The 72,089-nt window shown below is 34.9% G+C and overlaps 3 protein-coding genes across 6 annotated transcripts; all 3 read right to left on the bottom strand.

Moving 5' to 3' along the window:
* Nucleotides 1-7,828: 7,828 nt before the first annotated feature.
* On the bottom strand, nucleotides 7,829-9,817 carry LOC131655516 (small ribosomal subunit protein uS2). Of its 2 annotated transcripts, none has more exons than XM_058925373.1 (5): nucleotides 9,571-9,817; nucleotides 8,957-9,219; nucleotides 8,638-8,835; nucleotides 8,302-8,506; nucleotides 7,829-8,133 (listed from the first exon to the last, which is right to left on the bottom strand). In XM_058925373.1, the coding sequence occupies exons 1-5, from the start codon at nucleotides 9,710-9,712 to the stop codon at nucleotides 8,051-8,053; spliced, it is 891 nt and encodes a 296-aa protein (XP_058781356.1). In that variant the 5' UTR covers nucleotides 9,713-9,817; the 3' UTR covers nucleotides 7,829-8,050. The 2 variants fall into 2 exon arrangements, with proteins under 2 accessions (XP_058781356.1, XP_058781355.1); XM_058925372.1 differs by having other exon boundaries at nucleotides 7,829-8,139.
* A 10,800-nt stretch (nucleotides 9,818-20,617) lies between these two features.
* On the bottom strand, nucleotides 20,618-37,060 carry LOC131661132 (uncharacterized). Of its 3 annotated transcripts, none has more exons than XR_009301119.1 (7): nucleotides 36,890-37,060; nucleotides 35,892-35,980; nucleotides 34,253-35,194; nucleotides 33,868-34,080; nucleotides 33,658-33,785; nucleotides 33,426-33,566; nucleotides 20,618-21,167 (listed from the first exon to the last, which is right to left on the bottom strand). XR_009301119.1 is itself a non-coding variant. In XM_058930565.1 (6 exons), exons 1-6 carry the CDS (start codon nucleotides 36,959-36,961, stop codon nucleotides 33,511-33,513), a joined length of 1,500 nt encoding a protein of 499 aa, XP_058786548.1. In that variant the 5' UTR covers nucleotides 36,962-37,060; the 3' UTR covers nucleotides 32,955-33,510. The 3 variants fall into 3 exon arrangements, 1 of the variants encoding a protein (XP_058786548.1); XR_009301118.1 differs by lacking the exon at nucleotides 20,618-21,167 and adding an exon at nucleotides 32,955-33,216; XM_058930565.1 differs by lacking the exon at nucleotides 20,618-21,167 and having other exon boundaries at nucleotides 32,955-33,566.
* Nucleotides 37,061-46,681: 9,621 nt separating this feature from the next.
* Nucleotides 46,682-52,493, bottom strand: LOC131661133 (uncharacterized). The gene is made up of 8 exons (XM_058930566.1): nucleotides 52,340-52,493; nucleotides 49,016-50,608; nucleotides 48,849-48,939; nucleotides 48,515-48,675; nucleotides 48,360-48,411; nucleotides 48,177-48,259; nucleotides 47,993-48,086; nucleotides 46,682-47,893 (listed from the first exon to the last, which is right to left on the bottom strand). Exons 2-8 carry the CDS (start codon nucleotides 49,895-49,897, stop codon nucleotides 47,346-47,348), a joined length of 1,911 nt encoding a protein of 636 aa, XP_058786549.1. The 5' UTR covers nucleotides 49,898-50,608; nucleotides 52,340-52,493; the 3' UTR covers nucleotides 46,682-47,345.
* Between the last annotated feature and the right edge of the window lie 19,596 nt (nucleotides 52,494-72,089).

A 72,089-nucleotide genomic window follows, 5' to 3' on the forward strand; every position in this document is an offset into this window, starting at 1 on the left:
CCGCTCATTATACCCCATATTTGCGTATATTGTTATGACAATTAAGGAAAGAAAAGATTTAGAGACTATGATAATAGAGCAACTTCAAATATCATTATTAGCTTATGAGAAAAAGCACAAGAAAAAAGAGATCACGGAAAAATATTTAGGCAACTAAAGAAGAATAAAGAAGGAGAAAACTTACACACAATTCTTTAGGTGTGGTTTATACTATTTTCCAATGAATATATGACAAGTGTATAATTTATTCCTCCACATATGCAATTTTCTCCTATTTTCACTCCCTAAATGATATTTAAGTACACTTGTCATATTTTCATTGAAAAATAGTATAAACCACACATAAGGAATTGTAGGTAAGTTTCCTCCAATGAAGAAACTCATAAATGAGAGATACCAACAAAGCCAAGGTAAAGGTCAAGGACGAGGTCGCGGTCGGAAACATTTTGGATGTGGTAGCTATGGACGAGTTTCAAATTTCACTAGCAACAGTTATGGAAGAGGAAAAACCTCGACAAGGAGATGTGGAAAAGGATACATAAACACAAGGAGTTATAAATCTCAAAGTCAATGCTACAATTTCATAAGTTTAGACAATACGCTTCAAAATGTAGATCTTTCAAGGATGAAGTCGAGGAGAAGACCAACTATGTGGAACAAAAAAATGAGAAGTCTGAAACAATGTTGCTAGCTCATGGAAAGAATAAATAAGAAGTTTGAATCTGATCACAAAGGTACAAATATCAAGGAATAGGATGTTCTTGTTGAATATCCAACACGACATGGCAAAATGTCTCAAAGCTTGCTACAACGATGTGTTGTGGCTTTAGCATCTTCGATTTGGGCACTTAGATTTTATAGGCTTAAGTTTGATGTCAAAACAAAATACGGCGAGAGGTATATCACCAATCAATCATCCATATCACTTATGTGAAGGATGCTTACTCTAAAAACAATTCAGAGCAAGGTTTACAAAGGAGTCATGATCAAGAGCCAAAAATCCACTTGAGCTTATACATGTTGATGAGTTTAGGCGAATCAAGCCAAGCTCACTAGGGAAAAAACTATTTCCTTATTTTTATCGATGATTTTTCAAGAAAAAATTGAGTTTATTTCTTGAAGTAGAAATTAGAAGCATTTACCACCTTCAAGAATTTCAAAGCTGTTCTGGAGAAAGAAAGTGGTGAAGAGATAAAAGTTATGCAAACAGACCGAGGAGGTGAGTTCACTTGAAATGAGTTTCAATAACTTTGTAAGAAGGGTGGAATTAGACTTCCACCAACAATTTTAAGATCCCCCAACAAAATGGTGTTGTAGAAAGAAAAAGTTGAATGATTCTTGACATGGCTCGAAGCAAGCTCAAAAGTAAAAAATTGCCAAAAGAACTTTGGACAGAGGCAGTGGTGTGTACAGTATGTCTATCAAGTTAATATCCAACAATAATTGTTTGGGGAAAGATACCACAAGAAGTAGTGGAAGAAATCTTGGTATCTCACACTTAAGGGTCTTTGGCAGTGTATCCGATGTACATATTTCAGATGAGAAAAGAACCAAACATAACGACAAGAGCGAGAAATCCATCTTTATCAATTATGACAAAAGCTCAAAGGGCTACAAGCTTTACAAACTAAACAACAACAATACTATAATCAATCGAGATGTGATCTTTGATAAAGAAGGAGAATGGCACTTTGGCACTTTGTTGTGTTGCTTGTACACCACGCTAGCGCTTAATTTCATATCATAAGGCATAGTTGTTGATTTGTTGAGTTTTAATTCAACATTATTTAAGTTGTTATTTGAAGTAGATCATGAAGGTGAGAAAAACACAAGAAATTTGTTGAATTGTGTTAACTTTTTCTTTTTTTCTGAAACTCTCTTATCATATTCTGAACCAAAGGTCTAGAATCTGATACATAAGGGATACTATGCAGCGGATAAGATAATATCAGAGTTAGAGAGTCAAGGAAAGAGAGACACAATAATATATTTTGGTTCCTCCCACAAATCAAGAGTAGTCCAGTCCCCTTGCACATCCAACAAATTTCATTATAACCAAATTTGATTACAAACACAAGCAATAGACTTCCAATGCTTAAGCATACTAGCAAGAGACTTCCAATTCTCAAACCCTAAAGTAAGATAAAGATAATTCTCAATCACATAGGCAAGAGACTTTAAATGCTCAAGCACACACGTAAAACACTTTAGATGCTCAAGCACTCAAGTAAGGTATTATGTGTTCCATCCCTGATGTCTTTGATCTTGAATCTTCGTGTAATCAGAAGAAGACAAATTGCTCTCTGATAGTGATAGTGACCTATCATAGTTTCTTGATTCTAGCGCTTTGACTGTCTTCTGAGTCTGAGTCTTCAAAATCTGGATCTTCAGAGGTTGACTTTCTTCAGTGTATGAGTCTTCAAAATTTGACTTCTTCTTTAGAGTCTAGATCTTCAGAGGTTGACTTTTTTCTAAGTCTGAGTCTTCAAATTCTTATCTTCAAGCTTCTCTTCAAATATTTAACTTCAGTGTCAGAACTTAACTTGTATCACAAATTTTTAGTTTATGGTCCTGCACACTTGAACATAAGTTAATATATCTAATTGTTCTTTAAATACTTTGTTATCATCAAAACCATGGGGATATGGTACAAACCAATGTTGTTCCGATAATCTCCCCCTTTTTGATGATGATAAACACGAGTATTTAAGAATAATGGTTATTGATTTATTTAACAAGTTGACTCCAGGGTCTGATGTTTGTAAGCTCCCCTTAATTTCTATCCAGCTTAATTAAATTAAATTTTGAAGTACTACATATATATAATTCATTAGAATTTAAGCAAGAAAATTATTTGTCATATTTAGGAGCTTAAATACTTATTATATTACTCCCCCTTTTGTCATCAACAAAAATATAAATAAGGGAGTAAGAAAAGAGACTGATGAGAAATATTTTATTAAACCAAAAAAATATTAAGTCAGATGCAAAAGAGATTGTCAAAATAGTTAAAAATAACAAAAGGTTCAAAGTTCTAAATCCTAGGGTTTCTTCAGAAGCTCCATGATGGCCTTGATATCATAACCCATGTCACTCTGTCTTTCAATCATAATATTCAACGAAGCATACATCTCTTCTTTAGTAGTAACAACAGAGGTCAGTTTAGCCTCTATTTGTTCTTGCTTCTGACTGGAAGAAGCTATAGACTGAGTAGAAAAGCTCTTTAGATTCTACAGAGTTGTATCCAAATAGATTATGAGAATATCCCACTTACTAGCATGTGAAATGGGGTGAAATGTTAGAAATCCCATTTTCTAGAACGAATCCTTACAAAGATATTAGTCCCAAATTATTCCATAAGGTCTTTGATGTTAGGTGGGGTATTGTGGTAATTGGATGTGGGAGGTGGGGATATATCCTCAAATGAATTAAGAACTATTATGTCATATCCTAACATAGATGCTTGTTCTCCTGAAGGGATAGAGTGGTGAAAATGGTTAAATGCATAGGAGTTAGATTCAGGAATGATCTGATGTGGAGGAGAATTTGGTTCTATTTGGGTTTCAGATTATGGTTCATGTTGGAGTTCTGCGACTGTTTGGTCAGGAATAAGTTGAGAGTTTCGTTTTGGTATAGTTGTTCTTTAATAGTTTGTTCAAGAATAGGTTCAGGTTCTTGGTTTTGTGTAGCTTGGTCTTTTTGTGGTTCTAGTTCAGGGGTAAGTTCAGCTTGATCTTGGTTGGTTTCAACTTCTGGCTGTGCATAATTAGAAGTTGTTGAGTTAAATGGTATGGATTTAGGAGGTACAACATTCAAAGATTTAAACTCTGAATCATCAAAGTCAGAACCTCTGGATGATGAAGGTGTAGGACTTGGGATGACATTGTATGATATATAGGTGAGGTAGGTTTAGATGGATCTTTAGGGGAGGGTTCCAAGAAGTTCAGGGAAAAGGGTTCCTCATATATTAGATCAAGGGCTAGTTGGTTTTGTTTAGTAGTGAACTCACCCGCTAGATACCTTGATAATTCATCTAAAGCGGATGGTTTAAAAACATATTCTAGTATTTGAATCATGGTTGGAGATTCATATGTTGTAGCAAACCTGGGAAAATTCATGACAGATTCTGAAGATAGACCCGGGTTATGAATGGGTGAAGCTTCTGTTTAGGTAAAGGAGATAGGGTTGGTGATTTGATGTTAATGGGAGAGGAAAAATCTAGAACTATCAAAGTTAAAATTCATATTGTTACATGTTTCTACAATTTCTACAATATCTTGAGTTGTTTCCTCAGTTATCTTTCCCTTCATCACAACATCTGCAACTTTAGACTTTGTTGTAACCAAAAGCATTTGATGAACCTCAACAACAGAAGTTTTAACCTCAACTTCTTTCTTAGATTCCTTATCATCTTCTAGTACTTGAGTCTCAGTAGAAGCCACTTCTTCCTGCTATTAAATTCTAGCATCTAAAGATTATTCAGCGGACTCCCGTATAGCTTCAGTAGTAGGTTTGACACCCCTTACTTGTTGCCTCGGAAACTCATCTACAGAAGGCTCTTTCACAGTCCTATTTTCCTGAGTAGATACCAAAAGCTTGGCACCCTCTTATACAGCATGACCAATCAGTTTCTAAGTATGTTTCTTTATCTTCCTTCTCATGGGCTAATCATCTCCTCTTCTCCCTCTTCTTCCTTTTCTTCACTTATAAGAACCATCTTCCTTATTCTTTTCTTCTCAGTATTAGTTGTGGCAGAAGATGCAATAACCTTCTGAGGTATTCAACCAGTTTCACCACTTCTTATTTTAGTAGGCATCAAGACAGTAGAAGTTGCAACCTCTTCCACCTCTTTCTGAACTTGTTTACTTGCCACAAATTTCTTCTTGGGTGGTTTCTTGACTTCCTTATACTCTTCATAAGAAACCATCTTCCTCTTTTTAAAATTCTTGTACATGTCTGCAGGTGCATCTGGAATGTCCTTTAAAGACAACGTGACACTAGTCTGCTCTTTGTGCAACTTGATATATTCTAGAATCACCTCTAGATTTTCCAGCTTAGAGATGGGATGAAAATCATAAATATAATCAGTGGTGTCATACCTGATTGATAAACTTGCTTTAGGCTTCTTAACATCCTTTTTATTCATAATCTTCATATTGCCTAAAATGGCACCAGATAATATGTTTCCATACGCTACTTCCAAGTTCTAAGTAGCATTATTAGCCTTTAGAGATTCAATTAATCTGCTATGATGAAAAAGTTTAGATAGAAGTCTTGGATAAGGCGCATTCTTCTTTTTATGCTTCTGGGTTTCCTTAATAGCCTCACATAAATGATGGAAGATGTAAGCAACAAGATTCATCTTCTTCTTGTTCACCTAAAACAAGATGAAATGTTTGTGATCCTAGGAAATCTGATCACTATTTCCTCCTTTATGGATCAAGCTATCAATTAAGATTCTGAACAGAAGCCTATAAGCAACAAACATGTTCTTCAATTTTCCATAGTCATATGCGTTCTTGAAAAGAGTGGACTTGATATTTTCCACTTCTTTGCTTCTATCCTTAGAGTTCAAAACGAACCTCCCTTCATTCATCATACCAATAAATTAAGCAATGTGGTTTTGAGAAATTGACACTTCAACTCCCGTTACTGCAGACATAATCTCAACTTCCTTGTATTCCATCAAACCCTACCTCTTCGGTATCATACTTCTTTTTCAGAACTTCTCAAACATTGCAGTATCGCAGCAACTGTAATAATTATACAGATAATTTGCGAGTCCATACGAAATATAACATTTGTAGAGATAATCATTGTCTTTCAATAAGGTGGTTTATTTTCTCAATGTAACACCCCACTTTTGTCCGGTTATTTTCTTTTTAAAAAAAAAATAACGTTTCTTCAATTTTTATTATTCAAAGTATTGAATCTGGTTGATTCTGAATAAACGGTTTAAGTCGAGTTATATGTGAATACTAATTAAGTGCAAAGTAGATGAATGTTGGAACTTGTTATGATCATGTGGTCGTGATCAGGATTGATTGTTATTACGCATAAACCGAACTAATGCGTTTATTTGATGTTCACATTTTTATTAAGTCACGTGTTCGCGCTTTGGTTATCATAATGCTAAGTTTGGCTTTATTCATTTTTCATCATTAGCACACTATCACCATCATTTTTTTAAACTCACAAACCCCAAAATCGCTTTTTTTTCCAACATTTGAATTGAATTCACTTAAACTTGAACGATTTGTCAGAGAGAGTTGTAGAAGTATCCATTTTATGTGTTAGAAATGAGTATTACAATATTTTTAAAATAAAAAATAATAATTCTTTTAATTTAAAACACAACTTACGAACCAACTCAACCCATAAATAAATAAACGGGTCGGTTCAAGACAATTTTGATAATGAACTAGTAAGATACCCGTGCTTCCGCACGGGTAAATTTATTTGATATTGTATAAATTTTAATTAGATACATATAAATTTAAAATGAATTGTTTAATTATAAATAAAAAATATCATATAAATTCAATTATATTAATTAATTATATATAAAAAATTGTAAGTTGGAGAAAAAAATTGAAATTTTAACATTTAAAAATAAAAATTAACTCTCAATTAATAGTAGTTGTTGATTAAAATAAAATAGATATTGTATTGATAATGACCCGTGAAATTAAAAAAAAATCTTTGATGCAATATAAAATATATTTAAATACAAATATAAAATGAACAATAATCATATAAATTTAATTGCATTAAATAATCATAAAAAAATTTGAGATGGAGAAAATTAAAAAAAAAAAGGATATTATCACTCCAATAAAAAAATGATTGATTAAAATAAAATAGATATTGTGTTGATAGTGACCCGTGATAAAACAAAATTTTTAATTTTATTAAAATTAAAAAATAGATATTTTTAGGAGTAATAAATAAATAGAGAAAAAAATTAAAAAAGAAAGTAAGAAAGTGTGAAAAAAAATGTGAGAGAAATTTTAAATTTTAATTAAGATAGTGAAAATGTGTAATGATCAATTAAAATAAATTAAATATTGTGTTGACTGTGACCCGTAAGATAAATAAATATTTAATTTTATTAAAATTAAAAAATAGATTATAATTTTTGTGATAATAAGTAAATGGAGAAAAATTAAAATGAAAGTAAGAAAGTGTGGGAAAATGAAATGTGAAATAAATTTGAAATTTGAAATAAGAGAGAGAAGATTTGTGTTGGAGAGAAAAAGTTGAATGCTAAATATTGCAATTGACATGTGGCAAAAGTCTTCATTTTCATTGGACAATAGAAAAGTGATAGAGTGATTTTGTTAATTACTATTTTGTCCAATTTGTAGTGTAATATTTTTTAGTAAGAAGGGTAATTTTGTCAGTTTGATCAATTTCTTAGTAATATGTAGATAGTAGATTTGTGGATTTGACAACAAACTCAACCCATCTCTGAATTCTCAAATATTGTGAAAACTTGTTCTAAAATATCTCTTCAATTACCTTATTCGCTGCCATTCATGCTTAATTTTTTAATGGAACATTTAAGCACTGTGACCTTGACTGCTTTCAGTATTGGTCTTTGTTGTCTATTGGTCTTTGTTGTCTTGCTTCTCATGCTGGAAACAGCAATTTCTATTCATGTATTTCTAATCCGGAGAAGAATGTATATCATATTTGTATAAAGACTTCATTAGGGACATCTTTATTAATTCATGAATAGAATATTGCAATTTGCAGGTTTAATTGGAGTCTATTTCAGCAAAAACATTCACAACAAAAACACGAATAAACTAGTATAGCAAAAACAAAGGCAAAAAGAAGTGCAATACATTCAAGAATTAAAACTGCATAAATAAAAGTACAACTTTACTCAAAATCTGAGGACTTAAACAATATTTATGCCACTTGGACCATACTAGTAGAAAAAAGTTTCTAAGCTACAAAAAAAAACTGACCCAAATTTTACTTTGGGATAGAAAAGGGTCAAATAACTTGAGGGGATGGAACTTCATAAGATCAAAAACTAAGTTTATTCCCAGCCTGTAGGTGCAACAGATTCAATTCCGGCAGTAGGAATTTGTTGTGGAGGTGGAACAGCTTCACCCCATTCCCCTGCAACTGAAAGAATATATTCTATCAACAAAACACAAATACACATATGATGCAATGACAGCAGTAAAACAAATTGAAGATCAAGAAAAACCCTCAATCGAAGATGAAGGTGCCTATAACTTCGATTTAGTTTAGGATGGTTTATTAAATGAGCAAATAATTATGTACCAGCTTCTGGGGCTGTCCAGTTGACAGCAGGAACTGCTGGAATAGGCTGTGGAACTGCATCATTCCATGGTTGCTCAATGGCTGTGGGCCACTGTCCATCTGATGGAGCTGCATTGAAGTCAGCAATGGCGTAATCTGGGACAGGAACTTCATCCTCCTCTTGCTCTTTGGCCTCTTCAGGTTCTCTGTAGAAGAACAGATCCACCTGCATTAAAGAAAACACAGTGTGGTTAATCAAACCTTTCCGATTCAACCTCAAGTTCTTGAAGGTGGGACATAGTGTCATGTATGTATACTTCATATTAATTGCAAAACATGAAATAAAAAATAGCTTACCATCACATCCCACTTAAGACCAGGGCGAATGGTACCACGCATCTGCAAAACCATCCTAGCCAAAAGCCAAAAGAGACAACCAATGCTGTGCTTCCCCTTGTTGTTAGCGGGAATTCCAATGTCAACATATCTCATAGGAGAATCAGTGTCACAGAAAGCAATTGTTGGAATGTTTCCAAGGGCAGCTTCCTTGATTGGCTGCACACAGACAAAACATACAAAATTCCACAAATTGATTATACAGCATATAACATTGACTGTTTGACCGATAGAGCAGGGAAAGATAAAACCAAAAGCACATAAATGGAAGAAGTGAAACCTGGTGATCAGTTCTTGGATCGGTGAGGATGAGAAGACGAGGCTCACTGAAGGAAGTTTGGAGCTGATTGGTGAAGGTACCAGGAGTGTGTCTTCCTGCAATAGCATGAGCTCCAGTGTACTGAGCAAACTTAAGAACGGCTCTCTGTCCATAAGGCCTTGCAGATTGGACAATGATATCCTGAGGGTTTTCAATGGCAACAATTACCCTAGCAGCCAGTTGTAGTTTCTCCCATGTCTTTCCAAGATTGATAATATAAATCCCTAAATTAAAACAAAATCAATCAAAAATTAATTTTGTCCAACACATCAAACTCTTAAAAGCAGAAAGTGCACCTAAATAATTGAGCATAATCGAATTTTAATACAAAAAAATATCCTTTCAGTGTTTTCAATTACCAATATACAACTATTGTACTTTAACCTGCCAATCGCTATCTTGTTCAAATTACAATACATAAACAATTTCAAAAGCAAATAACACCAGATCCTATAAATCTCAATTCTCAACCATCTAATCTCAAATACATTATATACAAACTTCAATGAGACACTATACATGAGGCTTAAAATATGCATGATACATAACGAAACTCGATAGGATTTGAATTTTACCGTCGTTCCTGCGTTTGAAAATGTAACGCTCCATTTGGAAGTCACAGTTCTTGGTGCCGAGGTGGACATCGGCCGCCAACATCATCTGAATATCAGCTTCCTTCTGAGACAACTGACGTGGTGCTGCTGCGGAGGTTGCCATGATTGATGGTGTTTATTGCCGGCGACCGGAGAAACCCTGAAAAGCTCTGATTGCGGCACTCACTGTGAACAACTCGGCTAGGTTTTGTTTCAGCAATGAAAACTAAATGTGTAATATAGCGATGCTGTATGATGGGTTTTAGTGGGTAAATGACCCGGCCCAATATTTAAACACTCGTAATGGGCTTGGCCCTTGTATGTTTTTGTGATTCCAGAAAGTTTTGTAAATATTATAAGAAAACCTTATAAATTTTATTATTTTTTAAATAATATATAATATAGATTATAATGATTAAAAAATCTTATAAGGTTCTTGAAGGTTATAGATTAAAAATATATTAATGATAAATATTTATTTTAATATTTTTAAAACAAATTTTAAAAACAAACTGATAGATAGGCATTAAGATTTGTGAGAAAAATATTTGACAAAACGTGAAAGCATCATAGTTTTGGTTCCACCGTTATGAGCGTAGTTTTAACAAAATAACTTTTGAATAGCCACGTAATTAGCAACAACATTTGAAAAGTAGGGAAGTTTTTGCATAAAGCCCTGTGTTTTGGCTCTCAAACCATCGTTATAGGATATGTTCACTAAAGGCCAAGGAGACACTATTGTAAAGGAGATGGTGGACCTGTTTGAAAAGGGACTTATGAAAGTCTCTTTTGAAGGAGGAAACTGATTCCTGCCAAAGGTCACAATGAATGAGAAGCTTTTTCAGGAAATAAGTAATCCTTGGAATGAGACGTTGATCATAAAACTCCTTAGGAAGAATGTAGGCTATCATTTGATGAAGGATATGATGAAGAAGATGTGGAAACTTACCATAGGTTTTGAGACCTGGACATTGACAATGGTTTCTTTATGGTCAAGGCTGAAGTGCTTGGAGATAGGCGTGTTAAAAAGTGTGTGGATGTTGTTTGACCATTATTTGGCAGTAGCTCGATGGACTTCAGACTCTGCATCTCTTATCCCAAAGGTGGAGAAGACTCTGGTTTAGATTCAATTTCTAGAGTTTAACTTATTATATTATGATGAAAGTGTCCTTCTAGTTTGGCATCTATTGTGGGTACTCATGTTAAGGTGGATAGTTACACCCTAAATGTAGATAAGGAAGTGCAACAATTTGTGTGGAGATTGATCTGACCTTACATGTTGTAGAAAAGGTCAGTGTTAATAAAAACTAGTACAATGTGCAATATGAAGGTCCTTACATTATCATCACACCTGTGATTGTAAGAATACATTAGATCATTTGAGGCAGTCGACCACTCCTACGGTGGTGTAACCAAGAGGTCTCCTAGAAAAGGATGTTGACAATGAGCAAAGACTAACAGAACTGCATTAGGAAGTGGGCGATGGTAGCGTCGAAATTGTAGAAAAAGAATATGAAGTCATGGTGATTGGTTGGTGGAGTAAAGGAAAAAACACAATAAAAGACTCACTTATGGTCAAGGGAAATCTTTATCCAATAATACGTCTAGAGATTTTGGGAGTTCTAAAATCAAGGGGATTGATGTTTCCTAAAAAGGAATAAGCGTTGAAAATAAAACTATTTGACCAATCAACTTGATGCAGTTTCTAAGAAACTACGATTTGATAAGAGTGGACCCATCCTACACAAAAATGGATTGTCTCCTGCTTACCTCTTCTGCTCTATCTTCTGCCATGAATCTGAGGGTTAAGAAATTGTTGAAATAAATAAATAAATGAAAGAGAGATAAACATAATATAATCCAATGGTCAATTTTAGCGCAGAATGAAGGGCAGCAGAGTGGAAATTGGAGACGATCTGGATCCATCCTACACGCGTGTAAGCCTACACGAAGAGGGGACCTACGATCCAAGGCCAACCATATCTTGTTATTAGTGGACCTTCTCACAAAACTGGACCAACTTTTAATTCTTGCTTAACACAAAAGGGTGTGCCTAGCATTGCCAAATACACCTTCCTAAAATATCGATGTTGTGTCATCGTGGTATGCTCCAAATGGATCTATGTCCTAGATGTAATCAAGACGCTGAGATGACTTTATATTTCCTGAGAGACTATGACTTTACTACTCGCTTTTGAAAATTTATCGGCTTCTTAGACCCAATATTCTTCCAAGGGGATGGTTCACATTATTGGATTAGACAAACCATTAATGGTGGCCCTATTTTTTTAGATGTTTGTTGGTGGTTGTGGCGTGCTAAGAATAAATATTGTCTTAGTGATGAAGAGGTATCTTCCTGTATTTTGAAACTCATCACAGTGAATTATGTTAATTAGTTAGGTAAATGTTTTCTCATACATAATTTATCTCATCCAACAAGAACGATCACGTTGAATGCATACAAAGATAGTAATATGATTTTGAATGTTGATGGAAGTAGCCTCAATAATCCCGACGTCCTGGGTTTTGGTAGATTGATTCAAAATGATGATGGTGTTTTGCTTCACAGTTTTGCGAGTAATATTGGTTATTCCAACATCCTTCACGTTGAGCTGATGATGTTATATCATGGTTTATGAATGTCCCGGGACCTTAACATCGACGACTTGATGTGTTATTCTGACCTTAACTCTTTTATGAAGCTTATTTCAGAGTCGGATAATGTTTTGCATCTTATGTTGCAATTCTCCACAATATTAAGAAGCTTCTCACTAGGAAATGACGAATTCAAATATTTTATACTTGTAAAGGGTGGAATATTTGTGCTGACTATTTAACAAAATATAGCCTAGTAATGATCAATTTTTTGTTGTCTCGTGTAGAAATCACGACTCTCCTGCTAGTTGACACTAGTGAGACTTTTTTTCCTAGATAATTTCTTACGTTTTTTCCTATATTTTATTTGTAAATGATATTACAAAAGTTGAAGAGGTGTAGTTGTATATATGTTGTGTTGCAAGCAATGTGTCCACAGTTCAAATCCTAATGAAGGGTAAAATTTAGAAATGTTTTTGGAAATTTTGATTACCTTTGATGACAAACAGATGCCACGTGTACAAATATGACCACTTTGACACTTTTTAAATATAAGGGACCAGAATGTACCTTGGGGTATACTTAAGGGATCAAAAGGGTATTTTGCCTAATAACTATATATTTCATTTCAAACCAAAAGAAATGGAAGATATTGTGATTGTGAGTTATGGTGGAAGAGCGGACGATAGAGGAGCAGGATATAAGGCACTGGTTGGACTGGACAGAGGAAGGGCGATAGTGGTTGATTGGACGGTAGAATTGTTTAGTGGTGTTTGAAGTAAAGAAGAAGTTTAAATTTAAAATGGTCATATAAAATTTGTATGGAATGTGAAAGATTTTATTGAAAAAAAGCTTCAAACAAAAAGAAATATGAGAAGACTTATTTTTTTTCAGAAGATGAAAAGACAGAGTATAATAAACTCATGATATTTTTATAATTTATATTAATGGATACAGATATTCGAGGACACATGTATCATTAAATATGCATTATGTATCCATAAAAAAATAGTATTTAAATATCCATTCAGTTTATCTGCATATATCCATTAAGTTATATGCCCCTTACTCGTGACAAATTTTATTCGCAGATATTCACGTGTACGGAGATTTTTGCCATCCCTAAATATGATGGTAGTCATTTCCTCTTTGTTGGCTTCACTCAGCTATCACTTATTAGATGAAGAAATTTATTACAATCTCTATGTAATCTATGTGATTAGTTCTATAGGTGAGAAAACCTCTTAAATCATGAATTAAACATCACATCAAATATTAGGGGTGTTTAAAACTAAATCGGTCCAACAGAAAATCGTTTAATTGAATCAAACTATACTGTAAAAAACTACATTTGGTTTGGATGTGTTTGGACATTTTTTAATAAAATCGCACAATTTTATTTGGTGTGAGGTTTGTATTTTGCAAATCTAGCAAAACCAAATCAAAATCAAACTACATTATGTTACAATTCAAACTTCACTTAACTCACATCTAACTCATATCTATTTTGCTTTAGTCTTACGATAACGAGTGATATTATGTTCCTCACATTTTGGGTTTCAATTTCAACCTTCTAAAATCTCTTCTAGCATTATCGCACACTCTTCTCATCTTCTTCGCTTGGTACATGTCGTTTTTTCTTCTTTAATCTCTCATATCTTATGTTCTCTCTTTTTCATCTTCTTACTTGTATGTTAACGTTTTCTCTTCCAATTTTGTTTTTATTGTACCTCGTCTTCTCTAATTTCTCTTCTCTTATATTTTTTCTTATTCATCTTTTCCAATCTCTCATCTCCCTTGTTATTATGTTTAATTATAATATTTTTATATCGTTTTATGCTATTGTTTATTTTTTTTATTCCACTTTTGTCTAATATAATTTTTGTATATTAAATGAGAAGTTGGTGTCCTTACATGATGAGTTTTACTGTTATTTGGTAATATATGAATGACTAAACCATAAATTATATTGTCATATATATGTCTTGTATGACTCAATAAAAATTTGTAAAAAATCAAACCAATCGAACCAATCCAAATTACTTTGGTTTGGTTCAATTTTATTTCTAAAAGTCAACCTAAACATAACGAACTACAAATTGTTTTTCTCTTGCAATTCGGATGACTTTTACCGTCAAAATCGTTCAAACCGCACAAGTTCTTATGTGAATTTTGTGATTAATTGTTTTTTGTTAATCTCGGTATGATATTTGTGTCCAATTGAGGTTTTGTTGTCCATTTTTTCTTCGTTTATGAGGTTTGAGGACCTAGGGTTCCGAGGACCCTTTCATTAAATACATATTTTGAGTGGAGTTTTTTGTTTAATCTGGTCTAAGATTCGGGCTAAGGGTTCTTTTCTATAGTAAGTTTTATGTTAGTGATGTTAGGTTTGAGGTTGTTTGGCCATAGGTTATAGGTTAGGTTTTGCAACGAGAGAGGGAGGTCAATTTAGTCGTTTGAATGAGTGTTTGGTGATTTTGAGGACGAAATTGGAACGGGGGGTGAAATATAGGTGGAGTTGCTTCTAGTAGTTTAGGATTCTAGGTTAGTTTTAGGTGGCGGTGGCCGAAGAAGACGGTGGCGGCCACTGTGTGTCGTCGTACCATATAACTCTGGCGGGGTGTTTGTTTGAAGGTTGGGTTGCAAAGCGTGGTGAGGTAAAGAGATGTGAGAGAGTGAAGGGGTTAGAGAGAGATTGGAGGTGGTTGAATGAGGGTTGAGGAAACCCTAGCGCTTTTTAAAGCGCGCCTCCCAGCCACTGATGGTTGACATTTGGCAGCATCAATGCCCTCGAATCTGTTGACTCTTTCATACAACTTTCGGATCCCTTGCATGCAGCCCTACCATAAGCTTGGTATGTATACTCCTTAGACCTTTTATTTCCTTTGACTCTTTTAAGTCTCCTAATCAAGTGGCTACTATTTAGTCAGTACATGGACTCTCATTTGGGCCTCTCAACCAACTAGGTCAAGCCCCTTTACTTCTCTTACCCCTCTGGTTTCCTCTTGCAGCGCCCAATCTTTTGGGCTTTGTTTTAATTTGGCTTTTGCTTTTGCTTTTTGCAATCTTTATTTTAATTTTCACACATTTTTTTCTTTATTTATTTATTTGACTGTTTTTGATTAATTAATTGATTTTAATAATTTATCTTAATTAATTTAACTAATTATTTTAATAGATTAGTTTTATTAATTAATTTTTATTAACCTAATTAATTAGTTTAATTATTTTAATTGGTTAACTAAAAGAGAATAATCATCATTTATCATTTATTAGGCTTTAGATTTTTTTTCTCTCTTTTGTTTGTTTTGTGATTTTATTTGTTGACTTTGATTTCATTGCTTGTTTATTTTTTTATTTATATTATTTTCCATTTGGCAAAATGTTCCCTTACTCTTGGGTTGTTATAATTTTATAGCTTTTTTTTTTGTTTAATTTTATTATGCTAGTTAATTATTAATCCAAGATTAAAATCAATCATTTTCATAAAAAAGAAATAAAAAACTTGATCCAACGTCAAATGTATTTTCCAAATCAAATTCAATCGAATGTATCATAAACGGTTGATTCAACGTCAAATGTCATTTTTCCCGATTAATTCAAATAATTTCATAATCAATTAACACTTGATCCAATGTCAAGTTGTCTTACCTCTTTTCAAAACATTTTTCATAATAAAACCGAATGAAAAAGGGGTGGTTAGGACATATTTATCCTGTCTTTTTCTCAAGTACTTGCATTGTTAGTCATACTTAGCTTGTGGTCCGATGCTTGACTTCCATTAAAAATACTTTAAACAAATGAGTTGTGTTCGGTCCTTATGGGATGAAAAGGAAATGGTTTGGACGTACTTATCCTTTTCGTTTCTCTTAGCTTGTGGTTAGATGCTTGTTTCCCGCTAAGGATTTACGATTAAACCCGCCTCACAAGTTTTCTAAAAAAAAAATTTGAGATGAAAAAGGAACGGTATGGACGTACTTATCTTTTATGTTCCCCGAGTACTTAGATAACTAGTCGTACTTAGCTTGTGGTCTGACGTTTGGCTCTCGCCTAAAATCCATTTCATCAATCAAACTATCTTTTTCGCTTTTGCGTGACTCCAAAATCCTTTTGATAAATGAGTATGCTTAATCCATTTTGACGCAAACTAAATTAACGCTCCAACCTCCAAGAGCGAGCAACATGCAATGTTTAACCGTTCAATGCGACTCAAGCATCACTCTTTAAAAGCAAACAACAAATTTATGGTTATTTACCATGAATTACGAAGCTCTAATTTTCTTATTGCACTCGAGAATACGTCGGCATAGGATTTTGAAATCTTGGCAAGCACAATAATAAAAAACCTAAAAAAATATTTTCTTTCTCTTTTCTCGCATAATAAGTAGAAGATCGCAAATGATATCATGCTAACATTCATTCGCAGGACTAACTAAATGGATCCTGTTGAGTACAACTGATGTGAGAGTGCTAATACCTTTCCCTTGAATAACTAGCTCTCGAACCCTAATTCGGTTGCGATGAAGATTTGTCGTTGTTTGTGGGTTTTATCGATATTTCCACTTTCCTTTTGGAATAAATAAATTTTGATGGCGACTTTGTTGTATTTTGAGCGTGCGATACGCTCGGGTATTTTTTGCGCCGCAATACAAAGGGGGTTGAATTTGGTTTTATATATTTTTCTTCTTACAATGCAAATGTTATTTTCTTTTTATTTTTCCGGAATTATGTTGTTTAATTTTAAATAAAAGTGCAGAAAAATAAATAGCAAAGATGTAAATGACACAAAAATCTATACTAGTCCCCTTTATAACCAAGGGTACGTCTAGCTCCTTCAAGTATTGAAGGGTTTTCTACTATGTTAAATCTTTATACAACCTCACACCAAGACTCTCTTATAATCTTTTAACACTAGCAAGAAAGCACACCACTTTCTTTTGCAACACTTTAGGGAAAGTACACCACTTTTTTCTACATATGCTTGTCATCACACCTTGGTGAACAAGTTACACCAATATGATAAAAATATATTTTGAGTAACAATGATCTTGAACACTTTTCAAAATTAAGAAATTTGATCTTCTCTTTCCAATAAACTATTCACAATTATATAGACCTTAAATGCTCAAAGGTTTGATGCAACTTTTCTATATTACATTTCCCTTTATTATTATCTACCACAAAACACTCAACAAACAATTCACTTCTCTCTTGCCTTCGAGGCTTTCTTTACCTTAATCGGACATGTTACTTCTTTTCAATCGCAGACATGTAAATCATAAAACTCCACACAATGAGCAGCTATCATAATGCTATAATGCGAACGACTTCGTCCACTAAAAATCACAAACAAAACAAAATAATTTTTTAAGCCAAACTGCGGCACTCTAATTCCTTAAAAGGGATACGTAGGCATTAAGTCGCGACCTAAACGAGCACATCTTTGTAAAATCTTCCTTCTTTTCCCCGTATTTTCTTTTCTTTCTTTTGCATGCATTCCCTTTTAGCATTAGGCTTTAGACTTTTAGATAACACACCTTTAGATTAGAACAAATATGAGTGGATCTTGTGGAGTACCATAAATGTGATGGGTGCTTTTACCTTTCCCTTGCGTAGCCGACATCCTTACCCGATCTTTAGTCGTAAGACCTTTTTTTATCCTTTCTTTCTTCTGGGTTTTCTCGGTGTTTTCCCTTCCCTTTGGGGATAAATAAAGTTTGATGACGACTCTGTTGTTCTGTAATTTTTCGCGAGCGTGCGACAATCTTCCAGTGAAATGTTGATGTTCAGAAGAAGTTTTTCTGCATCTTCAAGTGAAATGTTGATGTTCAGATGAAGTTTCTTGTACCTTCAAGTGAAATGTTGGTATTCAAGTTTATTATTTTCTTCCTACATCTTCAAGGGAAATGTTGATGTTCAGAAGAAGTTTTCCTGCATCTTCAAGTGAAATGTTGATGTTTAGATGAAGACAACCCTATCAGTTCAAGTGAAATGTTGGTAGCACACCATTAGTGAAAGTTGGGGTATTATTTGTTTTCTCTACCTTCAAGTGAAATGTTTGTAGCACACCTTCAGTGAAAGTTGGGGTATTCTTTGTTTTATCTACCTTTAAGTGAAATGTTGGTAGCACACCCTCAGTGAAAGTTGGTGTATTCTTTGTTTTCTATACTTTCAAGTGAAATGTTGGTAGCTCACCTTCAGTGAAAGTGGGTGTATTCTTTGGTAATTTACCATCAATTATGACTCGATGATCATTATTCTTTCTCTACGCGTGCAAAGTATTTTCCCCAGTGGAGTACATTTTCTCTCTCATGTGGTGTTATGCCTACTTCGGCTTGGTAATCATACCCAATGCATTCATAAGCATTGCATGGCATCTTAGGGCCTAAAATTGCGTTTTTATATATTTAAATTCCTTCAATCACGTCGAGACGAAGATTTCAATCTTCATATCTCTGGATAAAAGAAATTTAAATAGGGGCATCTGTCATACCCTAATTTTTTACCCTAAGATTCCCAATAGTTTTGCATTCCAATCACATATCAAGATCACTGTCTTTAGTTTGGTTCTTTGGCTTTGTGCTCATCTTGCCTTTGGGGGAATCACCAAGTATACATGTTTGTTTAATTTGTGAATATTACTTTGTTATGTTATACTAATCAAAATACCAAAAATATTGCTTTGTTCTTCTTGTATATTTGTGTTTTGTAGGTACCGAGCCAAAACATCCAACCAATAGAGCTTTTTATCACTTTTTTTCCTGCAGAAATAGATTTCCCATATACAGGAAATCGATTTCCATTTGCGTTTTTGCGCCAGGATTACAGAATTTGCAATGGAAATTGATTTCCCCTATACTGGAAATCGATTTCCTAGGACAAATTTGGCAAAAAAAAAAGGGTAATTTTCAAGTTTTGTGGTATTTGGCACCAATTGCATTTTTTGAGAGAATATTCTTGATCACCAAATTTTTTTCCTACCTCCTCATTATTAAATTCCATGATTTACCCTCTTTTGATGACATGTGTACCACTTGATCTTAATTTTGGCTCCAAAATCAATTACCAAGCCTAATTTTAGTTCCAAACCAAACTCCAAACCACCACTAATCCCAAGCCTAAACTCTATAAATAGAATCCTCATTTCATTCATTCGATAAGCTTTTGATAGCCAAATTCACCTTGCAAAAAATTCTCTCAACTCTTTTCACCTACCCAAATTCACTCAAAGCTCCATTTCCAAAAGTTAGTAAGCTTTTCATTGAAGCTTACTAATGTTTGAGCTAAACTTCCATCCAAACACTTTCTCTTCATTAATTCTCTAAATCAAAGCTTGAGAGAGTGATTCTTGGAGCTAATTTGAAGTAAGTTTTGAAGTTGATTGGTGAATTCCTAGATTCACATTTGGTAAACTTATCTTCTTCTCTCACAATGTGATCTCTTGTTGATTTTAGTTGCTTGATTCTTTGAGCTATTGATGGGTCTATAAACATAGTCTAAAATGAAACTGCAAGTGCACAACCTATCGAAATAATATATAAGATTATCGAACAAAAGAGACCAATCGTCAATCTATCAACTCTATTGCTAAGGTGCTTATCTAAAGCGGTTAAGAATATTTGATATGAGTGCAGTGCAAGAAAGTAAATGGATATTAAAGTAAATAGAAGATAAAAACAACAGGTTCGAATGTAATTCATGTATATCAAACAGCGTTCCAGTTACACATGGATATAATTACTTATGGGGCAATATTTCCTACTTATAGAAAGGAACAATTTAACGGGAACTTATCGCTTTCGTGTACTAAAAACCGAGTTTACTCTTTAAGTCTACCCATTCATTTGTCACATATGAACAGTGCGCATTTTGTTAAAGTAGTAAACCTATTTTTAAGAAATTAATTACTTGTCTTAGTAGAAAAGTGATTTTAACTTGGAAAATTTAACTTAAAGAGATTCTTGGCTTTTGGCCAAGAATCAGATTTCAAACCCATAAACGCGTTCAAAAATAGTTTCAAAATCGTTTTTTAAAAATGTGTCAAAGATTCCTAATTAACTAAACAAACTACTTTCGCCCTTTTTGTTCGGTTAAAAACTAATCAAGTTTGATCTTAAGTATGGACGACTTTCGATCTTACCCATAAACATTTAAACACATTAAACTTGAATTAAAGGTCAAAACATCCCTAGTAGTATTTCTATTAACATAACATTTGGAACATGATCGTGACAACGATATTTACATTCTAACCCTTATAAAATTAGCCAGACATGGAAATAAAAGCGAGCCTATAAAAACGTGTAGGCATGGTATGAGCGAGAAATAAATAAAGTAAAAGGAAGACAGTAAAATAAAGCAATTAAGCGAGCCTATAAAAACGCGTAGGCATGGTAAGAGCGGGGAATAAATAAAGTAAAGCAATGCAAGTAAGCGATTAAATAAGCGTGTAAATAAAAACCTGTTCCAATCAGAGTCTTTAAATCTGGTACAATTAGAAGGTAAATGGCGAGGAAATGTAAATAGCGGTATGATGAACTTCAACGAAAGTGCTCCAAACCCGATTACAGACTCAATCTACACCGTGATAACTCTTCGATGTGAAGGAATTATCACATTACAGATACTGATGGTATATGGCTTAAGTAGTAACTAAGCTTGGATGGTTTGAAGAAAATGAGAAACAAAACTATATATAAAGGTTCTTGAAGATGCGCAAAGACGAGAATTCCCCTCAACTCCTTCTGAGCAGGAAACTTTTTACACAGACTGCGCTCGTGGAGGGGGGTTCGCGGCCGCGGAGCAGGCCAACATGGAGAACATGGGAACGTGGCAGTTAACCTCCTTGACGAGATGGGACATGTCACCACGCTCCCTTCAGTCGGCGCTGAGCTGGACGCCATGTGTGCAAAACGACTGGAAATCACGATTTTTCTGGCTTTTTCGCTCGTTTTCTTCAGAAGAGCAAATAAAAGGGACATTACCTACAAATGAGCCAAGAACAGACATAACACAGGAATTAACCTAAAAACTAATGAAAAACATGTGCAAATCAAGTAAATTATATGGTGCGTTTTAGTGCGATCAAATTCTCCCACACTTAAATCTTTGCTTGTCCTCAAGCAACAACTCTCAGAAGTAAATGAAAGAAAAAGGCAGTGTTTACAAGATTTAGGGCTAAAAGGGCTTCTAAGTTCGAGTGAGGATATGCTGACAGGTACTAACTATCTGAACCAAGGATATCGTAATCACACTTTCCACGAAAACGCAGGCATAAACCTCATACTTATGTAAATCAACCCCTATTATTATCCCTCTATGCTAAGACTTTTTCATTTGGTAAGGTCCTTTTTCATTTTGGTGCAATCACATTAAGCCTGTTATCCGTACCTACTCATGGTATAGTGACCGGTTAGTGACTCTGATCTCAAGCAATGAGGCTCTGGTACAAGAATTGGTGTAACCCCTTTTATTTACTGATTGGAGTTGTGGGGGATCGGACCGTAATCCGCCTTACCGAGTTCAACACCAGATACCTCTGAACAAACTACAATGAGTATGCCTTTTATTAATCTTTTCTCTTTTACTTTTTGTTTTTCTTTTTCTGAATGTTTACAATAATTTGAACTAAGTGACCGTGTGAGGGTCACCTAGCTCAGGACCGCAATCATACATTTTTAATATTTTAAGGCAAAGAGAGATCATTCACTTATATTCATCGATCCTACACTTAGAGCATGTTTAGGCTGGAGCCGACTACGAGGATAAACTACTTAAGAACCTATTTGTACAATTGGTTAAAATCATAGCATAATGGAAAATGGGATTTAATTTTTAATATTTACAAGCCTATGGTGCTAAAACGATATCCATTTTTTCAAAAAGAGTACCCAAGATAATATACCCTATATAGAACCTGTCTTATAGCCCAAATCTTTGAGACACACTGTATTCTTTTGGAAAAAAAATTGTAAGGCTAAAGCGTGAGGAAAATAAAGGTACACTACGCAAAAAGACTCACTAAGCACATGCATTTATTTAGAAACTAAACAAGAAACATGGTAAGGAAAACAACTAAAATACTAGAAAGCGGTAAAGACTAAAAAAAAATAAAGAAAGCAATAAAAAAGAAAAGCAATAAAATCTTCTCCCACATTTAAACCAGACATTGTCCCCAATGTTCCAATGAAAGTGCGACAAGGAGTTACCTGGAAGGTGCTAGCATGGACCACTGGTACCCTCGTCGTCCTAAGTGGGAGGATCGGAACGACGACTCCTACTACGACGCCTGCCCTGGAAGATCTCTAAACGAACGACTCTTTCAGAAAGAGCGGCGTTAGTTTCCTGCAGCTGGCGAGTCTGACCTATCAGGGTGCCTTGAGAGGCCTTCATCAAAGCGAAGTGTCTCGCAAAACCTATTTGCTGTTGGTGCTGCTGGTTCTGAAAGGCTAGCTAAGTCTTCATGATGGTATGCAAAGAAGCAGCATTTTGTGTCTGAGAGGCTTGCATGAATGCCATGTTATCGGCAATCTCCTGCGGCATATAAGAGAGGAATGTATCTCGTCTCTCTTCTCTGGCCATGTGCTTTCTCCACATATCCTCAGTGATATGGAAACTCGTACTCACCATCAGTGTCGTGGCCTCCCTCCATATGAATATTTGGGGGTAACGCTTAAATCATAGGTCCAGTTACGCTCAAATCGCACATCAGCGTGCCGAGTGTGAGGGAGGACAATGTTGGGTACAACAGTACCACTAATCATAAGATGAAAGACACCTTCCTTCCTCGTTTTGCAAAGACGCGTATCTTTCAAAAAATTTAAGTTCTCAATACGAGGAGGAAGTGGCTCAAGAGTTGCTAGCTCGGGCCAAGGGCACAAGCTATAGAAGTAACCAAGCCACCAAAAGAAATCGGTCCCCCCCCCCTTTTTCAAACAAAGCCCATGTGAGCGATCATGAAGGGAACGAGATTAATTTTGGTGTCTGTGAGGCATCCTTGCATAAAAAATAATTCTTTTACATTGACCTTATTTGGATTCTCCCCGCCAAAGATAGTGCATGCCAAAAGATAATGGAAAATACATATGGTCGGGTTATGGATGCTCGAAGCTAGTAGGCCGTCAAAAGAACTAACATTTTGTTTTGTTAGTTTGGCCCAAAAAACGTAGCCTCCGACCGTCCAGTAAGAATCTAAAGGAGCCTCACAAATGCCACCGTCCCCGTAGGGCATACCCAGTAACTCTGCTAACCCGTCGGTGGAGTATGAGTATTTAATATTAAACAGTCTAAATTTTACTCCACCTACGGTGCTAGCAGTGTGGGGGGCTGACATTATAGATTAGAGAGCTTAAAAATTCGTGTCAATCGTGGGTAAATGGTGCTTTAGCAGAAAAAAATATCGTGCATGCCAATTTTATCAAGCAGAGAAAAAATGCTATGGTACAGACCTAAAGTATACATACAGTCTTCGTCAATATACCTCGTAGAGTAGATTTTCGTTGTCTACAATTTCTTAAGAAGCTTCATCTGCCTCTCTCACGGCTTCCTTTCTCGCAAAATAAATCTGTGAAACTCCATTGATGATAAAATTGAAGGTTGAAGATGGTGAATGAGGGTTTGTAGAGAGGGTGGATGAAAATGGTAAAGATTGGATTTTTATAGATGAGGAAGTGGTGGGGAAAATGAAAATGTAAGTGGGCTTTAATGGTAGTGGGAAAGTAATGATTTTTAACGGAGGTTTAAGGTGGTCAAAAATGGAGAAAATGAGTTTTGGAGGAGGAAAAATGGTGGAAAAGGGGGTTGTTTGCGAAATAGAGTCGTTAGGCTCCCAGACTGCTCCGCGGCCGCCGAGGGGGCTCCGCAAGCGCGGACTTCAGCGGACGCTGGGCTAGCTCTTCAGCTTCTGCGGTTTGGGCTTCAAACTTCCTCCTTTATTGCTACCTGGGGGTGCACCTAGTATTTTTGCTGCCTTTTATTATTTTACTATATATATATATATATATATATATATATATATATATATATATATATATATATATATATATATATATATATATATATATATATATATATATATATATATATATATATATATATATATATATATATATATATATATATATATATGCAGTCATGCATGATTAAAAATAAAGATAAAAAGAAAAATAAAAATTAGAAAATAAATTAAAAATAAGAAATAAGTAAATAGAAATAAACATAAGAAAACCAAAGGGACATAAAATATATGAAATGCATAATCGATGGTGTAGTAAGTGCGGTATAGAAACGGGAAACAACATAAATAAACAGTAGATAGTAAGTCTGATAAGGAAAAACGACACAATAATATAAAGAAATGGGTCACATTCGATCAGTAGGAACCGAATCACCAACCAGAAGGAGACTCAGCAGTGTGCTCAGAGCCTCGTATCTCCGCAAGCTGACGTCGAAGGTCAGCAACCTCATGAGCTAACGCGTCGGCCTCACTTGCATAAGTGGCATCATTAAGCTCGATCTGTAAAGAGAGGTCTGGTACCTCTTGGCGAAGTGTAGCCAACTCATTACGCATAGCGGCTAACTGAGACCGAACATCTAGTTCCTCCAAATTAAGATTATTTCTGAAAACAGTGGTATGGGGATCATTCGGTCCGGGAGTGTACTCGGGAACTGGATCCTCTACAACTGGATCCTCTGCCTCTGGGGTATATTCAAGTACTGGCGAGTCACTAGGTATCTCAACAGTCTTACCCCAACCCTCTACAGAATAGTTCCAATTAGTTGGGTTGGAGACACATGTCATCAGGGGGTCAGGTAGAGTGAAGCAGTAAACGGCCTGATCATCGATGAGAAACCTATACTGATAGGGGTGAAATGAAGCATGTCTCATCAAACCACGGTCCATGCAAAAGTCCAAATCAATCCGGGTGCTACCACAATAGGGTGTCAATTGAAGTAATCAACCATCCAGTCCCAGTGCAGATGCTATCTGTGTGACATTCCCACCTGAATGCAGAAATCCCTCAGTAGATCTAACAGTCATGTGGAGACTCTATATAAAGAAATTCCCACTAGCAATGGGACGTGACTGGCTGGTGCAATAAAGGAACATGATCTCCTCAGCAGTGACAAGGTGGTCATAGTAGCTCCTCCCAAAGAAGGTGTGACACAGGATCATCTCAAAATATCTGAAAGCAGGGTTGTGGATCTTCTTGGATAGCTAGGTAGACGGATCTAGACTGCCCTCGTCAGTGGTATCTCTCCAGAACTTGTCGATGTCCCTTCATGAACAGGGACATTCCCGAGCTCCCGTTGAGTTACTTCATGAACAGGGACATCGACAAGTTCTAGAGAGATATCGCTGACAGAGGCAGTCTTGATCCGTCTACCCAGCTATCCAAGAAGATCCACAACCCTACCTTCAGATACTTTGAGATGATCATGTGCCATACTTTCTTTGGGAGGAGTTATTGTGACCACCTTGTCACTGTTGAGGAGATCTCGTTCCTTTATTGCACCAGCCAGTCACGTCCCATTGCTAGTGGGATTTTCTTGATAGAGAGTCTCGACATGATTGCTAGATCTAATGAGGGATTTTTGCATTCAGGTGGGAATGTGACACAGATAGCATCAGCTTCGGACTGGATGGTAGATTACTTCAGTTGACACCCTATTGTGGTAGCATCCGGATTGATTTGGACTTCTGCAAGGACCGTGGTTTGATGAGACATGCTTCATTTCATCCATACCAGTATAGAATTCTCATTGATGACCAGGCCGTCTACTACTTCACTCTACCTGACCCCCAGATGACATGTGTCTCAAATCTAGCTAACTGGAACTATTCAGTAGAGGGCTGTAGCGAGACTGTTGAGATACCTAGTGACTCGCCAGTACCTAAGTATACCCCAGAGGCAGAGGATCCAGTTGCAGAGGATCCAGTTCCCGAGTATACTCCTAGACCGGAGGCTACCCATACCATTGTTTTCACTAATAATCTTAATTTGCAGGAACCATATATTCGGTCTCAGTTAGTCGTTATGCGTACTGAGTTAGCTACACTTCGCCAGGAGGCAGCAGACCTCTCTCTACAGATCGAGCTTAATGATGCCACTTATGCTAGTGAGGCCGGCGCGTTAGCTCATGAGGTTGCTGATCTTCGACGTCAGCTTGCGGAGATACGAGGCTCTGAGCACAGTGCTGAGCCTTCCTCTGGTTGGTGATTTGGTTCCTACTGATCGACTGTGACCCAATTCTTTATATTATTATGTTGTTTTTCCTTATCAGACTTACTATCTACTGTTTATTTATGTTGTTCTCAGTTTCCACACCGTACTAACTTCACCATCGACTATGCATTTCATATATTTTATGTCCCTTTGGGTTTCTTATGTTTATTTCTATCAACTTATTTCTTATTTTTAGTTTATTTTTCTAATTTTTATTTTTATTTGTATCTTTATTTTAGTCGTGCAGGATGACAAATATATATATATATATATATATATATATATATATATATATGTGTGTGTGTGTGTGTGTGTGTGTGTGTGTGTGTGTGTGTGTGTGTGTGTATACTCACCCATTTGTTGTTTGTTTTGTGTGTGTGTGTGTATATATATTTGAGTGTATCCTCACCCATTTGTTGTTTGTTTTGTGTTGTTTTGTATCATTTAATACAAATACTCGAGAGGAGTATGTGTCGCTGTGAGTTGGAAGAGGACTGTGAAGCTCTTTTTGTTTTCTTTATTATTTTATCATTGTTTAGTTGGAACTATTGCTCTGATCTGTAACATCTGGGAACAGGTCGTACATATTGTTTTGAGTTAATGTTTGAATTTTATTAAGTACTTAATTTGAAGAGATAAATTGAAGTGTGTATTATTTATTGAGTTTCCCTGAGAGTTTTTGAAATTATTGAAAAGAAAATGCATGTTTTGTTTGAGTAACATCTTAAATTGAGTGTTTAGTTCTTTTAAATTAAGAGTCAAAGTTTTAGGGTGTTACATAGTTGGTATCAGAACTTGGTTGGTCCATCTAGCCAGGTTTTTCTGTGATTTTATTTGTTCTTAAGTATGTGACAGGTGTATGGACATTGTTGATGCATGGCTATTTGTTGGTGTGCAGAGAAATGGTTGGAGATAGAAACGACAAAGTGAATGCTGATGCTTTGTCGATACGGTCACTAGGAGTACTAGGTGATGTCGTTCATTGTGCCTAATTTCCCAAGTGTGTTTATGGAATATATGAACAGAATCTTCCATCCTTACTTGGATAAGTTTGTTGTTGTGTTCATCGACAACATTTAGGTGCATTCTAAATCAGACGAAGTACATTTAGGACATCTGCGAGTTATGCTGAAAGTTTTGCGAGAGAAGTAATTATATGCCAAATTGTCCAAGTGAGTTCTGGTTGCGAGAAGTGAGTTTCCTTGGTCATGTGATTTCTAGCGGCGATATAGCAGTTGATTCGTCTAAGGTAGACCCGATATTGTAGTGGGAGTCTCCGAAGTCAATTATTGAGATTAGAAGTTTTCTGGATTTGGTTGATTATTATCAAAGATTCATCAAAGGATTTTCAAAGTTAGTGTTTCCTTTAACTTAGTTAACTCAAAAGGGACAAGCTTTTGTATGGAGTGTTCAGTACGAGAAGGGTTTCCTAGAGCCGAATAAGAAGTTGATGTCGACGCCAGTTTTGATTTTTCCAGATGTAAAGGAATCTTTTATTGTGTACTGTGATGCATTGGATATGAGCTTAGGTGGTGTGCTTATGCATAATGGCCAAGTTGTAGCTTATGCTTATAGACAGCTAAAGATTCAGGAGAAGAATTACCCCACCCACGATTTGGAATTGGAAGTCGTAGTGTTTGTGCTTAACGTTTGGGGGCGCTATCTATATGGTTTGAGGTTTGAGGTTGGAGGTTTTCAACAATCATAAGACTTTGCGGTATTGGTTTGATTAGAAAGAGTTGAATATTTTTTAAGGACTGCGATTTTAGGTTGACTTACCATTCGGGTAAAGTGAAAATGTGGTGGCAGATGCTTTGAGTAGGAAGTCCCTACATATGTCGACACTTGTTGTCTGAGAGTTGGATTTGATTGAACAATTCATATATCTTAGCTTGGTGTGTAAAGTGACTCCTAACAGTGTCAAGTTGGGTATGCTGAAGTTGACTAGTAATGTACTTGAAGAAATCAAAGAGGGTCAAGAACTGGGATTATGAGATTCTGAAATTGAGTTTGTGTACTTGATTTTCCATTGTTTAAGAAGAGAAGTCTTGAGGAAGGTTACATGAGTAGTTTAAGTATTCATCTTGGAGCTACTAAAATGTACCAAGATCTTAAGAAGATATTTTGATGGCCGGTTATGAAGAAGGAGATTGCAGAGTTTGTATATTCTTGTTTGTCTTGTCAAAATTCGAAGATTGAGCATTAGAAGTCGTCGGGGTTGATGCAATAGTTGAGTATTCTTGAGTGGAAGTAGGATAGCAATACAATGGATTTTGTGACGATTTTTCCTAAGACTTCTAAAGGAAGTGATTTAGTTTGGGTTGTAATGGATAGACTGACTAATTCAGCTCATTTCATTTCAATAAAGATCAATTATCCTTTGTAGAAGCTAGCTGAAGTTTATATCGAAAAGATTATCAGTTTGCATGGTATTTCTTCGAGTATCATTTTTTATAGAGATATGAGGTTCATATCATGATTTTGGGAGAGCTTGCAGGAAGCCTTGGGAACTAAGTTGAGGTTGAGCTCTTCTTATCATCCACAGGCAGACGGTCAGACTGGAAGGACTATTCAGTCTTTTGAGGATTTGCTGAGAGCTTGTATTTTGGAGCAGGGAGGTAATTGGGACAGTTACTTGCCATTGTTCGAGTTTACTTTAAAAAAATTACCATTCTAGTATTAGAATGGCTCCTTTTGAAGATATGTATGGTAGCAGGGGTAGGACACCTTTGTGTTGGCATGATTTTGGTGAAAGTGTTGTGCTTGGACCAGATACCATTCAGCAGACTTCTGAGAAGATTAAGATGATTCAAAAGAAGATGAAAGCTTCACAAAGCATACAAAAGAGTTATCATGATAAGTGGAGGAAAAGAATTGAGTTCCAAGATGGGGATCATGTGTTTTTGAGGGTCACTTCGGTGACTGGTGTTTATCGGGCGTTGAAGTCTCAAAAGCTCACACCTTGTTTCATTGGTCCTTACCAAATTTTAAAGAGCCTAGGAAAAGTGGCCTACACAATTGCCTTACCATCCTCCCTTTCAAACCTACAAAGTGTATTTATTGTGTCTCAATTGTGGAAGTATGTTCCGGACCCGTCTCATGTGATTCAAATGATCAATGTGCAAGTGAGAGATAACATGACTTTGGAGACATTAGCATTGTCAATTGATGATCGAGAAGTGAAACACTTGAGAGGTAAAGAGATCGTCTTAATGTAGGTAGTTTGGGGAGGACCTGTTGGAGGAAACATCACGTAGGAGCGGAAGAGTCAGATGAAAGAGTCTTATTCGGAGTTATTTCATTCAAGTAATTTTCGAGGGCGAAAACTCTATAAGTAGATGAGAGTTGTAACATCATGAATTCAATTAACTTATTTAATTGAACTTTTATTTCTTTTAGTTAATTATTGGGGTGATTTAATATACTTTTGATTTTTATTTTGATGATAGCATTTATTATGTGATTTTTTTGGGTTTATTTGAATTTAGTGGAGTTTTATTTGATCAAAATATTAGAATAATAATAACATAGGGGAAATGGTGATATTAGGGCAGAAATCAAAATTGTATTAGAAAAATAAGGGAAAGTGGTGAAAGTAGGTAAAGGTGAGTGAGGGGTAAAAGTGGGAAAAGAGGGTTAATTATATTTTAGGTTAAAGTAAAGAGTAAAGTGAGGGGAGCCAAACTTGTGAGTACATAGAAATTGTGGAATTCGGAAAAAGAGGCAAGAGTGAGAAAAAGGAAAATAAGACTTTGAGGGAGAAAACACCATAGCCAAAAACCTTGATTAGTTACTGAAAAAGTACGGTAAGGGGGAGGGGAGCTAATTGAATATAGGTGTATTGCATGAAGGGTAGAGAGAGATCATCACCCTCCTCTATGGTTTATATCATTTTCTCCACTATTGATGTTAGTGTGTTCTTGAGGTAAAATTATGAATGTGAATGATAATTGATGTAAGTAATGTGTAATTTTGAGCCCTGGGTATTGTTGTGAATTATACATGATGTGTTGATATAAATTTGAATGTTATTGTTGCCATGGATATGTTTTGGTTTCATGAACATAACCTTGAATTCACGGTAAATTGATGAAATTGAGTGTTAATCTATGCATATGTGATGTTTTAATGGTTGTATAATATGTATTTATTATTTTCTATGCAATTTGGGATATTGGGGGTCGAATTCGGAGCTTCGAATTAGCTCTGATATTGAAAATGCAAATTTTGGGTTCTACAATAGCGAGATGATCGTGACGAGCTTGACGGGATGGTCGTCACACGTCTATGATGGCTGACGATTGTCTGCTGAGTGACGGGTAGACCGTCATGGTCCCCATGCAGGAATTCTCAGTCGATCGTCACCCAAGTACGAGTTTGTGAGGAAGGGCATGACGGGCTGGGTAGGGCTGACCGTCACAACCGTCAGAGGTTGTTTCTAGGCGTTCGATCTGTTTTTAGATGTTATTTTCTCATGTGGTCGATCTTTGGCTGCTATTTAGTGTATTTGATGAAAATAATTAATTAATTAAGGTCAATTATTATAATGATGAAATAATAATTGAGTTGATTGTATGATTAATGTGTGTAGTTCAAAGTGGGAACTATTGTGAGTGCCTTATGGCATGTTGTATATGGTTAGAAGTGGAACCATAAGTGTTGTTGCATTATTTGTATGACATGCATCAACATTTTGTTGTTTGTTTTGTGTTGTTCTGTATGATGTATTACAGATACTCGGGAGGAGTGAGTGTCGCTGTGAGTTGGAAGAGGACTATGAAGCTCTCTTCGTTTTCTTTGTTGTTTTATCGTTGTTTAGTTGGAACTATTGCTCTGATCCGTAACATCAAGGAACGGGTCGTTTAAACTTTTTCGAGTTAATGTTTGAATTTTGTTAAGTACTTCATTTGAAGAGATAAATTGAAGTATGTATTTTTTTTTAGTTCCGCTGCGAGTTTTTGAAACTATTGAAAAGAATATGCATGTTTTGTTTGAGTAACATCCTAAATTGAGTGTGTAATTCTTTTATATTAAGAGTCGGGGTTTTAGGATGTTACCTAGTTGATATTAGAATCTGGTAGGTTCATTCGGACAAATTTTTCTGTGATTTTATCTGTTCCTTAGTATGTGACATGTGTATGGACATTGTCGATGCATGGTTGTTTGCTGGTGTGCTGAGAAATGGCTGGACGTAGAAACGACAAAGCAATTGATGATGCTTTTTGAGCCTTGGATCAGGTGATGGGGCAAGCGAATGAGGCGTTGCAGGCAAATCAGAATAATAATCAAGATAATTAGAATGATGGAGTTGATCCATTTCATGGGCTGAGTAAGTTTCAGAGGAATAATCTACCTACTTTCAAGGGAAGATACGATCTTGAGGGTGCTCATAGTTGGCTTCAGGAGATAGAGAAAATCTTTCGGGTTATGATTTGCACTGATGAGCAGAAAGTATTGTTTGGGAGACATATGTTGAGTGAGGAGGCTAAGTGTTGGTGGAATAATGCTCGTTAGAGGCTGAAAGCGGCAGGTACTAAGATCACTTGGGAGAACTTCAAGAAAGAGTTTATGGAGAAGTACTTTCTGTCTGATGTTCGCAGTAAGAAAGATATTGAGTTCTTCAAGCTGAAGTAAGGAAACATGATTATGGATGACTATGCAGCTAAGTTTGAAGAGTTTGTCAGTTTTTGTCCTCACAATAATGGTGTGGAAGTTGAAGGGTTAAAGTGTGTGAAGTTTAAGAGCGGCTTACGCCTTGAGATCAAGCATTTTATGGGTTATTAGGATATTCCTCAACTCTCAATGCTGGTTAACAAATGCGGGATCTATGATGAGGATAGTCGTGCCATATATGCTCATTACAAGAGTGTTAGTGAGAAAAGGAGCGAAAAATCAAAACCATGGCAAATTGTATGGAGCTCCAACTGATAAGGGGAAGCAGAAGTTCCAACAGAAATATGCTGGTGGGAAAGAAACGAGTAGGGGAGGCAATCTGCTTCTATGAGATGTTTCAAGTATGGAGAGATGAGTCATCGTGCTAATGAGTGCAAGAGTTATGGTCATAAGTGTTTAAAGTGTGGGAAACCAAGACATCGTGCTACTGAGTGAAAGAGTATCGTTTTGACTTGATACAATTGTGGAGAACCAAGGCACATCACTACCCAGTTCCAGAAGCCGAAGAAAGCTCAATCAAGTGGTAAAGTCTTCACTTTGAGTGGTGAGGACATCTCAAAGACAAATAATTTGATTCGAAGTACGTGTATCATTATCGGTGTTTTTCTAATTACTATTATTGATTTTGGAGCGTCTAAAATCATTAACGTTGTTTCTCTAAGTGCCAATTTAAAATTTTCACGAAGTTGGGAGCAACAAAAAGTAATCCCTAATGCCATCAAAGAAATCACGTCAAGCACATGTCCTTTTACTCCATCAAAGCCATATGGACATGAACGTGACAAGAATAGTGCACTAGAAGATTATTCTAGTAGGATGACCCCACATAATAGCTAAAGATGCTATGATCTATTACCCCTATAAATACTCTAGTCACTCAAAATTAAAAGTTACTATTCAGTAACCCTAAACAAACATCATAGGCTTTGCTCACAACACATTGTTAGCAGCCTAGATTTTATTTCAAGAACACACGCAGACAATGTAGCTATTGTAAATCTTTGAAGGGCCTTTTCGAACATTAATCAAAACTACAAAAATAGTTTCAACATATGAGAAACAAATCTTGTTGCTCACACCTTGTAAATGCATCAAGATTCTATACTAGTTCTCATGCTTTTAATTTTGCTTTACCCTGCATTACACACATCATTTTTCAGAAAATGAAATAGGTTTATCTCTCTAAACTTAATTACTGATTAAATTTTCTCATGTAGACGTAGTTTGCATTACTTGTTTCTATTCTGCAAAACCTCTATGATGTACAAGATGTTGTAATTTTATCCTAGAACAAATAAAATGATAGGTTTAGCAACATTAGCCCTACGATATTGGGTACCATACCTCTACAACATTGAGAATTTTGTTTCCATTGGTCTGGTCTGAGATCCCATATTGAGAGTTAATGCGGCATATTAGAAGTTGACTACTAGTTCCTTGGTTTTGGTTTGAAAGCACCCCACAAGTAATGTTTTTTGCAGATTCCTGAAAAAATTAGACAAGTCGCCGAATAAAACACCTGATGAAAATATCATTCTAAATTTTCTGCTAAAGGATAAGTTTTCTAACAGCGTACGTCTATCATCGGGAGGCAACAGATGCGAGGAATAAATGAAGAGTTCCAGGTAGTTGTTGATGACTGCTTTGAGAGCATTATCCTTTTCGATCGCATTGTTCAGCACAGAATCAAAGATCATCTCATCCCTATTCGCCAAAAAATTAAGGGAAATTTAGAACACGGCATTACCAATTAGTAAACAGAATATAATCCACTGAAGAAGCATACCTTTCATATTGAGGAAAAAAATAAAGACCAATACAATCACTATCAGGTGGATGGGTGACAAAACTCTGAGGCCAAATAACATGTCTAGATAACAACTCTACATCAAGCAGTTCGGGGAGCTCTGTAGCCGCGGATTTCACTTTTGAGTAAGCTTTGCTTGACAAATAAGCAACAATATGAAAATATGTTGCATTGTTCAATCTAAATTGCCCCCTATAAATGAAGAGGGAAAATATGAGTATAAAGAAAATGAACGTTTTGTATAAATAACACTCTAAGAGTAATTCAACCATATTATCGAGAACTTTGCATCAATAATTAAGGAAGAGAAAATTCAAAGTCAAAAACTCAACAACAGCATAGAAAATACTATTAAAGACCTCACCCCCAAATTGGATCACTAAGTGGCTGAGCACGGCTATATTTATCAAACTCTGGATAATGCAAGAGCTGAGGCTTTATATTTATGGCTTCAGGCTCCAGATATATATCAGACTTCATTGCTTGTTTGTCACATGAAATATTCGAAGGATCTTTGGCTTCAGGTGATTCAGGGTGATTACAAAGAACATCTTCATTCTTAAGGACTGGCAAAATCTTCTCAGCGTCATTTTTAGCATGGCATCCAACACTTTCACCTTCATTTAATCCGACAAGTGATTGTTTTTTATCTGAGCCACTCTTCTTTTTCATTATCATCCTTTTATATTCAGATGACATATTCAAAGGATCTTTGGCTTGGGGTGATTCAGGCTGATTACAAAGACCATTTTCATTCTCAAGGACTGGCAAAATCTTCTCAGCGTCGTTTTTAGCATGGCATCCTACACTTACACCTTCTTTTGATCTGACAGATGACATATACAAAGGATCTTTGGCTCTGTGTGATGCTGGCTGAGTACAAAGAACATCTTCATTCTTAAGGATTGGCAAAATCTTCTCAGCATCATTTTTAGCATGGCATCCAACACTTGCACCTTCTTTTGATCTGACAGATGACATATTCAAAGGATCTTTGGCTTTGTGTGATGCCGGCTGAGTACAAAGAACATCTTCATTCTGAAGGATTGGCAAAATCTTCTCAGCATCATTTTTAGCATGGCATCCAATACCTTCACCTCCATTTGATCTGATAAGTGATTGTTTTCCAACTGCGCCACTCTTCTTTTTCATTACGATCCTTTTATATTTAGCTTCAGTTGCATGACTTATTCGTTCGCTTTTTCTAAACAATTCAGGTTTGCATTTTGGGTTACTTGGAGCACAGTCTATGCATCTCCAGACTATTTTCCCATCATCGTCCCGGTGGATCTTCTCTATACAATAACTACAGATATATATGATACTTAATAGACATATTTGACAAACATCAAGCAACAAAACTGGTACACAGCATCTTAGGCCTAGTTTTATCATGGCGCAAGGGCCAATTTGGTAACAATCTGTTTCTTCACTTAAAGTTAGTTATGCATTTTTATGGATGCAGTGTTAATCCTAATTGCAAGGAAATTAAGCTCTAAAATGAGCATACTGCCTGGGTAGTATTAAGATACTAAGAGCTTAGTACACCGTATTCACCTAGTTTGTCACATATATAGTTGTGTCGAGTGCCTCTTACAAATCTAGCGAAATATCTGCTACCTGATCATTTAAATTCACAAATGTAGTTGCAGTTTATGTAGTGACAATATATCGCAATGTATTTGGTTCCATCACAAATAGAAATGATGGCGGCTATAGCCTATATTTGCTAAATGTAGTTGCAATTTATATAGTGACAAAACTTTACGAATTTTAGTTACAACAATGATTTCAATACTGTCTTGTACAGTAAGTCAGTAATAGTATAAAGCGGTTAAACATAATGGAGCAGAATAAAATTTACTAAAATATAGATATACTTGTTAAAATGTAGATAAACTACTTTTGGCTGAACAAGTTGTAAAGATTTCAAAATCCACTTACAGTTCAATAGAATTCCAACTCATTTTTCCAAATACAAATAACAATACTATTCATAATACCTATGTTGGGCACATGCTTTACACTGGATACAGTATACCAGGCGCTTTGTAACTCCTTTATCACCACACATTAGACAGACTTTTTTTATCTGTGAAAATCATGGAAACAATTTTATAAATGCATTCTAACACTTTCAAAGAAAACATTTTAAATTCTCAATTGAATTGAAGATGAGATAAAAGAAACATTTGAAAAGCACAGCAAAGAGTGCACATTTGCTCTTTAGAGCTATGAAACATGAACACAGACACGGACATTAGACTGATATTGACAATAACCCCAAATGTCGGTATAGGTGTCTGATACCAGGTGCTACAGAGTTTTAGAACATATGTTTGTAGTGACTAGTGAAGGGCACACATTTCTTGAGACAAATCCAATGCACAATGAAAACATGATAATCAGGCAATCATGTGATTAATTACTTGTGCGAAGCATTCCCAGGTTAGCCACCAAAAAAAATCTATAAGTTAGTACAACTCTTTAAAAAATATCAAAAGGGTTTTTGAAAAACAGTAGAAACAGTCTAATCACTAATTTCAAAGTTACTGTAACATTGAAAGATTTGGAATATTATATAAAATTGTAGCATAGAAGAATGTTGCTATTGGGGGGACAATCATAAGAATATTCTCCAGTTTTGGCAGTATATCATTCATTAAATTACAATTTTTTTACCATAATACTCTTGCTTCTCAACTCACAATCCAAATTACACTAATTTCCCAAATTAATCTCAAATAACTCCAATTTCAAACCTCACATCACCATTTGTTTAAGCTTTTACACAGGAAAAGTGCTTATTAACAATAAATAATGCTGATGAAATTTCGCAGCAAAATCCGTCTCAAACGAATAGAAGAAGAAAAATGTCGACAAATTTCAACTTTTACTACTGCGAATATTTAGGCAAAATCCATGGTAACACATTCATTGTAACAGTTGAAACTCAGAGAAAATTAATGCTAAAAAAAATGAAAAACGAAATGGAATTTACCTTTTCAGCGTTCATAACACGCGGTTTAGCTGGTAATGGTGAATCGGAAACCCCAAAATGTTGAGGAAGCATGGTTTCGTTTCGTTTCGTCCCTATCTATCACGAACCCTTCTTCACGAAGCATTTGGTTTTTATTTTGATTTTCTGAAGCGTAGTTAAATAGAAGCATGGTTTTCTCATGTAGGTAAAAATTGTAAAATGAGTAAGTGGCGTAAAAAAAACAATATAAACATGACTATTCAATTTTAATTTGTTAAAAGGTGAAATATGGTAACTCGGGTTTAATTAAAAGATCACTATTTAATAGTTATGTTTAAACTAATAAGATGTGATTAAAAAAAGTATTTTAGTGAGATCAACAAAAAAAATGTATTAGTTAAATATCAAAATAAAAATGAAAAAGAACAAACAAAAAAATATTTCCAATGATTTAAAAAATTTTAATTTAATAATTTCCAATTATTAATTTATTCAAAAAATCATAATATAATAAAATAAATCTTAGAAATTTGTTTATGTATTTATATATTATAATTAAATTAAAAAAATATTAATCGATATGTACATTAAAAGTTAATAAATATTTTAAGTGACATTTTATTTATGAACAATTACTAATATATAGACCAATTTAAATAAACTTAAATTAAAAATCACCCCTTTATTTGATGAAGTGACTATTACAATTATTATAATTTTGGTCAATTATTTATTTTAAATTTTAAAAAATTTAATCTTTTTGGTTTAATTGGAATTTTGGTCCCCCAGTTATTTATTTTTTTGGGTTTTGGTTCCCTATTTTAAAATCTGGAATTTTAGTTCCTTCGTTTTAGTTTTTTTGAAGATTTTGGTCCCCTTCAAATTCAAGACAATTCTTAATGAAATGAAACTCACATTAATGACATGTTCAACATAAATCTTAAATAAAAATATTTTTTTTTGAACATATTACTACTGAACTGGCACCGACACATCATCATTAAGAGCGTCATTTCATTTAAAATTGTCTTCGAATTTGCAGGGACCAAAATCCTCAAAAAAACTAAAATATAGGGACTAAAATTCTAGATTTTAAAATAGAGAGGCCAAAATCCAAAAAAACTAAAATATATGGACTAAAATTCCAGATTTTAAAATAGGGTGCCAAAATCAAAAAAAAGAGATAATAGAGAAACCAAAATTACAATAAAACCAATTTTTTTTGAAAAAAAAAAAATTTGGTTATGCTAATTAATAATTTTTAAGTTTTTTTGTCTCGCTTCATATTTGCGTAATTGACACATTCTTTTATTATGTGGCATTAACTGAGCACTGTCTTTGTAGTGTCACTTCATACAACTTTATCATGTGATATTAAAAAGTAAAATTTAATTTTTAAATATTATTTAATAATAATATATATTATTATATTTAATAATAACATAAATATTATATTTGATTTTAAAATTTTTTTTTTGAAAGTAATTAAATAATTTTGAATAATTATTTTTATAAAAAATTTAAGTAATTAAATAATTATAGAAATTTTGAGTAATTATTGAATTATTTAGCAAAATGGGTTCCAACTTTCAATTTGAACCTATGATTTGGTATACTTGATATTCTCAGTTTACTAAGAAATTATGGAGTTAGCACTTCACAAGCTTCATTATAATTGACTTTCGTTTTATCAATTAAATTTGCACCTAATTTATTTTGTGAGAAAAATATCACCATAGCACTGAAGGGCGGAAAACAAGTTTTTGTAACAATTTATACAAAATCAACCAACAAAAAATATATCTTATGCTTTAAATTTTTAATACAATATTCATTTTTGTTAAGTATTAACTGATAAAACTTTATACTATGTAGCATTTTCCACCTGAGGCTATAAGGAGGGGTCTTCGTGTCGACCAAATAGAATGTACCCTGATGGATCTTTACACTATGGACTGCTATGACTGTGAGATCATGAAATCAGAGAGAGAAAGGGTGTAGATGTACCTTGCCTATGGGTGGTATGAATGTGCTAAGGATACAATCTTAAGGTGAGAGATATGTTGTTATGACATCACCACTTTGCTTCTCAGATGATGTACATGAGGTTGTGGAGACGTCCCCGAAGGAACAATGATTGAAGGAAATACTGCTAATTTCATTCGTATGTCTAAGTGTTATGAATGAAGTTTAATGTTGCCTTTTTAGTTGCATAAGAGCAATATATTTTATTTGTGGTAGATAATAGTTTGTTTAGGTTTTGTGTTTTCTTATCTAAGTTGAAGATATTGAAGAAAACATCGTTGTTGTACTTCTTTATGTTATAAATCAATGTACCAACTATATTTTGCCTAGTAATGAAGTTGTCATTCCCTTATGTTTGTTGGATTATAAAAATAATCATAGTATTACTACTATATCGTTTAAAATGTGTTACATATCAATGATAACACAGTTAATATCGCCTGTAACTATAATGTTTATTCACAATTTAGGTTTAAAGCCAGTAGAATTACCTTTATTTTTGGCTCACTGTTGGTTGTCTTGAAGTTAAAGACGAATAAGTTCTAACCCATAGAGTTCCTAAGATATTATATGAAGTAAATATCATTGAACTTAGATATAAATTCAATCAGAAGTCTATTGTTAATCCCTTGATGATAACAAACATATAAAGCACCATTTTAGAAATTGATTTATCCATTTTTCGAGTAACGCAAAAATCTAATATATTTGACTTTAATTAAGCATGCACTGACACAAATTTATCCATTCTAAGTAAAACATAATTCTATGATCTATGATCATGGCTAAAACATCCAACTCCTTCAAATATATCTTTGATGTTAACAAAATATATAACAGACTTCCCACAATTTCCATCTTATTGACAGAAGCAATATAAGTATTGTGGCTATTCAAGTTTAATTCCAAGTCATTGTTTAGACAAAACATAATTGAATAAAAATTTGACTCATATGTAAGACATCGACATAGATGTCTTACGAACAAAAAATGAATAATTTATAGGTAACCATTAAAATGAACTTTAGTGATGTTTTATATAAACCACCTATAATATGTATGGATGACATATTATCCGTTTAAGATAACATATGTTTTATCGACGTTTTAAAAAACTACCTATAGTATGTACATATGAATGACGTATTATCCATTTTTGAGCTCGTACATCAGTAGACTGATATATGTTTATATCAGATTTGCTGAGATTGCAAGAAATTACAATAAGGATATGTAGTCATGAAAATTTCAATATAATTGACATCAATATCAAAAGTAATCCATTAATGGACATAAGGAAGTTCATTGTAAAACACGAAGGATATGTCTAAATTTACAAAAGAAAAACTTGCTAACATCTTTCATGGTCATAATATAACTAAAAAACTAAGAAAAACTTATTAAGAATTCAATAGGATAAGTGAGATTATTTTTCCTTTTTAACTTCTTTCATTAACTTTGGGGAGGACAGTTGAACATTCTCTAAATCTTCTATTATATCAGTCAAAGATCGTTTCGACGGAGTCAAGCCTGGATTCTCACGAGCAGGATCATGATCTGCAGATGCAGACAGAGGTTCATGCATTTAGATTTGTAAACAACTAGTAACAAACCCGTGCATACGCACGGGTTCTGTTCGGTTACGCGAATTTGGATAGATAATTTATTTTAAATAAAAATGTTTAAAAAATAGATAAATAATTGATAATTTCGTATATAAAAATATTTAGATCAATAATAGATTTTTTCCCGTATACCATTTTTGGATTAAAAATATTTAATCATAAATATCATTTCTTGTATATAAAAATATTTAGATCAATAATAGATTTTTTCCCGTATATAGACTTCATTTTTGTTTAGGGTTTCATTTACAAAAATATATGAATCAATAGTAAATTTCGTATATAAAAATATTTATATCAATAGTAGATTTTTTTTTTGTATACTATTTTTGAATAAAAAATATTTGGATCATAAATAACATTTTTCGTAAATAATAATACAAATATTATTTTTATTTAGGTATCATTTACAAAAATATTTGGATCAATATTAAATTTTCGTATAAACAAATATTTAGATCAATAATAGATTTTTTTCCCGTATACCATTTTTGGATCAAAAATATTTGATCATAAATACTATTTCTCGTATATAAAAATATTTAGATCAATAATAGATTTTTTTTCCCGTATACAGACCTCATTTTTATTTAGGTGTCATTTACAAAAATATTTGAATCAATAGTAAATTTCGTATATAAAAATATTTAGATCAATAGTAGATTATTTTCCCGTATACCATTTTGGAATAAAAATATTTGGATCATAAATATCATTTTTCGTAAATAATAGATTTTTTTCCATATACATATATTATTTTTGTTTAGGTGTCATTTACAAAAATATTTGGATCAATATCAAATTTTCGTATATAAAAATATTTAGATCAATAATAGATTTTTTGGCCTATTCCATTTTTGAAAAAAAAAATATTTGGATCATAAATAACATTTTCCGTATATAAAAATATTTAGATCTAAAATAGATTTTTTTTCCCGTATACAAACTTCACTTTTGTTTAGGTGTCATTTACAAAAATATTTGGATAAATAAATTTCGTATATAAAAATATTTAGATCAATATTCGATTTTTTCTCGTATATCATATTTGAATAAAAAATATTTGGATCATAAATACCATTTTTCGTAAATAATATATTTTTCCGTATACAAATATTATTATTTAGGTATCATTTACAAAAATATTTGAATCAATATTAAATTTTCGTATATAAAAATATTTAGATCAATAATAGATTTTTTGAATAAATTTTTCCCGTATATCATTTTTGACAAAAAACTATTTCGATCATAAATATCATTTTTTGTATATAAAAAAATATATATCAATAATGGATTTCTTTTTGTGGAACAAAAAAGTGAGAAAGAGATGAAAGAGAAAAGAATAGAGAATTGAGAGAGATTTGATAAGTTCGATAAAATATAAGAGTTGTATTATTTTAATTATAAAATTAAGAATTTTATGGTGCAAAGACCAAAAAACCACAATTTTAATGTGGTAAATCAAATAAGGATATTTTTTACTTTTCCATAACCATTAATTTTCTTATAGTATAAATATCCATTAGAGTATGTCACAATAACTATAATGTGAACTTAATGTGCAATGAAAATGAAGATACAAAACAAAGGGTACAATTGTAAAGTAAATCTTATAGATAGAGGAATAGTATTATATAATAACTTGTAACTCCCTCCTGCGACGAAGGCTCAAATATTTGAAGTTTCGATGTATGTTGAAAAGAAAAAAAAATAATTGACTATTAGGATTGGTTTGATTTCACAGTTTGATGATTGGTATTTTTCACCTAAGAATTTGCTATAAGATTACCTCTTCACACTAGAAATTGTCCCTTATTTTCTTACGCGATTCTTTGTTATCTCTAAAGCCAACAACAGACAATCTGCCATACTTTGGGTGAAAAATAAAACTCTAACAACCAACTCTTTCTTCTATATTGCATGAAGTGCATAAGGAAATTATAGGGGATTATTTTCACCAGTCTGAATTCATACAAAGCTTTTCTAACAATTCAAATATAAATAATAATATGTGTTGCACAAAGAGAAGTGAGTACCTCAATCAACTCCTTTTTCATCTCAAGGGCAGATTTTCCAATCAATTTCACACAATCATTGTCCCAAAAGAAAAACCTTGCCCTGAATTTGCCATCCACTCCCAAAACATCAAGTTTGTATCTATAACAAATTTGGTTTATGAAATTAGTTATCAGACATGACATAATAGTTCATATTATGAAGGGTAATAATCAACCGGCTCTAAATCACACACTGAGACTGGTTCATCAGTTTCATGATTTGCAAAACACTTTAACGTTCCATCTTTAAGGGCAACACTTTTGGTACACCCACCACAACCATCATAGTACCATCCATATTGGCCAGCTTCAAAATTTTCCAACAACAGTCACACGAATTGTCTCCTAGTATAATGTAATAAAACAAAAGGTTAAAAAATGAAACGGATGCATAATGTATCGATGGGCAAACATACACTTACATGCTGAAGATTGGTGATTTTAGCAAGACTTAGAATTTTAGCTTTCCATATAAAGTTATCAATGTCTCAATATTGTGAGTTTTGAGTCATTTCAACTTGCAAGTTAGACGAAGATAATAAAGGAATCTCCCCTTGAAGGCTGAGATTTATAAAGAAAAATATGAAAGTGAGACATGAATCAATATTTAATATTAATATAATATATAAGATAATAGAGTTTTTACAATGTAATCGCCTTTCTTTTAACTTCTTAATCGCATCTATGTTAACATCATTGATTTTTAACTTTGTTCCATTCCATGTGTTGCATACACCCAAGGGAATACCTCCTATATATGTGTATATTGGAATATGGTAGTTAATATATATTGGAAAATCAATGAAGCAAATGAGTTACTATAGTGACTTACAAATAGCCAACAACAATACCTTGAGCTCCCTTGATTCTTGCATTATGCAGAAGTATAATAACATTATCAACATCCTTATGACTGTTGTAGTAATTGTAAAGTTGTGATGCAAGGTCACCCCAAAGAGTACATTGAACCAAAGACTTACTGCAATAAATTTTTTGATCAAACATACAGTAAGGTCAATCGTTAAACAAAACAAATTACAAATGAAATACAAAACCTAATCATAGAATGATAAGTGCATACCTCATATCAGTTATAGTGAAAACAACTATGTTTTTGTTGTTTTCAGCATTCATTTGGGTCTGAGTGATTTCAGTAACTCCTCCAATAATATCTAAAAAAAATTAATAATGTAAGGATGCAAAAATTTCAGGACTAAATATAAAAAACAACATATTTATACAATTAACTTACCAACTAACACATTAGGTTGAAACTTTCCCACAAGTATGGATTCCAAACTAACTATGTTCAAATGGTTTAGAGGAATGTTGGTAAAATTTGTAATCTTTACCGAAGTTGAACCACAAAATACAAACTTGAAATTATGACTGGTTGATTTAAAGGAGAAATCATTATTGGAAACCTTGAAATTTTGCATGATGTAGGTATTTCTAACTGCAAGTGTAGACTTGTGCTTCGAATCCAAATGCGGTGGTACAATTACTTGGATCTTGTCGCACTAAAAACTCAAATATAAATAAGAGACAAGAGACACGAACATGATTGGAAGGAAATAATCAACTAAATATATGTTGTTTGAAAAGTGAGATAACATCATACCTTTGCATCAATCAAAACCATTTCCAAGTGCTTTTTGTTAGATAAACTTGTGACAGATCACAAATACTTATATCTAACAACAATCTTCCACAAATCTTTGGAGTCGTTTATATCCCTAACATCTTAAATTGGGTGTGCCATTAACTTGGACATTAAACAAATTTCAATGGGTTTTCCAAACAGTATCGTATGAAGGTGAGAAAAATACACAAGGGGGTTGAATTGTGTGTTTAATAAATATTGCCTTTTTGAACAGCAACTTCTGAATCTGACCAAGTTCATATTCTAAGTCTGAGTATGCAGCATCAACATAATTTAAAGTGTAGAAACAATAAATAAATCTCACACAGCAACTATCCTGGTTGTTCTATAACGAGAGTAGTCCATTCCCCTTGCCACACAAGAGCTTTTTCACAATAACCAAAACCTGATTACAATTTTCTTAAACACACCCGTCCAAGACTTCCTGCTCAATCTCACCAAAAAGAGACTTCTTACCCAAACTCACTGTCCAAAACTTCTTTGCTCAATCAACCTGAAAGAGACTTCCTTCCATAAACCAACTGTTCAGAACTTTCTTACTCAATCATACTAGATAGGGACTTCCTTTCCCAAACTAACAGTCCAAGACTTATTTTCTCAAACACTCAACCCGATACTTTCTTGCTCAAACAAAGTCTGGGACTTTTACAAATTCTAAACAAATTGTTTCGGATTTACAACAAAATATACTTGATATACAATCAGAGGTACTATTATGCTTGAGGGACTATGGACCGTTGTATCTTTCCTTAATCACTTTGCCCCCTTATAGTCCATATGCTTGAGAGATTGTGGACTATGATGTCATAATTTAAGCTCAACGAGTATCAAAGATTCTATCCCACCTCATCCCCAACTTGCATATTAAGTAGAGAGTGCTATATAGAAGTAGGGCAAGATCATAGGGCTGACACGTGGGTGAACTTGTCACGTCCCTATGCTTTATAGGGTTTGACGTGTCAAGCACATTTGAGCGACTAATGGAAATTTCCCAATCGTAACTGAAGAATCTCATCTTTCACTAATGAGTTAACCATGTCTATTTCATTTGAGGAATGACTAATCCACTTCTCCCGCTACCTGGTTAAGGTATGACTCAAACGACCAAAGATATAGGCAAAGGAACCAGTCTCATTGAGGGGGAGGACCATTACTATAAATGTCCAACTCAATAGCTAGGTTAGATCATCGCTTATTCACATATTAGAATTAAAAAATCTATCTTGTGCACCTTATCGTAAGCAGAGTAACGTCTATTGTACTCCCCACAAGTACACTATTAAATGAAGTTTGAATTTGAATTGTACTTGGAAAATGATGTGCCTCCTCTTTATATAGCAAGGCGATTATAACAGCTAGGGGTATGAATAAGTCATACCAACTAATAGAGACATACTGTCTTGCCTACACAGGCCCAAGTTTTTTTTTAATATAAGAGGCCTAAACTTTTTTAAAAACCTATTTATGTAAAAAAGGTTAGGTCACACACAGGCTATAAAATAAGCCTATCAGACAAACCTATTTAAATAAATATGAATAACTTTATTATTGCTATTATTTTAATATATTTGTATTTTGAATTAAAATATAAAAATAAAAGTTACTTATTTTGAAGAACTTGTGAAAATAAGCTGAAAAAATCTTATGAACAATGTCATGAGTTATTTTCATAAGTTCTCTAAAATAAATAGTATCACATAACTTATGTTGATATGTAAACTTGACTAAGTCAATGCAAATAAGTATTTTTGTCCTATTGATATTTTAATTTGTTAGTCTATTTAAACACTAGTTAAATTGCTTGTTTAAAAATATTTAATTTAAATAGCCTTTTATATAGGCTAATAGCCCAAACAGACATTCGAAAAGGTCAGACTCATGACAAAAAATAAGTCTATCATATGCCACATGCCACACTTAGGCTTTAAAATTTTTAGCTGGCTAGATTCAGATTTGGTAAAACCTAACTCGACCTAATATATTCCTACCCCTAAAAATTGTCTGTTGATCTTCATGCATGAAATGCAGAGATCCGTTAGATGGATCTTGAATCTGGATCCCTTGCGCTCTAACCTAGGGTAACATTCCTACTCCACAAGTGTGAATTAGTGTGTTTTTCTAGACCATGATTATTGGGCCTTATAGAAAGAATAAGGAAAAAAAAAGCTAAATTAACGGATTCTTTCTACTAGTTTTCTTTTTGTGATGGGAACCTTTTGAGTGGAAAGAATATGTTGTTTAAAAAATATAGTTAGGATCTAACTTTTCAAATGATTAGGACAAGAGTTCATAAAGAGAACAATTTGAGGATCAATACTTGCATTTGTGTTCACAAATTTTACCTCCTTTACATATTTAATACTATTTTTTTTTTCTTTACACAATATCTAATACTACTTTTTAAACAATATAAAAGCTACCTTATTTTTGGTCAAGAAAGCTGCTTTGTCCCTTGGTTTCACCCACACTCAAAGACATCATTTTTGTCTACATTACCAGTCTTGATTTCTAACCATGCACCCTCACATCACTTTATATCTTTTACTTAACACAAAATTGGATAATAATCAATAAAACTTACTTATAAAAAGTATTCATAAGCTACATAGGCTTGTATCAGAATAAAACTTCAATGATTTTTTTATAAATCTGTATTGTATAAGTTAATCGATATTCACACAAAAAATGTGTAGCAAAAAAAAGTAGGATTCTCATGGCCTAACTCTAAAATAAATGTACAAATCCTCAAAAAAAAACATGTCAGAAAGTTTGGCATCTAACATGAATTTACCTATGACCAAAATCCTACTTCTAGGTTCTACCTGAGCTCAATTCAATTTTTTCCCAAGGTTATGTTGGGATCAAAGGCCTTGAAGTTGAAACTGAAAACTCCTTGATAAATATGTCCACTTTTACCAATCAAAATGAATACAAAATTCAAACAGCTTTGAATTTTAGAGATTGTGTGTTTGAACACCGACAATATCACGATGATATCGCACGTCAGGAGTGAAGCTCAAACTACCTGTTTCACATTCATCGTGTGTTGTCCGAGTAAAGTTCCCGCGTTACCAAACATGCTTGGGTTAGTTTCCTTTTGAGTTCTAAAGCCTAACAGGAAACCCAAAGTTGTGAAATGTCTTGATGGTTCCATCAAGACCTGCTGCAACAACCGAGAGTCCCCATGTTTCTGGTATACGATTCTCATGCCATAGGTCTTTAAACGATAGCTCCTCATGATCAAATTCAATTTCTGATAGAGGTGAATCCCAACTGGGAAGTTTCTCCTCGGGCCATGTCATAGATCGTCGGCACGAACCATCAATGGAGAACCAACTCCCAAAAGAAAAACGTTCCGACTCTCTAAAACTGGGAGCAGCCGCTAATTGGAGTTGTTTTTCGGAAGAATAGTTGGCAAAGTCGCTGAGAGAGCAGCTTCTTTCTGATGTCATGCCTGACCAAGGTATTGCGACCGTAACCCCCTTGGAGCGAAAATGCTCACAAGAACTGTCTGTTTTTCTTTGTTTGGAAAAGTAATTTCCCGAGTCATTGAAGTTCCAAATATACACACGAGAGTCCTCTCCAACCGAAATTATGTGATTTCCGCTTGATGTAAATGAACCAGACATCTGACTTCTTGACATTGGAAGACCTGCAAATTTTTAGTATGTCAGCCAACTAAGAATGGAAGAGCTTTACAATTTTGGCATTGCCAATTAAACAATTGAAGTATCAACACTTGGCACTCTACCTTTATATGTCTGAACAAGTTCAGCATCTTCGAATATTCTAACTTTGGAATCTCGTGATGTGATCATAACTCTGCGATGGTTTTTATGGGAAAACTGCAACAAATTTGGGCGTTCTAAGGTTAATAAAGAAAATAAAAAGCATAACACTTTGACTTTGGCAATGAAGAGTTTCAAGAAAAAAACCTGAATGCCAGTAATCTTGTTGCCAGATGATCTCTTCTTCTTTTCGTTGACACGAATCTTGGCCTTATGCACGAATTGTTTACCTAAAACCATAAAATCCAAATCAGGAATCACTTTCAATTATCAATTCTCTTCTTGCATTGTATTAATGACAACAGAAATGATTATCGCATAAGTAAATACCTGAAGCTACATAAAAGCGGCAAATACCACAAAGGGAACCAACTATAAACCCCTGCATAGTTGAAAAGCAATAAGTTCAAAATTTTACCAATTTAAGCTACCAGAAATGCAACTTAAAAACACAATTCTGGAAAGTCGAGTATTCATTAACATACCTTCCCGTCTGGCTGATAACTAACAGCACTAATGACATCTCGCGTGTCTGCCCAGTCAACAACTCGCTCTTCATGTATTCCCCATATTCGGACTTTTCCATCTATGGAGCCACTTATGAAGTAATTATTTTCATCAACCGGGTTGAATTGAATGCATGTAACTGTTTCCAATTAAAATAGAGACTCAATTATGATCATACCATTGGGATAAAGATATGCTAAAATACTTACATCACAACCAATTATGAAAACAAACCGAACCAAACCAAACATATGCTGCAAATATGTTAATAAGTAAATAAATCGTCAAAACAATTGAAGACTTGATACTTACCATAATCTTTGTGATGGAAGACTTTTAAACATTGATTATAACCAATTTTCCACATGCGAACTGTTTTATCCATAGACGAGGAAAGGAGCATCTGCAAAAGATAAATTAGTTCAGATACCATTTTATAGCAATAACAACAAATAGAGCTTATATCAAGTTAAACTCACATCAGAATCAGACCAAGCCAAGTCCATCACATCACCGGAATGTCCATATAGTTCTTGAAGCGGTGATTCCTCAATTTTGAGAATCTTACTCGGAACAACAACGGGCGATTGACAACATTTCTTCGAAGAAAAAGACACGCCATGTTTCAATTTGCTAACAGCACTAACTTCTTTAGCATAACAAATACTAGAAGCATTCAGCGACGAAACAAGCCATATACGAACAACACCATCTTCGCCTCCAGTTGCTAGATACTGCCCACTGGGACTAAACTTCATAGTCCAAATTAGACCTTTATGTGCTCTAATCTTTTGTCCACCATACACCGCACTAAACTCATTCCAGCTTTTCTTGTTGCGCCTCACATTGATTCGACAAGTTTCATCCGTACTCGTGCTAATAAACTTCGATCTAACCATCCCTCTAGCTAGTTTCCCACTGTTCACAAATTGCTTCCACCAGTTTTTCTTTTTCTTTTTACCGAATTCCTCTACAGTCTCAGCTTCTCTATGTCTTAACTCTTGTAACTCCTCTCCTTGTAAACTTGCATCAGTTTTTTCATCATCATCATCTCTGTTCTCCGACAAGCCTCCCGCCTCAGAAGTCGCTTTGTCCATTGAAGACAAAACACAATCATTCAATTCTGCTTCACTGCAATCCATTATCCTCTCGTCGGAGTGCACAATTTTGTTTTCAGAAGAATCATCAACAAAACCCATCTCTTGTAGAAAAATTTCCTTTCTTTCCTTCACACTAAGAGGCTCATTAAGCCAAAACTCATACCCAAAATTTTGCTTTATCAAAACAGATTCTTGACGAGGTGAGAAACAATCCAATGAATCAAAGAACACATCATTATCTCCTTCATCAGAGATCAGCATATCTTGCAATACTCCTCAAACAAAAAAGTCCCACATGAAAATAGAAACCTTTCCCCTCTCCTCACAAATTCACCTTAAATATCAATCAAACCAGCAGAGAGACCAAGTACGAGGAACTAAGAAACAACCTCAGAAAACAACCAATGATCCCAATACTTAAATTAAAAAACATATATAATAATATTAAAAAACTAATCCCAAAACCCTGATAACATAAAAAAAAGAAAAAAAGAACCAAACTGAGAATCAGAAAAACAAAAGTGTAACAGTGTAGTAAATATCACGCAAGTTGAATTGAACACCGACCCTCCAGTTAATAAGGAAGTAACAAACCTCAAGTGCAGTGAACGAAAGCAACGAAGAAAACGAGAGGCGTAGGTGGCAGTACCCTGGTTCAAGACACGAGAGAAAATGGCGGAAGACGAAAAACAGTTGTCTCTTGTTATGTGAACAAAAAACAGCCTCGAGATTTGAGGGTTTCGGGATTGAAACTCGAAAAGCAGAAAAGAAAAACACAGAACTCACGCACGAGCGACAAACACGAACGGCGCGACCCGAGATACGAGAAACAAGAAGAAGCTACTACTACACCACTACTACGACTCTGTCTCTGTAACAACAACAACAGCAGCAGCAGTAGCAGCAACAAAAACAACCACCCTGGTTTTTTTTTTCTTCTTCTTCTTGTAATCCTCACTCACCTATCGCTATCTGTCATCATAACAAACAACAACAATAACCAAAAAGAGAATTTCAGTGTCATTAATTAATTTAATCACATAATCAGCGTGGCGCGAATTAAAATATAATCATGATTTGCGCTAATTATTTGATGAATGATTCTTCATTAATTAATTAATAACGTGCGTTGTTATTAAATAAAATAAATAAAAATGGAAAAAAAGGAGGAGGGAGGGATGGGTAGCATGGGTAGAAAAAGAGTAATAATGAAAGAGAAAGCGATGAGACGAAAGAAGAAAGGGTCTAATAGTAATAGGTGTTGGAGATGGAACCATCGTAGGTCTAGTTATTACAGCAAAACATTACTACTACCACCACACTGCATTGCACTTAATTCCTTGGGTTTCGTGTTTCTGTCTTAATGTTATTACCATTCATGCTACTCTATACACTTACTACTATAGACTCATCTAGACTTAGTTGGCTTTTTTTTTTTTAACCTAACTAATTGCTCCTTCTAATGTCACCAACCATAGGGTTTACATAAAAGAGAAACTTTCTTGATTTTTCTAGTACTAATAAAGTTCTTAAGAAACTCACGTGACCAAATTTTTAAAAAATAATATGTTAATAAAAGTGATGAGATGGATGATGGAGTTTATTATACATCATTATCAGCGTTTTAGCATGGATCGAACCTTCCAAAACATGCCTCAACTATCACACGATTCATCACCCTTTTCTTTCCCCATTTACAGCTCGTTATTTTGGATTTTTCATACTCTTCTTCACATTTATTGCTTTTTCTAAATTTATTTCTAATTTATATAAATATTAGTATGTATCTATAGAATAAAAAACTCCTATAAATATAAATAATTCTATTGGGTTGATTGATTTGATGGAGAGAAATATCCGTGGCTGGTGTTTTCCCAGTTCCTACCACTAGTGTACGGTGAGAAGCTCCTTTCAATTCTAAAAATATTTTGGCTTCATTATCTGCTTATTGCATGCATATAAAATTAAAAAAATTAATAATTCAGGATAATTAGTTATGGGTATTAAAGAAAATTAACACTAATTAGGGTTATAATTTAAGATCTAAATTAATGACTAAAATTGTGGATCTATTTATCCTTTGTTCAATTTTCAAGATTTGCAACTTTTTGAACAAAATTTGTTTCCAAAATTTGAAAAGTAGGTTATGCATGTTTAACCTAAAATCAAATCTAACATAGCCACCAGATTTTACTGTTCAGTTGAAAAATGTAGGTAAGAATTTTCATAAGACATGTTTCTTACTTTTATTCTGACTTCACAAATTGAAAATTCCAATCAAGCACTAATTGACCAAAGTCAAAGTCACATTTTTCATATTAGAGAAATTTTATTAGAAAAAAATAATGCATTTTCAGAGCATATTTTTCGTAGATTAATTAGTATCAATCTGTTAATATGAACTAATTGTTATTAGTTTTGATTTTTCTTCTATCTTAGGAATGCATTATTAAATGGATTTTTTTTTTACATATAAGTATATTTGTTTTTTTTTAACAGAAGTATATTTGTTTTTTATGATATAAAAACAAAGAAAGAATGAACGCAGTAATGGGAGACAGATTGAAAACAGGCACAGGAAAGCTAACAGAGTAAGTGAGATTCACAAAAAAAGTTTGCATAAAAATTGGCATTCGTATAAAATATAGTACTGTAGAAATATTGAGAAAATAAAAAAACATAACAGAAAGTAGAATAGCTAACCTGGACCCCAAGGCTTCAATCCCTTTGCAAATTGAAATCGGAAAACACGTAACAAGACGGTGTCGGAATTTATATTTTCTAAGTCCTAAATCTATAATAGTAGTTGTGTACTCTGTTGTCTGTTGGTCTGCGTGTCTTTAGAGAGAGGAGAAAATATTTATAGGAATAAGAATAATTTTCAATGTAGCGTTATCCATATAAAAATATAAAAATGTTGAAAAGAGTATATTTTGATCATAGAATCAAATCATAAATAGTCAAAAAAATAATTGAAATGCATAAGTAATTAGATTAAAATATAAAGGAATTTGTATTCTGATTGTGGATATTGTTTATGTAACAATGGAGCTGGGCTACATAGGTGATTAAGCTGGTTATCAATAATATTGGATTTATTGGTATTGTTTAAAGTCTCAAATTTTACTTTGACTTTCAAATTTTAATTCTAATTCTAGGTACTTCACTAATTTTTCTTCAAGCTATCTTTTGGGTTGTCTGTGGAGGTCTCTGTCTAATTGTAATGTTTATTTTAAAATATTTATAGAGAAGGAGAGTAGGCGAGATTTCAGTCAACAACATTCGTTAATACATCGTCTATCATTAGATCTTATCGGGTGACTATTTGCATCTCACGTCAGGTTAGTTCAAAGTTGTTTTAACCGTTTATCATATATAAGTCCAACGACGTGTCATTTCCAGTATTATCTCACTCTCAATATCAATTTCAACCTACTTTTCTACGATTTCACTAACTTAGGCGTTAGAGTGTTAACCTTGCAGGTTCTCCCCGCATAGTTGCACAAAAAGCTCTCGTTGTCGTACTATGAGAGCTTTTTCCCTCTGCATTACATATTTCTTATTCCACCTCGAAACAATGTCGCAATCTATGGGAATCGAAATTTGATTCCCTTGAATTCCCCCGAGGATCACTATTTCTTTGTCGCTACTCCACCGATCTTCGTTCTACTATAGCTCTTAGTCAGTTCTATTAAAACTAAACCAACGTCAAAATCCACTCAACAGAACATCATTGTTATTGTTGTGATGGTTAACACTCCTAATCTCCTCCATGTTCTCCAATAAAAGCAAATTCACTCATAGTAACTTCTCCTTTTATTCTGACTCCTCTAATTCTAACTTCTTCGACCATCAACCAGAGTAGTTTCCAAGTTTTACCGATCTTTCAACCTCGTCAACAATTGCTTCAAGGCCAAACTCCCAAACAACGTCGACTGCAACCACATATATCTGGACAAGAGATGCTTCAAAGCCTCCAGCAGCTTCAAGTCAGCCTAAGCATTGCAAGGAGCGAGTGAACTACTTAACAATATCTACAACTTGGTGCAATAACATAACTCACACTTCTTGTCTAAAAGACCCTCACAGAATTGAGAAAAAACCACAATATGTTCCTCATATAGACCATTCAATGTGTGAGGCATTATTGTGCAACAACCATGAAATCACACCCCAACTGATCCTCGTTGATACAACCTCTCCACACCGAACAACTCCAAGATCACCAGATCGCCTCCAGCGTCAAAGACCCTCATTTCCTCTTCATGGTTCAGAGGGAAAATATGGTAGCCATACTCCTTTAGAAGAAATCCATCCTTATCAATCATTGCCCATGTTACTCCCATGTAAAAGACAAACACGATGAAGAAACGCTAAATTTTGGGCAAATAAGGAACCTACTTTCCAAATGCATTGTCAACAGCAGGATCCTAAAACATCTTAAAAAACCCCTGAAGTTGGGACAACTATGACGGGACTCAGGATCCTGACGAACACATCAAACACATGGACATAATACTTGATTATCACCATATGAATGATGTAGTAAAATGAAAATTAGTTGTCTTAACCCTCAAAGGAGCCATTATGATATGGTTTAAGATCCTACCAAATGGGCACATCAACTCTTGGAATGAACTTTGTGATTCTTTTACTGTCTAATTCATCGTACGAAAAATGGAAACCCACAACTATTGTCATCCTCAACGAAATCCAATAAAAGAAAAAGGAAACCATATGGAAGTACTCCTTTCGGCCTTATTTATAAGTCAAAGTCTTCAAAAAATTTGGCCTTAAATATAAGCAAATGTGAGCATATCTATGTGCATTTAATATTTTATTGCAAAATTATCCATGCATTAATTACTTAATATTGTTATTGGATGACAATTTAATTGAGGGTGTACTATTAATTATGTTATCTCTCTTAATGAAATAAAAAAAATTAAATCCATTTAATTGTCTTTCTTAATAAATGTGAAATTTATCTTTTTTACTTATAAATCAGGCCGGAGTAGTACATAGATTGGTTCACCAAGGTAATTGTAGAGGTAGGAGATAAATTATTGGATGAAGAGTTAGATATTTAAAGGGTTAAGGGTAAATTGTATGTTTCACAGAAATTTGGGGTTAGAAGCGCTAGAAGCTTAAGTGGTCTCTTAGTTATAGCTCAACCATTCATTAACTTGAAGAAATGCTCATGGCTAAAGAAATGGAGAAGGTTATAGGTTCAAAAAACCAATTGAATAGTCAACCAACGGAGAGAGACTTCAATCGACTTCATGATAAAGAAGACCAAAGATGTAACACCCTTCTAAACCCCGAAATAATTATAACAATTACAGAGTAAAACATGTAGCAAGGATGCTATAACTCTTCAATTAATTTAAAATCACGTATGTCATGCATAATCACGAGGAAAACACTATGCTCCATCTTTACTAACATGTTAACACAACGGAAATTATCTTATAAGTTGAATAATGTATCAAACCATAATCATCACATCGAAACCAACAAAATTATTCAACAAATAAAAGTTAGAGTTATCAAACAACTCAAAAGTAAACAGGCGTTTCCTCCCAGTGTTACAAAACCAAAGCATGACACCGACCCTACGAACTAAACGAACGAGTCAACATGCTATCCTCACCAAGCACAGTTGCTACACTTTAATCTGAAAATGATCAACACTAAGGGTGAGTCTCATTCACAATTAAACAATGTTATCAGTTCATAAACGATAAAATATCAACAGTATAATATCCACCCAATACCAAACACATTCAGATTATATACACATTTATCAAATCATAACAGTTGATTAAACACACCATATTATAACATTGGACAACCTTCCATTCATGTTATAATAATTCATACACCTAATGCAATGCAACTATATGCATGTGGTACCAATCATGGGATTCACCCATCTCATCGATCCACCATCATCAAGGATACGACTACCTCCACTCACTAATTCCGCACAATGGGAATTAGATACCACTGATCCAACACCAACAGGATACAACCATAATTATGATTATGTATGCATGCACCACCTTAAGCATGCTAATCACCAACACCAAACAATATGAACAATTTTGATCATATTTCAACACTGAACATCAATCATGGATAATGTATCCACACCTCAACAAAATCCAACCAATTACATTATATTATTCACACCGAACACAACATTTCATTATAAACATGTTGTCATAACACATCCACATTGTCACATTTATCAATATGTATACACAATGCATAAACTCACCAAAAGCGATACCGATTATGATGAACAACATCATCTAAACCAACTCACCAACATAACACCGAATAGTGCATTCATATTTTAACACCATTCAATAATCATGTAATACTTACATCTAACCAAACACAACATCAACATAGCAAATACATTGTCGCAACGCCACCGCATAAATACATTTATCACTTATGCATACCAGTATAATTCACCACCACAAATATCAGGTTTTCAAAATAAAATCGAGCTACTGCTATTTAAGCTATTTTATTAGATAGAAAATTAAATTATCTTTCCAACGCACAAAATGGCGCCCAAAACAGACTTACAGTTCGAAAGTTATGAGTATTAGAAATAAATTATTTTTCCAAAAAGCTACAGCGTAACGGGTTACGCCTGATAAAAATCATTTATTTTTCAAAAAGGGTTCAGCGCAACGGGTTACGAAAATAGCGTAACGAGTTACGAAAAACAAATTTTTAAAAACAGCTTAAGTGTAATCAGTTACGAAGACACCGTAACCGGTTACGAATTTGTAACCAGCCCAAAAACCCCCATCTTTCACAACCGTAATCGGTTACAACGACACCGTAACCGATTACAAACTCGTACACCGGAAAAATCCCCTTTTTGACAGCAGTCCCACATTCAACCAACTCAATTAAATTGAAAACATTTGCATCACGAAAACAGAACAATTTCATTGGTACTTCGTGCATTTTCAACAACAACAAGTTCATATAACAATTCAGATCAATCATCAAACATCGAATTGCACACAAATACGAATTGAACCTAGAAATATTAAACCTCAAAACCTAGAATACATTTTTCTATTGAATCAATAACATACGATTTGAATCCTATCATCTACAACCCAATAATATAGATTAATCGGAAGAGTCCCCCCTTACCTCGAAGGTTGATCTTGGTTCTTCCTCTTCATTGCTCTTTCGCACTTTCAAGTTCTCCGCTTTCTCTCTACTTTGCTCTTCTTCCTCCTTATTTTCACAATTTCTCTATTTTATGAAAAATATGATAATTAGTTAGTAAGGCCTCTCCATTGGCACCTCCCTTTTACTAACTACGTCACGACCTAATAACAATAATTCCCATAATTCTTCAAAAGATCCAATTTTAATTATTAAATAATTAAATAATTTCCAAATAATTAATTTAACTTAAATTAAATTAATTTATGAAATTACGGGGTGTTACAAAATACCATGAGAAATGTTCTCATTATACACTCTTTTGAACTCATCAAGAGAATTTTTTTCCAGAATTACGCATCCGTTAACACTAAATTCAAAGAAGTAGAGATAAGAAACTCGTACCCCATACAGGAATCTGCTCAAACTGATAAGACAATATATTGTTACTTCCATAAAAGACATGGGCACGATACAAACAAATGTGTACACTTAAAAGACATGATCGAAGCACTGATTAAGAAAGGAAGGTTAACCTAATACATCCAAAAGGATAGTCGAAATTATAATTATAGCAAAAGGTAACAACATAGGAAGTGAGACAAGTCCCTAAAAAAAGAAATCCTCTTACCAGGAAAAAAACTCCCAAAAAGACAATCCAATATGTAGCTAAGACCAAAGGAAAGAAGGACAAAAATGATAAGGGAGAAGAAGACCAAAGAGAGAAACATTTATTCATAACGCCAATCACAGAATTTCTTCCAAATCAAAGAACCATTCTAAAGGGACATTAAAACGAAGTATTGCGGAGCTGAGGGTGTGTTACCCTAAGATTTCGACTTACTAAATAAATGGGCAACTACGGCCCAAAGTTGGCAATTGGGCCTCAATTTGGTAAAAAAGGCCCCAAATTGGTAATTGGGCCTCAAGTTAATATCTACATTACCAGCTGAGTCGAAGCGATTCGACCAAATAACGTTTAGCAGTCGAAGTTGTTCGACTAGGAAGATCGTCTGAGGTTTTAGCGTTCGACCAGACCAAAAGGATGCGAAGACTTAAGGATTTTTGGCTGCAGAAACTGAAGTGGAAGTCGAGAGGCAGTAGAAGTTAAGGAGCAGTTCCAGGCAGTTTTTCTGGCAGTTCTCACAGGACGCGTGGAAGTCTCACAATTGAAGATCTTGCATGTCGAAGACACGTGTTGACTGATAATCAGTCGACCGTTAGTAGTAGTTATTTTATTTTTCTATTTAAGCAAGTTTCATAGGAATAGTTAGGGGTCCGCATTTTCTACATAAACACAAGTAAAACTCAAATCTCTGCGCAATGAGTAACGAGTGCAACCTTGGCATGTACGTATGCGTACCAGTTTAATTAAATGCAATCATTTTACCTTACATTTTATCTTTCAGTGCACATTTACTGCCTTTTTTATTGCTTTGGTTTACTTTAAAGCCTTTAATTTCAGTACTCACTTTTATGTTAAAGTCACTATTTACATTTAATATAAATCATATACGCATAATCTAACAAAATTAAGCAATCAGTCTTGGAGTATTCTAGTTGACTCCGCAAAGTAACCTTTAAAAAGGAAACTAGCGCTTGTTTACCAGTTTTATGGGTAAACAAATTGGCACACCCGGTGGGACCCGTCGATTGTTCTTTATTTTTCTTTAGTTATGAATGATATTAAGAAGTGGTCGGAAATTAACTAACATGGCTGAAGTTAATACAAATAATTCTGATCTTTCTGGAAATCAAGGAGGTGTTCTGACCGGAGGAACACCACAAAATACCGCAGATTCGTCCCCAGTTGGAGCAACAAATACTGGTGGATCGACGGCAGCAATAATGGTATCATCACCAACGAATGTACGGTCACCGTTGAATCCATTACGACCGTCGTTTCATGGAATGATGCCTCCACCAGGTTTTAACCCTCAGTTTGGAATGCCCACGTCTATGATGCAAGGTTTGCATACAAATCCTTCATTATATTCTGACAGCATGATGGCTACAAGCACATCAAATCCAGGGGGTCGACCTATAGGCATAGGATATAATCACCAGGTTTTGCCATCTTTAAGTACTACGTCAATGTTGTCAATTCGACAACAAATGGACGAAAGTAATCATGAAATGGTGAATGCTCTTACTCAACAAATGGGAACTGTTTTTACTCCCATGATAAATAACACGAATCAAAGTTATGAAATATTGGCGGGACAAATGGCCAGAATTGCAGATTTCTTTGGAGCGCCCCCACAACCAAACCTTTCGACTACTAAAGGGTCGAATGTAAGAGGGGTCGAGCCTATAGGACAAGGAGACCAAATTGAGCAAGAGATCCCTAGAATAGTACAAAGGCATCAAGATGCTGACCAGGTTCTTAGGAACATCCAGCAAGATGTCAATGTTGGACACAATAATATCTCTAATGTAGTCGAACAAATTTTAGTCCAAAATGGGATAAATGTAGGTTTGCATAGACTAAATTTCGTTTCCCCGTTGTCAGAATATGTAAGGCAAACAGAATTGCCTAGGGGGTGGAAAGTCCCAAAATTCACCAAATTTGCTGGTGAGACTGGCGAGTCGACGGTCGAACATATTGCTAGGTTCCAGACAGAGGCTGGAGAAATAGCAAACAATGAAAATCTAAAGATGAAGTATTTTCCAAGTTCTTTAACGAAAAATGCATTTACTTGGTTCACGACCTTATCTCCCCAATCTTTGTTCTCATGGAACCAATTAGAACGATTGTTTCATGAACAATTTTATATGGGGCAGTCGAAAATTAGCTTGAAAGAATTAGCAGGAGTTAGACGAAAGGGTACAGAACCAGTCGATGACTATCTAAACCGTTTTAGGTTACTGAAAGCTAGATGTTTTACACAAATTCCTGAACATGAGTTAGTCGAAATGGCTGCAGGTGGGTTAGATTATTCCATAAGGAAGAAATTAGACACCCAACATTTGAGAGATATGGCACAACTGGCAGATAGGGTACGCCAGGTCGAAAGGCTGAATGCTGAAAAAGCCAGAGCTAGTAAATATCATAAGAAAGAAAAAATAGCTTATGTTACTACAAGTGAGTTCGACTCTAATAGCGACAGTGAATACGAAGAGGGAGAGGTCAACGTGGCTGAATTAAAGCCAGGACCACCATATATCTATAAATTGCTTAAACCTTCAAAAGATAAAAATCTGGTTGAAAGTAAGAATAAAAATTTTTCTAGTAAAACGTATTCATTTGACATAACAAAATGTGATGAAATATTTGATTTGTTGGTTTCTGATGGGCAAATCATAGTACCCCCGGGACTTAAAAATCCTCCTCTTGAACAAAAGAAAAAAAGAGGATTTTGTAAATTTCATAATTTCTTGGGTCATAAAACTTCTCAATGTGTTCTTTTCAGGGATTTAGTGCAAAAAGCTTTGAAAGAAGGAAGGTTACAGTTTGGAGAAAAGCCAAAGTCATCAATGCAAGTTGATACTGATCCTTTGCAAGTCGAAGAGGCTCACTATACTGAGCTTGCGGATGTGATGATGGTCGAGACTACTGATGGTTTCGTTAGAAAGCAAAACGGCGCTACTGATGGCAAAGTTTTGAACTTGGTTTACCCTGAACCAAAAGAAAGTCTTTTGAAATTCCTTGAGAGATGCCACAATAACAACTCTCAAGTTGGATTATGTCCAAGGTGTGATGCTGTTTTCAATGTCGATGCTGCAAACAAAGTGAGGTTCGACCCTCGTCGAGGCAAGAATCGTCAATTCATGTATACAGGAGAAAACAGTGGTCGAAAGGCTGGAGAATACAGGAAGATGTTTGAAAAACCAAGGACTTTCCGTCCCAAGACGAATGTCCCTGAAGACAAATGGGTGAAACCCATTAACTTCAGAGGTAAACGTCCAGAATGGCAGATTCAAGGCGATGGAACCAATGCTGAAGGTTCTTGGACTGATAATGGATCTAAAAGAAAAGATTACATATCTCCAAACTACAAAGGAAAGAACCCCATGACTCGAACGCAATGGAGGCGTTACCAAAGAAGCCACAAGAATGGACAAGAGGGTTCAAAAATGGTGCAGGCAGCATTTTCTCACTATCAGTCAAAACCCTTTCATAGGAAGTTGACTGAGGAGCGGGCTAAAATAGCAAATGAAAGATTAGCTGCTGGGATGATCCTAGGAAAGAAATTGATCAAAGAACTGGTCGACGACGATGCTCCGATTCCCAATACAGAAAAAGAGCCTGAGTATTCTCCATTGTCAGACGAAGAAGTCGATGATAACTTTGACATAGAGTCAGATGAACTGCTAATCGATTGTGGGATTGTTTCTGTACTCCCGGATGAGTTCGACAGAATCTCTGAGGTATCTGAGAATGAAGATGATTTTCTTCCTGACGAGAATGTGGAAGAAACACCTGTTTGTTACTATGTGATGGGAAAAGGAGTGGTAGAAGAGCAAAAGGCTGTGTTTGAGCGGCCAGGTCGAGGAATGATGTATCATTTGAAGCCTTTATTCATAAGGGAGAAAGTGGATGGTGTTCCAATAAACAAAGTGTTTGTCGATGGTGGGGCTGCTGTAAACTTAATGCCCTATTCTTCACTTCAGAAAGTGGGAAAGACTGACAAAGACTTAAGACCACATAATATGGTACTGTCTAATTATGAGGGTAAGACAAGTGGAATACTTGGAGTAATTCAAGTAAAACTAGTTGTTGGTTCGTCTGTCAGGTCAACCGTCTTCATGGTGATTGCATCGCAGGCAAATTTTAAATTGCTGTTGGGTCGAGAATGGATCCATGGTATTGGGGCAGTTCCTTCCACCTTACATCAGCGTGTGGCCATTTGGAGGTCAGATGGTATAGTGGAGAATATTGAAGCTGATCAAAGTTATTACAAAACTGAAAGTGATCGCAGACACTTCGACCAGCATTTGGCAAATGTAGCTCCTTGCTACAAAGCAGAAGATGTATATCCTTCTGATGAAAGTGTGTCTAAGTATCTGAACTTAGACCCAAATTATGGTTTCATTTGGAATAAAGAAGATCCTAATGAACCATTGAACCATGAAAGTCCTCCAGAGCAGAGGACGACAATCAAAGACGATGACCACTGAGTCAGAATACCTGGCTCGAATAACGGCCTATTTGGCCGAGAATAAAGAAAAAGCGGCTTTAGAAGCCGAATTAGAGAAAGAAATGGCTGCTGAGGCCATGATGATGATAGTAAAAAATGAAAACAATCAAGAAGTCGATCACCAAGTCGAACGACTTGACGGGATATACGATGACGAACCTTTAGGTTTCGAAATGGATCCATCAGGATCGGTAAAAAGGATGCAAGCTCAAGATCCTCTTGAGGAAATTGACTTAGGTGATGGAGTCATTAAAAGGCCTACTTATGTAAGTAAAAGGCTTACAAGTGACCTAAAGACCAAGTTGATTCGACTATTGAAAGAATACAAAGATTGTTTTGCATGGGATTACAATGAAATGCCTGGTTTAAGTCGACAGGTGGTGGAGCATCGACTTCCATTAAACCCAGGGAAGAAACCTATCAAGCAACTTCCTAGGCGATTTGCTCCGGAAGTTATGGAAAAAATCAAAGTGGAAATTGAAAGATTGCTGAAAAGCAAGTTTATTCGAACTGCGAGGTATGTCGATTAGTTAGCTAATATAGTACCTGTCATAAAGAAAAATGGTAGCCTCCGTGTATGCATAGATTTCAGAGATTTAAATAAGGTTACTCCTAAAGATGAATATCCCATGCCAGTTGCTGAAATGTTAGTCGACTCTGCAGCCGGATTTGAATATCTCAGTTTATTGGATGGATATTCAGGCTATAACCAAATTTTTATAGCTGACGAAGATGTACCTAAGATGGCGTTTCGATGCCCAGGTGCTTTAGGAACTTATGAATGGGTAGTAATGCCTTTTGGTTTAAAAAATGCTGGCGCTACATACCAACGAGCCATGAATTCCATGTTTCATGATTTTATTGACAAATTTATGCAGGTTTATATTGATGATATTGTAATAAAATCTAACTCTGAAAATGGTCACTTAGACCATCTTCGACAATCTTTTGAACGTATGAGGAAATATGGACTCAAAATGAACCCTTTAAAATGTGCTTTTGGTGTACATGCAGGGGATTTCCTAGGCTTCGTGGTTCACAAGAAAGGCATTGAGATAAACCAAAATAAGACGAAAGCAATCTTGGAGCTAAAGGCGCCAGAAACAAAGAAACAACTCCAGTCATTGTTGGGGAAGATTAATTTCTTGAGGAGATTCATCTAAAATCTAAGTGGCAAAACGAAGATATTTTCACCACTTGTGAAACTCAAAAACCAAGATCAATTCAAATGGGAACAAGAACATCAACAGGCATTCGACCAAATAAAAGCTTATTTAACTAAGCCTCCTATTTTGTTACCCCCCAATAGGACAAAAAGTATGAAGTTATACATAGCTACATCAGGCTCGACAATTGGGAGTATGTTGGCCCAAGAAGATGATAATGGCGTCGAAAGAGCCATATATTATCTAAGTCGAACCCTAGTAGATGCTGAAACTAGGTATAATGATATTGAAAAATTATGCTTATGCTTGTATTTCTCATGTAACAAACTTAAGCAATATATAAAGCCTGTTGATGTGTATGTGTCCTCTCATTTTGATATCATTAAACATATGTTGTCTAAACCAATTTTGCATAGTCGAATTGGTAAGTGGGCATTAGCGCTAACTGAATTCTCCTTAACATATGTTCCTTTAAAAGCTATGAAAGGACAAGTTGTGGCTGATTTTATAGTCGACCATGGGTTAGTCGAATTGTCTGTAAATCAAGTCGAGCAAACTAACTGGAAATTGTTTTTCGATGGTTCTAGTCACAAAAATGGTTCAGGCATTGGAGTCTTAATTATTTCCCCTAAGGGACTTCCAACTAAGTTCCATTACAGAATGAAAGAAGTATGCTCTAATAATGAAGTCGAATATGAAGCCTTGATTACTGGTTTGAAGGCCCTAATAGATTTAGGGGCAACCCGGGTTGAGATTCGAGGTGATTCTGAACTAGTGATTCGACAAATCAAAAAAGAGTATAAGTGCATTAAAGAAAATCTAATAATGTATTATGCAATTGTGATACGCTTATTAGAAAGCTTCGAACATGTTGAGATCTTGCATGTACCAAGATCCAACAATTACATTGCCAATGAATTGGCGCAAATTGCTTCTGGGTACAGAGTTTCTAAAGACAAGTTGGAAGATATGGTCGAGATCAAGAACAAGGAAACTCATGAAGTATTAAATAAATTGGGTCAATTGTCGACGTCAAAATTCGAGGGGGTTTATGATGTTGAAATTAAAAATTTGTATGTCTTGGAAATTTTTGCCATCGACAATATGACTAATGCTGAGGGTGTATTGTTGAAAATTCACATAAGAAAATAAAAGACCAAGAGATTATATTAAAATGGCTAATTCGAGCCAATCATTACAAAAGTTCTTAATAAAGAGCATTGGCAGACATTACAAAATATAGCCAGTCAGTCGAAAACGAAATTACAAAGCAGGGAAATTGTTCCTAAAATAGGCTAACTTGGTTGACTCAAAATCAATCTTGGAGTCAAGTCGAGACAGGTTTTGTTTAAGCTGTCGAATGTTACGTTCGAACTTGAGTGCATTCTCACCATGACCAAGTCCTTTCAAGACTTCTTGGTTAATAATTTCAGGGGAAGGGACTTCTTCAGTTTGAGCCGAACTGATTTTCTTTTGCTCAAGATGTTGAATCTTTTTATTGAGTTCATCAATTTGAGCTTTGTAATCAGCAATCTTATTATCGATCTCTCCCTGCTTATCAGAAAACTTTAAAGTTTTCTCCTGAAATTCTTCAACCTTTTTGGTCGAAGCTGCACTGGCGTCCCATTCTCTCTCCAGTTCACGCTCTTTGTTCTTTGCCTGAAAGGTAATGTTCTTCTTCGTCATAAGGTCCCTCCAAAGTTGGTCGAAGTACGCCTCAAAATTAAAGAAAAATTGAACAACAACTGGTGGAAGAGAAGCTTTGATCAATAAATCTAGGATTTTGCGAATTTCTCCACCAAGATGTTCAGAACTCTCAAGAACAACGAGAAACTCAGGTTCATCCAGATGGGCTTTCAGTCGACATATAGCTTCGACAAGGGAAGCATCAATCTCAGCATCAGGATTGGTCGATTGAGCAGGAATCTCAAAAGAACTTGGTCGCAGCTTTTGAAGTCGAAAGAGAGCCTCCACAGGATTAGTCTTCTTCAAGTCCAGAATTTCTTCCTGACTAAGAGAACTGTTGGAATTAGTATCATCAGCAATAGAATGTGGTCTTGACTGAGAAGCTGCATTGGGTTCTGGTCGAGGAACATCTTCAGTATTTTTTATGGCAGATGATTGTTCGACGATGGGTTTGTCTTGAGGATCTGTTCGACTTCGACCTGGAGTGTTAGCCGAATCAGTGTTGCTTCCAAAAGCGTCAGTCCTCTGAGGGCTAAAAGGATTGGAGTCAAGAGTGGCTTCAGCAGTTTTCTCAGCAACTTCGACAACTTTCTCCAGAGTGTGGTCGACAGTTGGTGCACTCTATTCAAGAAACATGTTAGAAAACAGAGATATTGAAAGAGATATGTGGGAGAAAAATGCTAAGCTACCTCAGTGGGAATTTGAGATGAAGAAATTGTTGGAGCTGTTTGAGGTTTAACAACCACTTTGGGACTGTCCTTTACAACTTTTCGTCTTTTTGGTGGAGTCAGAGGCGGGGGTCGTGAAAAGATATCACTTTCCTGATTTGGTGGAGATGTAGTTTCGTCTGATTCAGTAGGAACTACCAACTGAAAAGGAAGAATAACAATTAATGAACGTTAAGGAAGATTTGACAAGATTAAAGATCAAGTTAAGTACCTTTCTAACAGTTTTGTTTTTCTTGATGGTGGTGTTGCTCGACGTACTGGGGCGCTTTCGACCTGGTTTAGGAGTAGGAGCCTCGTTTTGATTAGTAAGATCAGGCCCTGAAAGGTCTAAAATTGATATTAGAATATTGTTGTTGACAATGAAAAGAAAACGAAGGCAGACATAAAAAACTTACTTATAGTAAGTTGATCCTCCAATACGTCAAATGCAGTGTTCAGCTTCTTGACGAAAGAGTCCCCATCAAACAGTTGATAATATTCAGACCACCATTCATTGAATTCTTTGGTTGTAAAATAGGAGTTTTGGAAAGTGAAGGTGGGATGTTCTAAGGATTGCTTGTTATGAAACTTCAAGCAGTCGAGGTGTTGACGGGCTGTGAACGGTCGACCAGAGTAACAAATATCACCATCATGGGAATATAAGCTCTTGGGCAGCATCTAGCTCAAACCAAATTGTCGAGAGACCAAGGTTGGTTGATAACCCACAAACCCATAGCACTTACCAGTCGACTCAATACGATGAGAAAGTAGTGTTGGGGTTAGAAAGGCAGCCCAAATAGCATTTAATTGAGCTCGAAGAGTAGGAGTATTCCCAGGAAAAATAGCTTTGAACCAAGTTGGCCCAAAGCATCGGTTGGAGAAAGGGGCCATGGAAGCAATAAATGTTTTACATTCAGAAAACAACCTCACATACTTAAGGAGGTTGGGTTTGTTAGACTCATCTTGAGGAGTTTGAAAGGCAAGCTTGATGCCTTCGACCCTCCGGTCATACATGACCTCTAAAATGGATCTGGAAACAGTATAACCTATATGTGACTCGAAGGTGGCATTCAACCAGTGTTGTAAGAGCCAATAAGGTCCCGACAGAGAGAGTTGTTTTGGAGTCTCATGCAGGCGTTTGATCCTTAAAGATTCTATACCTAAGGTATGATAGAGATAAGCTAAGAGTAGCTTACCTAAAGAGACCTTTCGACCTTCATGAATCTGAATAGCCAAAGGTATGTAAGCTTTAGCAATCTGAACTGATCCTGGACAAAACAGATAATATGAGAGCCAGTAGGTGAGGAAGGCAACATGCTCTTCGTCAGAAACTTCTTCTGTCGACTTGTCATAATGATCTTGCATATACTTGGTGATGGTAGCGTTGGTGAAATTGAAATTCATTTCTGTGGGAAGGGTTAGGTCGAAGATTTCACCCAATGGCGAAAGCCCTGTGATGGCAGCCACGTCGAAGAGAGTGGGAGTCATCATTCCACAAGGAAAGTGGAAGGTGTTAGTCGAACCTTCCAAGAAGAAGATCGAAGCAAGTAGCAAGGGGGAACAAACTCTATGACCAGTCCGGGACAATTGTATGATGTCGAAGATGCCCAATTCCTCCCATCTTTGTTATTTTTTCGCTTGAATTTTGTTAAGCCAAGCCAAGTATTCCTTGTTGCCAAGAGCTGGAGTTGAACGGAAAACCCTAAGCGAAGGATCCATAAACTTCAAATCGAGGACACGTGATTTGTCGAAAGCTACAGGCATGGTGGTTTGGAAGCAAGGAAAGAAACCAGTGGTTTGCTCTGGGTGGTAACGGTGGTCTGGTAATGGCCTTGAAAAAGCCATTAATTTATCAGTAATCTGAAAAGGGATTAACATCTGGTTTTGCCAAATGATGGCTTTGGCCTCAGTAAGGTTGGGTTGAGGAATGAAATCTAAGCCTTGTTCTTCTTCCTCACGAGACATAATAAACCCTAAAGGATTCGCACCCGTATCGTACACAGTGGTGTTGGTGGTTGTAGCTGCCATTTGTTGTGTATAAAACGAGAAGAAGAAAATGGGTAAAGGTTAGAGGAAAAGAGATGGTTCTTTCTGAAACGTTTGAGAAGAGAAGTAGAACGAGGAGAAAGAAAGAAAAAGGAGAAAGAAGCTGTACATATATATAAGCTGGTGGTGACGTCACTAGAAATCATGAAAAAAAGAAGTGGTAAAATCAAAAGTCACGTCAAAGAAACGCTTTGAAAATTGGATTCAGATAGTGGGAACAGTTATAGCCCACTAACCTAGTGTTTAGGTAATAATTAGTGCCTGGGAAAATGAAACGTAATCATGGCGTAATGGGAATTAACAAAAGTCGAAACCCAAGAAAGAACTGAAACGACATCTTTCTCTTTCCTAAAGTCAGTCGAAAGAAGTCGCTTGGAGGGGCAATTTGTTACCCTAGGATTTCGACTTACTAAATAAATGGGCAACTAAGGCCCAAAGTTGGCAATTGGGCCTCAATTTGGTAAAAAAGGCCCCAAATTGGTAATTGGGCCTCAAGTTAATATCTACATTACCAGCTGAGCCGAAGCGATTCGACCAAATAACGTTTAGTAGTCGAAGCTGTTCGACTAGGAAGATCGTCTGAGGTTTTAGCGTTCGACCATACCAAAAGGATGCGAAGACTTAAGGATTTTTGGCTGCAGGAACTGAAGTGGAAGTCGAGAGGCAGTAGAAGTTAAGGAGCAGTTCCAGGCAGTTTTTCTGGCAGTTCTCATAAGACGCGTGGAAGTCTCACAATTGAAGATCTTGCATGTCGAAGACACGTGTTGACTGATAATCAGTCGACCGTTAGTAGTAGTTATTTTATTTTTCTATTTAAGCAAGTTTCATAGGAATAGTTAGGGGTCCGCATTTTCTACATAAACACAAGTAAAACTCAAATCTCTGCGCAATGAGTAACGAGTGCAACCTTGGCATGTACGTATGCGTACCAGTTTAATTAAATGCAATCATTTTACCTTACATTTTATCTTTCAGTGCACATTTACTGCCTTTTTTATTGCTTTGGTTTACTTTAAAGCCTTTAATTTCAGTACTCACTTTTATGTTAAAGTCACTATTTACATTTAATATAAATCATATACGCTTAATCTAACAAAATAAAGCCATCAGTCCTGGAGTATTCTAGTTGACTCCGCAAAGTAACCTTTAAAAAGGAAACTAGCGCTTGTTTACCAGTTTTCTAGGTAAACAGGGTGTTTACTGAAGAGGGAGGGATAGTCCCTGAAAGGAACCGAAGAGACCCATTATTGGGTCCAAGGATAGCAAGAAAGTGGGTGGTATTCCTAATCAAAATTTTCCTCTAGTCATAACAATAACCATATTTAATTCAAAGTGTCTATAATCCCCATTTCCAGAGGAAGCTCGTGTGACATTGTATAAGAAAAATTGTTCGAGAAGCTTTGGGTTAGGAAAAAAAGTTATCTCCTTACACGAGCTATGACTTGGAAGCCTTTAAAAACATTGTAACATGCCTTTGAGAATATATATTTATTGTTATCCACATAGAATGGAGGGATGCTAGAGTGGTAGACATGCAATCCACGGTAGAACCATGCAAGGACGTCTACAACTCTATTTTGGTCAGACCCTTTACCGCAACACTAAGGCATTGTGGCCACCTCAGTCCACCTAAAAATGAAGTACCATAACATCATGGAAAACCTGAAACAATAAATGGTGACTTATTTGAAGTCTAGAGAATACACAAGGCCCTATAATGCAGCCAAGAAGCGACACCAGTTGAAAAGGAGAAAGAAAGTACATTAGGAGTTAATGTAGCACACCTTAGAAAACTCTTAGAGATGGTGGCGATCAATAATCATATAGAGAAGGGTTTACGCCAAATATGTATAACATGAATTGTTCTTACTTGGTGAATGTAGATGACCACTCCTAAAAGATAATCCAAACCAATACTGATGTAGCCTAGAACCTGTGGTAACAAGTCAATCCATTACCACCTAGACGAATGAACATCAACTAGTTCGTTTTGGCTAACTATTTTTTATCATACATTTGATATTCAAGCTATCATGTATGTCATACCCCAAAATTTGCCCATCTTATTCCTCTTAAATCAAACTCCTATCAAAGTTTAAAACTCAAAGACATCCCTCCTAAACAAAGGCTCAAGAAACTAGGGTTGTGTTGTTCTGAAGAAAATCAATGGATCAAAATCTCCAATACATTTCATATGTTTTATGATGTTTCAAACTACCTCCATGACAAAATTCAGGGCTCAATTCAAAGAGTTGACCACTCAATTGCTCAGAAAGTCAACAGTCGACTAATTTAACCTAAAAGACAACTGTGGTCAAAGTACAGTCAAAACTCCTGATTTTTTGTCAATATCCTTATTTTGAAGTATCATTCACCATTTGATCAAGGATTGACCATGGTTCATCAAGAAAAGATCAGAAATCAACAAATTCAAAAGTTTCTAAATTAGGGTTTTCATAGGAGAAAGTCAACTAAACTTTGACCAACCATAACTCCCACATGGAACATCAGAAAATTTCCATCCAAATCTCATTTTTAAGTAAATTGAATTCTATACAATTTTGTCTCTCACATGCCAAGTCCAAAATTGCTTCATTTGGGAGATATGACTCAAGACATTACAGGTCTCTTTTGAAAGTCAACCAAAAGTCCTCTTTTTCAAAAGAGCATACAAGGAGCATGGAAAAATATTTTGACATGAGACCAAAGACATTGGTTAGAGGACTATTCAAGGTTTCTAAAAAGTCTAAGAACTTGAAAAAATGTTGAAGTATAAGGAAATGGAAAGGTGCACAAGTTCACCTATTTTCAAGGGCATGTATGAAGAGAAAAGGTTCAAAACTCCAAATATTTCCAAATGGGCCTATATTCTTTCCATCCAATATTTATCTTAGGCCCATGCACGCCCCAAAACAAGAACCTTTGTTTTTTTTTATTATTTTACTAATTATTTTATGATTTTTAATCATTTTTAAATCATAAATTAGTTATAAAATAGTAAATTAATAAAAAGGTCTTACTTGCCTTGATTCCAATCAAATATAATCATCCAAATATCACATTTATGATTCAATTTTCGTGATCTACAAGATTTGGTTGAAAAATATTGGAATTGAGCAAATTTAGAAATGATTGAAAACATATTTTCAATCAAATTTTTCAAATGAGCAATCAAGGATTCAAGAAGATTCATTGAGTTTTTGTTACCCTAATTCAATCCACTATAAGTACACAACCAATTGCAAACCCCAGGGGACGAAAATTTTGGCAAAGAAGAACCCTATTCAAGAGCTTTTTTTCACAAAAATCTTGAAACCGGTTTTGGAGTTTGGGAGCAATTCAAGGCATTCTAAAGGTTCAAACACAATCCTTGGAGGTTCTTGAAGCGATTTGGATCACTACACGACATCAATACCCCTAGAATTATCTCCTACAAGTCGAGGTATGTCGCAAAATTCTCAAACTCGATTGCTCTGATTCATGGCATATAAGCATGTTTTGAATGCGTACATATGTTTGTTATGATGTGTTGTTTGTTTCTGGAGTGTTAATTGCCTTTCTGTGCGTGTTTAAGACTAACGCCATTGTTAGGGTTAGAGAGCTTAAATTGGGGTTTTGCGTTTAAGGCAAAATTAGGAAAAATTAAGAGTGGCTTTGAACTCAAGGTCCTTGGACGATCATGTTGGCATGGTCGCGAAAAATTTCTTTGTGCGTTTGTTGGTATTCGTAAGTGCAGGTTTATGGCAACGATTCAGAATCGTCGCTAAAAGTGTTTGCAGACCTAAAACGACAGTTGGAAGGTTGCAGACCTAAAAGTGTATACATGAATCCTTTTTTTTTCAAAAATTCTTTTTTTAATATATAATAAATAAATATCTATTTATTTATTTTGTTATTATTAAATAGTTTTAATTGTTTTAAATTGGTTTTAATTTACTTATATTATTTGTAATATTAAGCAAATATTTTATTAAATGATAAAAAATATATTAAGGTCATATATTTAATCGAAACCTGTTTTTTCACTGATTTAATTAATTAGGTTGAGAAACCAATAATTAATTAAATTGATTTTTTTATTCTATTAATCATATTAATTCGTACCCTAATCAGGGTTTACGAAGATCACGCCTGCACTGAAAACGTTTTCCTTGTGCAATTTTTTTCCAGGGTTAGCATCAGGGTTTCCTCCGACTACGAGCCATATTAGATCAAAAGCTAAGTCCTATCCTATATTTATTTTAGATTTTATTTTGCCTCTTTTTATCAAATTAGGGTTAGTCTTAGCTGTCAATGAATTGGTAACGCACTCACCTTTGCTTTTTATTTTTCCTTTTCCAATTTTCAGGGTTAGACAGCCGGTCAAAGCTCGATTAGTCGGTAACCCTAAAACCTAACTTATTTTTTTTTCTCTTAAATTATTATTTGTGTCAGACCTACTGCTCTATTGAAGTTTTATTATTGCCCTGTTTCCCCGTCCCCATGATTGATTATGTAACTG

The sequence above is a fragment of the Vicia villosa genome, linkage group LG3, assembly GCF_029867415.1.
Source record: "Vicia villosa cultivar HV-30 ecotype Madison, WI linkage group LG3, Vvil1.0, whole genome shotgun sequence".
NCBI classification, from domain to species: Eukaryota; Viridiplantae; Streptophyta; class Magnoliopsida; order Fabales; family Fabaceae; genus Vicia; species Vicia villosa.

Coding starts and splice junctions, on each gene's coding strand:
- LOC131655516 (XM_058925372.1), bottom strand. CDS start 9,712: ATGGCAACCTCCGCAGCAGCACCACGTCAGTTGTCTCAGAAGGAAGCT. Junction 8,836..8,956: donor ATCCAAGAACTGATCACCAG/GTTTCACTTCTT, acceptor GTCTGTGTGCAG/CCAATCAAGGAAGCTGCCCT. Junction 8,507..8,637: donor GTCTTAAGTGGGATGTGATG/GTAAGCTATTTT, acceptor TCTTTAATGCAG/GTGGATCTGTTCTTCTACAG.
- LOC131661132 (XM_058930565.1), bottom strand. CDS start 36,961: ATGCTTCCTCAACATTTTGGGGTTTCCGATTCACCATTACCAGCTAAA. Junction 35,195..35,891: donor AAAGCATGTGCCCAACATAG/GTATTATGAATA, acceptor ATATATCTGTAG/TTATTGTATAGAGAAGATCC. Junction 34,081..34,252: donor CTTAGTGATCCAATTTGGGG/GTGAGGTCTTTA, acceptor CTTCATTTATAG/GGGGCAATTTAGATTGAACA.
- LOC131661133 (XM_058930566.1), bottom strand. CDS start 49,897: ATGCTGATCTCTGATGAAGGAGATAATGATGTGTTCTTTGATTCATTG. Junction 48,412..48,514: donor GTTATCAGCCAGACGGGAAG/GTATGTTAATGA, acceptor TCAACTATGCAG/GGGTTTATAGTTGGTTCCCT. Junction 47,894..47,992: donor ACTTGTTCAGACATATAAAG/GTAGAGTGCCAA, acceptor AAAAATTTGCAG/GTCTTCCAATGTCAAGAAGT.